Source organism: Amblyomma mixtum, chromosome 3 (assembly GCF_055824585.1).
Source record: "Amblyomma mixtum isolate Tamu chromosome 3, ASM5582458v1, whole genome shotgun sequence".
Classification (NCBI taxonomy): domain Eukaryota; kingdom Metazoa; phylum Arthropoda; class Arachnida; order Ixodida; family Ixodidae; genus Amblyomma; species Amblyomma mixtum.
In genome coordinates this window covers 381327326-381398312 of record NC_143014.1, presented here as the reverse complement: position 1 = coordinate 381398312, position 70987 = coordinate 381327326, and the positions used below count along the sequence as shown (strand labels likewise).

At 46.7% G+C, this 70987-nt stretch overlaps 3 protein-coding genes and 2 long non-coding RNA genes across 7 annotated transcripts in view; 2 read left to right on the top strand and 3 right to left on the bottom strand.

Moving 5' to 3' along the window:
- Positions 1-2379, bottom strand: part of LOC149357015 (uncharacterized) — a gene marked incomplete at its 5' end in the record, with an annotated part of 3579 nt that extends 1200 nt beyond the window's left edge. Inside the window, 7 exons of the mRNA XM_089576484.1 lie at positions 48-247; positions 809-847; positions 986-1042; positions 1161-1223; positions 1613-1666; positions 1729-1845; positions 2349-2379. Of these exons, the coding sequence (XP_089432610.1) occupies positions 48-247; positions 809-847; positions 986-1042; positions 1161-1223; positions 1613-1666; positions 1729-1845; positions 2349-2379 (561 nt within the window). The remainder of the gene's footprint in view (positions 1-47; positions 248-808; positions 848-985; positions 1043-1160; positions 1224-1612; positions 1667-1728; positions 1846-2348) is intronic.
- A 6-nt stretch (positions 2380-2385) lies between these two features.
- On the bottom strand, positions 2386-6565 carry LOC149357014 (uncharacterized). Its single transcript, XR_016291776.1, has 3 exons — positions 6222-6565; positions 2686-2875; positions 2386-2525 (listed from the first exon to the last, which is right to left on the bottom strand). It is a non-coding gene; the product is annotated as an uncharacterized LOC149357014 (long non-coding RNA).
- Positions 6566-13530: 6965 nt separating this feature from the next.
- On the bottom strand, positions 13531-26435 carry LOC149357013 (uncharacterized). Of its 3 annotated transcripts, none has more exons than XR_016291773.1 (3): positions 22094-26385; positions 20227-20345; positions 13531-16744 (listed from the first exon to the last, which is right to left on the bottom strand). It is a non-coding gene; the product is annotated as an uncharacterized LOC149357013 (long non-coding RNA). The 3 variants fall into 3 exon arrangements; XR_016291775.1 differs by having other exon boundaries at positions 13531-13622; XR_016291774.1 differs by lacking the exon at positions 13531-16744 and adding an exon at positions 26393-26435 and having other exon boundaries at positions 18194-20345; positions 22094-22189.
- An 18201-nt stretch (positions 26436-44636) lies between these two features.
- On the top strand, positions 44637-53498 carry LOC149357012 (BEN domain-containing protein 5-like). The gene is made up of 3 exons (XM_089584426.1): positions 44637-45009; positions 53152-53276; positions 53398-53498. Exons 1-3 carry the CDS (start codon positions 44817-44819, stop codon positions 53449-53451), a joined length of 372 nt encoding a protein of 123 aa, XP_089440552.1. The 5' UTR covers positions 44637-44816; the 3' UTR covers positions 53452-53498.
- On the top strand, positions 53468-56267 carry LOC149357011 (BEN domain-containing protein 5-like). The gene is made up of 4 exons (XM_089576483.1): positions 53468-53517; positions 53616-53813; positions 55064-55323; positions 56143-56267. Exons 1-4 carry the CDS (start codon positions 53468-53470, stop codon positions 56265-56267), a joined length of 633 nt encoding a protein of 210 aa, XP_089432609.1.
- Positions 56268-70987: the final 14720 nt, after the last annotated feature.

The following is a 70987-nucleotide window of genomic DNA, read 5'->3' as shown; positions in this document are numbered from 1 at the left end:
ATTGTGCACAGCTGTAAACACCAAAAAGCTTCACGAAGACGACACACCAAAGCGTCTGCACTGGATGCAGTCAGCGAATCTTCAAAGTGGTTAAGTGCAACCACAGTGTCCAGCGGCTGTTGCAGAACTGGAGCTGCCACGGCACGAACAGGCTCACGGGAGGCCACCAAGGCATCTATTGCTGTCACAAGATGCTGTACCCCCAGCCGTATAACATTCAGCAGTCTCAGCACCTGAGCCTGAAATTCTGAATCAAAATTCCACAAACACATTAAGAATGATGTTATTTATCTCTATATTCCAAGCACACAGCCTGGCTATGCTCCTCTGTCATTCTGCACTTTGTAAGCCCAAACAGCAGCCCAAAGATGGTGGCATCTCATCAACTGTAGAACCATGTTTATGCTCTATTGCATCACGGCAAAAACACAGAGTAATACCTACTTACCAAAACTGGCAACTGCCCTAGATTTATAACAGAACAGAAAGAAAAGATGAAGGCTGGCTGCAGCAACCCCTATCCACTCATAGGCCGTGTGAATCATATTGTACACAAATGACCCATGTCATTTGTTTATATACCTCACCTTCCTCACACATACCAACTGCTAATTTATGCTTTCTTTAAAATAAGCTTCTGCTGGTGTTCTTTGTGAGATGAGCAAAAATTCAACTGATGCTTAAGACTACGTCAGAAACACTGCCTAAAAAAACAGCACAAAACAGTGGTAAGGCTGCACTATTACCTGTACTATTAATTTAGTTTACCTGTGGAGCCATTTTACATGAACGAAAGCATTCAGCTTACCACTGTCTTGCAAAACAGGACGACTGGGGCGACTTGGTGCTGAAATATCAATTGCTGAAATCAATATGCAGCTTAACATTTATGAAGTAACACCATTTTCTTTTCTGTAACTCAGTGCAAGCCCTGAGCAGCAGTACCTTGTATATATGCGAAAGAGGGAAGAGAGCAGGTAATTACCAGGGTGTTCCGTTGGATTATCTTCCCATGCAGGTGGGGGAGTATGATGTGGCTGGCCTGCTTGACATGACATGTGATTATTAGTAAACAACACAATAATCCTGAATTTTTACATGTCTGAAACAGTTTCTTCAGCACATGCAAAAGTTAGGACACAGGAAAGGCTGACAATTACCTGAGTGTTCCTCTGGCACGCTTTGATATGGCCGTAGCCTATCTGCTGGCTGCCCTGCATTGCCTGCAAAAGTTTTTACAGTATTAAACACATGTTACAAAAGCAACTTAGCAGAAATCAAGAGAGTGAACTTGGCCAGGACATGTAATGCAGAAATCAGATAATTGACAGTCCCCTAGCTAGGGTAGGTTTCAAAGATTTCAACCCTTTTCTCCATAGCAGTGTTGAACAAGGTGAGGTGTGCACATTACAATAAGAAATTCACAGGAAAAGAGTGAAAGCAACTGTCACAGGAGAAGGCAAAGTGGAGACCAATGGAAGAGGTGTTTGTCCTGCAGCGGATGGAGCTGTGCAAGAGCTGCAGAAGTCATAGAAAAATTCATTAGCCAACAACACAACAGTTACTTGCACATACATGCGAAAGTTGCGAGAACATCAAGAATGACAATTACCTGAGTGCTGCACAGGTCTCTCCCCCCATGGAGACAGTGAACTCGATGGCTGCCCTGCATTATATAAGATAGCATACTGCAAGCTGAAATTCTGAAAAAAGTTGTCAGAACCTCACCTGTAGCAATGCCACCATCTTGTGTGGGCCTACTGAGACGGTCCTCATCATGGGAGTTTTGCCTGGTACAGTTTTCGTCAAATACCTGCCTGCTTTTCTTCCTCGGCCGATGTTCCGCTGCTTAGAACAGACATGATATGATGCATATTTGAGCTCTTTGAATTAACTAATTAGAAAGGGCATTGCTAAGGAAACTTGGTCTTTACACTGCTATGCTGCAGGTACTCATATGGTTGAATACATTTACTGTGCTCTTTTCTCCTGTCAATTAGCCATTATGAGAGCAAAGAAAACCTGCATTTCACAACATTAGGTGCACTGAACTCGGGCATGCATTTGGAGTGCCATTTAAAATTTGCATGTTAGCAAGTAAACTTAGTAAATATATATGAGCTCTTATTTGTCCAAAATAGCTAAATTCACTAGACTGGCTTCCAGCCAACTTTTCTTGAGCAGTTCCACCAGGAGTAGCAAGAGCTGCACATCAGTAGAGACCAAAAGCAAGGCTTTCTGTATAAACTAGCACTATGGTTTAAATTAGTTTACATGAAAATATATAGGCCTAATTTTTATTCATCTGATTAGTGTGTAACAAAACCAAGTTCTACTTGCAGCCTTACCCTGAGGAAAGTCCGGCGGCACGTCGGGAAAGCAAGCATCAGAACTGTCTTCTGAGCTGCTGCCGACCCACCTGGCCGTTGGCACCCTCTTCCTCTTTTGGGAGGGCTCTGCCTCGCTTGCCAGATCTGATGTGTACTGACACCTGTTCAGTTTTTTTCTTGCTTCGGCGTACGAATCTATACACACAGGAAAAATGAGTTACTGCTCCTAGGAGGATCGAAGTCCAGCTTATTACACCAAGCACTACAAAAATAACAAAAAGCTTGCAAGTTAATACGCCACAATAGTACCCAGGACAGAGAACTACACAAAATGGATGATACAGTAGATACTCACCGAAGAGTCCTTTTACTTCCACTTCATATTGCTCCCATGGTGGTGAAGACGAGCATGGTGTCTTCTTCAAAAGCATGGCTTTCACCTTTTGTGCCGGAACTTTTGGCCACATACATATGCTTCCTCTCACCCATGAGGCTAATACGACCTCTATCTCATTGGAGCTCGTAAATTCGACAATTGCATACATCTGCGAACAATTGAAATGGTCTTTTATCAATGTTTACAAAATATAATTAGTTGTATAGAACACAGAACTTGAGCAGTTTTCTGAGAGCACAAACTTCATGGAGCACTGAAAGGACTACAGGGGCCACTTGTGTACCCGCCGCAGTGGCTCAGTAGCTTTGGCATGCGGCTGTTGATCCCGAGGTCATGGATTCAGTCCTGGCCACAGCGACCATATTTCGAAGAAGGCAGAATACAGAAATGATGGTTGATTTGCGCAGTTAGGCCAAATGCGAGTTAGGTGCGCTAGCACTTTGGTTTTCACTTAGGTTCTGGTGTTCAGATCCAGTGTTCACTAATAGCAGCTGTTCAGATAGCAACAATGGATTAATGTCCACATTGGAGATTTTCTTCTCTACATTCATAGATCTCCGGCAGTCTTCATGCCACTCCTGGCGCAGTGGTGTCGCAGTGAAGCGATGTCCTTCAGCGGCAGGTGATGCTATCGGTAGGACTTGGTTTGCTTCAGTTGGGTTGCGACCCAGGTTGCCTTTCACAAGTAGACTCTTGCAATTAATTGAGCTGCCACCTTACACGGTGGGCAGGTTGCTATAGCTATATATACATATATATATACACCTTAGCCGCCGTGGTGCCGCAGTGGTTATGGCACTTGGCTGCTGACTCGAAAGACTCGGGTTCGATCCCGGCCGCGGCGGTGGAATTTTGATGGAGGCGAAATTCAGAGGCTCGTATGCTGTGCGATGTCAGTGCACGCTAAAGAATCCCAGGTGGTCGAAATTTTCGGAGCCCTCCACTACGGCGTCTCTCATAGCCTGAGTCGCTTTGGAACATTAAACCCCAATAAACCAAACCAAACCATATATATACTCCTAGGCTGGTTGCCCACCACCCGGTGAACAAAAGAGCAGTATGCCACAAAACAGACCTCAGACAAACACACAATGACTAAATGCTGGGAATGGCCACTAAAGTGCTAGCGTAAAAACTCCCATATGGTGACTGATATCAGCGCATGTTAAGGAACACCGGCAATCTACTACAGTGCCTTCCAATTCACCCCTTTGCAAGGAGCCACGCCTGCACAAAAGTGGTTTAGGACGTGTGAATTTCTGGAAGAACCAGAAATTTTCCAGCATGAGGAAGCATTACCATCTTGCGGGGGTTCTGCAGGGTCCACAGACTCGTTCTTGAAAGTCCTGAGACAACAAATATCCCAATCCTTGATGACTCAAAAGGAACGGTGTAGAAATCTTCCTTATGCTGAAATTCTCGCCCTACGACACAGACTTCGCTGGATGCCTTGAGATGGGCAAAGGCCTGTGCAACAACAATGTGACCATTCACCATAATGCAGTTGTCACCTGTTGATGTTGCAAGAATGAAATCCTTGCATTTTGCCATGCAATACCCAGGCAGTCTGCACTGTGCTGGCAACAACCCAGAATTTTGTGCTTGTGTGAGCTCAATTACTTTTGGCTCTTCTTGAATGCATTTTGGCAGCTGTATCCTTTCAACAAACCTGTTTCGCAACTGCTGAAGTGGCCTCTCATGCTTTCTAATGTCTTTTTTGATATGGCGCATGTTGTTCTCGAATGCAAACGCGCTGAATGCATCAACTGCCCCATGTGCTTTCACGTCTGCTGCCATATGGATGAGGCAATGCACATTGAAGGACATTTCAGTTTCTCCATACAGCTTTACAAAAGTAGACACAAAGTTCCTGAGGAGGGCGTCAGCATATTGAACATGTGGGCCACACAGTTCACTATTTGCCAGTATAGAAAGTCCAGCATGCAAGGTTAGGAAGTGTTGGTAGAGCTTGGGTTTCAAAGCATCACGCAACACAAGTTGCCCAGTATAAAACAAAAACAAGCGAAACTCGGCTGCCTTCCACCGGTGAATTTCACTCAGTGACCGTGGTGACCTGGCAAACTCTCGGGGAATGTGGTCTTTTAACCCTTCGCTAGCTTCATTAATCAGCCTCCGTTCTTGTGGACCAGCACGAACCTCTAGAGGCCCTGAAACCCAGAGCAACAGCAACTTCTTAACAACCCCAAGAAGCACAACGTGCATGTAGTCGAGTGGGAAGTCGCCCACCATGTCAATTGGGAGCTCAGTGAGGACAGATGTGCCCCTGTGGTGATCGAAGTCCTCTTGTGCACGAAAACTGGTGTCTGTTCGTGCTGCACAATTTCCATCCAATAGGACTACCTTCCCTGCTCTGTATGAACCCTCACAAGTACATTTTGGACAACAACTGTACCCACTGTGCCCTTTGGAGTACAAAATAAATGAACGGGCTGGTGCATCACAAATGATAGCCTTCAGACAAACAGAAACATTGTGGCCTTTGATACAGAGACCACTTTCAAGAAGCCCCTTCAGCTCTGTAACAAATGGCTCCAGAAATTCATTCGCAGATTCTGGCTTGCTGGGGCCAGAAAAAGCACTCACAACAAATGGCAGCTGCTTGCCACAATTTGCAATCATGCACTGCAGTAGCCAAAGCTGGAGATTAGAACTTTTTGTTAATGGCAATCCATCAATGTTGAATGACAGAACCAACGCTTCTGGCAACTCACGAAGGCAACCGACTGCATGCAACAGATTCCTCTCAAGACCAAAGTGGCAAAACTGACCAGGCGAAAGATCTGTAACCGATATTTCCGAACACAGTCCTTCGGATCGAGTTTTCAGAAGCGTGCGCGCATCGGCTGGGAGGGAAGAATAGCAAGCATGCTGCCTCAAAATCTTCAGCAGATCGCCCAAGGCCTCCCTATGAATCCTGTGGGTCACTGCCCAGGTTCGCAGCTGTTGTGAAAAGTCCTCTTGCGACCACGCTATCGGCTCAGCAGAACAGATGCTGTCAGAAGCCGGTTCAGTCACTGGCGAACTGCCGCGAACGTCCTCCGCCAGGTTCGGCACTGTCCGCCACGTGTCAGTCAAACTCTCGCCGAGTATAAAACTTGCATCAGCACGCACTTCCGTCACCACGGGAAACTCGTCTGCACATGTGGATTTGCACTGCCGTTTGTGAGAGGAGCTGTCAACGACGTCTGACATTGGTGCCACATTTTCGACGCTAGCCAAGCTGCCTTCTTGTTCTCCAAGGAGGTTCATAATCTCTTTCGTTTGTCTCGTTGCCGTTTCCAAAATATGCAAACGCTTTCGATCGCTGGCCATGTTGGATAAATACAACCAGCCTATCTAATTACTGTTTCCTTTGTGTACTGGCGCAAGAACCATACAAACTGCACACAAAAGACTAACGAAAAATCAGCGGCTGCAAATTACAAGACAACCCTCATAGTATCAGAGAATAACTAAAAAAACACACAACTCACTGCCACGCCGTTGGATGCTTTGGATTGAGAAGGTAGCCAAAGAATTCAATCAGCCAAAAAATTCAATCGCTTCGGTCAGCAGTCAGCAAAGCAAGTGGGCAAAGGACGGTCCAGACTCGAGTCACCCGCCAGGCCAGGCGCCATAAGCTACGGCTATGGCTAGATAGTGGCTAAATGTATGGCTTTTTGTTGTCGTCATTATTTGTTTAGCACTTGAAGTTTACAAAATTGTAATATTGCGTTTTAAATTCTTGACAACATTTTTTTATCTAAATCTTTTATTTTTATGCTGTTTATTGCTTGTCTTGCTTTGTTGTTAGCCAAGACAAGATTCAAGCCAAGCAAGGCTGGCTGATAAATGAAAACAAACATGGCAGAGACAGAGCCGGTGGCGTTGATGCGTTGGGTGTTCGCTACAGGAACAGAAGGAATCTGCTTGACCAACAATTGCTTCGCGAACACACCGATTATATAAAAATGTACTCAATAACTGTGCCCAAACACCTCTGAGGAAGAATCCCATATAGGCATCACGTACGTCAGCCGGCCACAGCTGGCCATGTACAGTCTTTGTCAAAAGTAACCAGGCTGCATGGTTTGCTTCTCATTCGTATAATAGACCCCTCGCGTCTTCTCTAAAGATCAAAAACTTCTTTGAAGGTGGGGGCAGGGGTTCTCCTCACCATACAGAGATTTGGAGCTCGAGGGCTGGCATAATAGCTTTACTATACGACTGAGAAGTAAACCGTGCAGCCTGGTTACTTTTGACAAAAGCTGTACGTGATGCTGATCGAGATCGCAGTAGTTCAGTTTCACAACTGAGCTTTGACTATTGCAAAACATAGGCGGTAGAATAATGTTCTTTATTCAATCGTGCACTGGTTTTCGTCATGCGATATGATATCAATACAAATGAGTTCGCAGAACTCATTCGCTCCCTGATAACATTTGTTCCCGCTGTGAAGCTGTTATCTCACAGTAACCTTCTCCGGCGGCCACTTACAAACTGTAGCGCTTTTTAATGCCGGGAAAAGTTAATTTTCAATTTTGTACGGATCTGAAAATTGATCCGAACCAGGAAGGCCGTAGTAAGTCCAACGGATGTCCTAAATCGGGTGTCCGTTCTCGGACGCGCTTCGATCTTCCTTCGGATGTCCGGATCCGGATTCGGACGTACGGATCTTAGCCGGACGTCCGTCGGACATTGTTGGCCGTGTGGGCAGTACTCTATTTTAAACTACTTTTTCCAGAAGTTTGTTTGGTGACCGTTCGCGTTAACTGAAATGGCCTAACTTGTTATCCACAAACTAGCGTCGGCGACGACTGCTCCTGGCCGTAAAGCACTGCTCGGCGGTCTAGGTCACACCGGCGCTTCCCGTTCATCATATGTGCGCCCAGCGATGTAAACAATAGTTGACTTCAGCTCACAGTTCTCGTAACTACACTCGCTGACCATTGGCATTTGGTTGTGAATTCGCTATTCACAACCGCCGCAATCACAGACCTCACCCTGTGGACTCGCTAGGCCTAGTCGTCGCGAAAGGGAAGGGAGTCGACGACTAAAATTGATTTCGCAAGCCCTTGTCGTTGGTGAGTGTTCACCTGTGCACATTTGAAATAAAGCCGTTCATTTCGCTTATTTCTAACACGGATAATGTAGAAGCGCGAATATATTCACGCTCAGCCGCCGACCTGCCGAGAACACGAAGGCTGACTGCCCGTCGATCGAATTCGTCGGTGTCGTTGACCTAAAAAACTTTTCCCACTACAGCAACATTATAGTCCATTAGATAGTTCACTATAATCACATGCTGCTGTTGACCGTGACAGTGTTATTGTCGGACTAATGTGACCGCAATGACTGCCGCCGTCGTCTTCATTCCAAGTCTCGAATGTCATTCGACTCAGATCCCATTCTAACGTATCCGTGTAGCACAGGTATAATTCTCCACGGTAATCAATTACATTTCAGATCGAGCCATATTAATTGTAATCGGTTTGCTATTTTCTGTAAGGTGTACAAGACTGATGCCAAACCGAGCTGTGCCAGCTGCGTCCCCATTTTCTACCTGAGCAAGGAATGCGGTTTGTACCACTGCTCATTGTAATGAGGTGGGGGGAAAAGGGGAAAAAATATTTTTTTTTGTATTCACTTCTCTTTCCTCGGCTGTTCTGGGGGAAGCGGAGACGGTAGAGGTGAAATACCAAGAAAGCAGACACGAGGGACAAGCGGAAACCGGTTCGGAGAAGGAAAAGAAGAGAAGAAGCAAGAATCTGCCTGCAGAAGGAGAAAAGGGTGAAAGACATGAAGAAAGGCTGCAAAGGACGCGTGGGTTCGCTCATTCGTCCTTCCGCGAATAGAGCGCGACCCGTCATTGCGCTGCGTGTAACTGGCAGCTGCTGTCGGGTGTAGTTTGCACTTCGCGCCTCTGGACGGTGCATCTCACGCTGTCTGCTATGCGACTCTGTGGTGTGCAGTCGCCGAGGGAATAACGCGTTTCGATAGCCTGCCAGCAGGCTTACTTCGCGACGACGTCATCAATCCTGGTAAGTACTGTCGAACGTTTATCTGCTTGTATTTTGTAGAAGGGTGAGGAATTACTTTTGCTCATGTACACTTTCACTAAAATAATTCAATTTCGTCATCGTCTTTCCGTGCATCTTAGAATAAATATATGCAGACTAATTGTCATGGTGCAAATTCCGTCGCACCCTTATATCTCCAGCAATAAGTTTTGGGCGCGAAGCTTCTACATGTTTTCGACGCAGTCGCCTTTCATCAGCTCTTGACAGCGGGTGTACAGGGTCAATCGCACTTAGAGGGAACAAGGCTCCGCGTGGCTTGCGACCAACCACCATTGCGACAAAGCCGGTAACAAACCCGTGCAAAGGGGCGCATGACACGAAGCACCACTTCGAGGTCCCTCTTCTCGTGCGCCACTGTGCATTGATTCATGAACGGGTTCGATGCAAAGGCACTCCGCAGGCACGCGGCAACGCGGAGCCGTGTTCCCTCTAAGTGTGATTGACCCTGTACGTTGCAAATTGCATGCAACCTCCAGCATGAGTGCAGCTAATAGGGCATTTAAGCTTCAGAGGTTGAGTCCTACTTTCATTTACGAACCTTGATGATTGCTCTGAATGGTTGAAATCTAAAAAATAATTGAACTGGAGACCAAAACTTTCTATGATGCGGCCCAATGCCATTTGGCAATCTTTGTTCCAGACGCACGTGGTTCGGGTGTCCACCGAGATATGTGAGACAGTTACTGCATCATTTCCTTTCCTCAAAACCAATTTTCAGTTCTTTCTCCAAGCCGCTATAGCCGTTCTCAAGCTTCACCCGCAAAAATTTTTCTTTCGCTATTTCACGTCAGTAAACCCTCACAACAGTTAAACAACTTGCAAAATTGCCGCTGACTTAGAAGATATTTTCCAAAAAAAGATTTTTTCCCCAGTCTGCGTTATGACCCTTACGAAAATGGCAGATATGGGCCAGATATATTTTATATATGGCTGTATATACTCATATATGGGATCATATACAGTTAAATAGGTCCATATATGGTCGTATATGCGGCCAGATATGACCATGGGAAACCTGATATGCCGCAATATACGGCTATATATGGGTGTATAAGACCACAAATACGGGCAGATACGGCCATAAGGTACCTTATATAGTGCCATATACTGCTATATATAGTCGTATTTGCGTCCTTATATAGATGCTCTTTCTTTATATGGGGACCTTCAAATCCTTATATGGAAACAATCTCGCATATATGGAACACATCCGACCTCATATATGGGATTCTTGTGCCATATACTTCCGAACTTATATAATTAACTTTGTGTCAAACATGATATTATTGGTTAATTAAGATGGTGAAACACACCGCACAACAAGATACTAAGCTTTTTATGATTGAGGCTTCAATCAAATTAGACTGCTATTACGTAGCGGTGTTTAATTAATGAGAATTAAAGTACAGTGCTATAAATCACATTAAACTTTGCTACGATTTAAATGCACTAATACATGCATATATGCGCTTTCTATCTTCGGTGGACTTCGAACCTTCCTGACGAACTAAACCTTCCTGACTGGGTCTAAATAAGCGGATTACAAGTCCAGCGAGTTGGTTGCGATCGAAATCATAGTTTCTAGGAACATTGATAGATTATAGAGTCCCGAACGTACAACAAGCGCTTGGGGATCGAACTCAGCCCCTTCGCAAACGTGATGAATACTCAAACCATCAAGCCGGTGGTGCGGTGTACGTTCCTTCTTTGGGCGCGGTTCCCCAAAACTATGTCGTTCTTAAGGAAGGGGAAACCTGCATTGTTTGCGGTAATGCCAGACAATAAACGTTTGCAAAACCGCTGCAGCATACAGGCATTTCTTGTCCAGGAGCCTAAATAACACATCGCTGCTTGCGGCACAGGGATGAAGATTAAAACGCTCTAGTATAATTGTCTGAGAAAAAATACAAAATGTTTGGAAATTCATCTATCTAGAGTTGCCAGCAAAACGTTTACAATGCAGACGAGAAAAACTCCACAGCTGCACGCAAATCTTTTACCCATCGCCTGTTCCGCGCCGCCGAGTCTCCGTGGTATACTGACCAAGCTCGCCATTCTACTCCGACTGTTGTGCCACAGCTGAACAGTTTGTAAAAAATCTTCTGCAAATAGTTTTTGATACTATGCGCGTTGGTCTGTTTCTTTTCACCTCAACTTTTTCTTCCCTTCATAATCAACCCTCCCCTGCCGGCCGATATTCAGATGCCAGTTCTGAGACCGGCAGTCACGGGGAAGCAAGACATACTTTATTTGCGTAATAAATGAGTCGCCGCTGTGTCCACGGTCAGCCACCACTCACGGCAAAATGTTCCTTACCCTACTGAGCGAGAGATGGCGCTGCTGATGCGGTGAAAAAGCGGACCCTCGAGAACCCCCCCCCCCCCTCCCAGAGCAGCAGAAAAGCGACACATTGCCGCCTTCGGCAGTGCTCAGTTAGAAGATAGCTGGCGGGTGGCTAGTCCAGCTCCGTGTCACTTTCTCTCTTTCTTTCGCTCCGGAAGGCACGCCGAGGGAGCCAGAGCTTGGCAGAGGGGCGCTACAAGCGCGAGTGAAAAGCAGCGTCTCCCGCGACTCCCCACAATTGACCGGGCAGCGTATTTCCATTTCAGCGTACGTAGACGCATCGGCCGCTAGTTGCGCTGCTTGTATGCAACGTCACATCCGGCGTTGTCATGACAACATTGAGACGCCACTGTTCGCGCTTTGCTTGGGCATGGAGGAAGAATGTGCTTGGGAATGGCCGTTCGCGTCGTCTGTCAGCCGCTCAGGCCACTTCGGCTACTTCGTGCTCTCTGGCTTGCACGACTGCCTCTGTGACTTCTCTGTGCCTTCGTGTTTTTCTGTCTGGCTGGCACGAGTGCCTCAGTAACGCGTTCCTTATCGTTTAAAAGGAGATAGCGGGAGTACAGTAAGTGTTCAACGCCGTTCGCGTCTGTCAGCCGCTCAGGCCACTTCGTGCTCTCTGGCTGGCACGACTGCCTCTGCGACGCGTTCCTTTTCGTTTACAAGGCGACAGCGGGAGCAAAGTAAGTGCATTAATAACACGTTCAACGACGAGGACCGCACGACTGCCAAGGATCGGAGTTTGCATGCTTCGTGCCAGCAAAGAGTGCGGTGCTGGGATCGAGCAAGAAGACTTCAGTAGCGTGGCTTTTTGGGCTTGTTGGTACATAGCTCCAATACACTGTAGCGTAGCAAAAGACGAGGACACAAGAGACGAACACTACGAGCTCGTCTCTTGTGTCATCGCCTTTTGCTGCGCTACAGTGTATTGGAGCAAGAAGACTTATCCATCCAAACACTTAGATATGTCTACAAGTAACCGCACATAATGATAAAGGTCGAGTGGTCTATTATTTACTTCACCTCAACCATCGCGAAACTGGGAAGTTGTTCTTTAATTCCCTCCTTAACCTGGCTAATTCCTTGGAGTTCATTACATTGCTTATCTAAAGCAATCGCTGTGGATGCTGTTGTTTACTGAACATAGTTGTGCTTGTCTTGGGCTCATCGAACTTTCTATTTGTGGTGGCACTGTTCAAGTGCACGTTCATTTGGTTCAACAGGCTTTCTGCTTTACTGAAATTCTGGTTGGTCAGCTTTATCTGTTCTCCTGTGGCATTCTATTACTCAACAGCCTTTGCCCTTACTCGTGCATATGGTGCTTTAAGCATGCGTAACGCCTGGAGATGTGGCCAAAAAAGCAATGGAGGATTCAGCTATCTTTTGACGAGTCAGTACTGTAAGGCTTGTAAAACAATAACTGTATCAGCCCAAACCAATCAGTATAGTTGGCTTATTCTTAAGATGAGTGGAATAAGCATGTAAATGGTCAGGAGTCAACATCAGACACGAGCATCTGGAAAAGGAAGATTGTCACACAATTTGAATATGCCATTTGTTAGCAGGCATTATTACTCAGGGGCGTGCCTTGGGACATGCACCAAGAGCGCTGTTACCTTCCAACTTGAACATGTGTCTGGCATATTATGGACAAATGTGAGCTGTTGAACAGGTGCAGGGAGCTGCCACAATTGCTAAACTTTGCACATACATACAATAACATAGACTTCTCTTCCGTGTGGCACTTTACAGAGCTGAAGTGTAACCAGAGAGCGTGCTCCTGTGTTCAAGTTGGCAGTGGATAACCCTGTACAGAAGAAAGTTGAGTTAGGTGGGAGCACAGGAAGTGCAATTTATATTTCAATTTTCAAAGACGCTATTGTCTGGTGGGACATCAGAAGAACTGCCAATTTTTACAGATGCACAGCAAGCCAGCCACTGCTTGTATGTGCATACATACTTTCACGGATTATCAAACTGTGTTCTATAGAACCACCGAGTTCTTACTGGGTTACCTGAAGTGTCTATATCCAAGCATGCATGAACCTGGAGCTTTGCTTTACTCACCTCACTTTCGGACTAGTCGCAATAACTGCTTTATAGGTTCTCACTATATGGCCAGTCATCATTCAATGAATTTGAGTATTCTTCTAACAGGCTCTCTCTCGCATCTTCATTTTGTATGCATACGTGTACAGCACAAAGGGGTATAAACTAAGATGCATGGCATTCCTCGGCACCTCAAGGAAGCTTTTGTAGTTCTCCAAGGGTCAAGAAAGACTGAGAAAATCTAAGACATGCATGACGTGCAAGAGCAAGATGTGCGCTGACACAATTTATCCAAAAACAAAACAATAAAAGAGATCTTCCAGCAGTACTGTATCTTTGAAAAGGTCTTTATTCTGGACGTTACTATTGCAGACACATCAAGTAGTGATGAAATTATTCCTGCTGCTTGAAATACAAGTATGTCTGGAAAAGAAAATGAACAGTACAGTGAGCCACAGTCAACATTTATCCATACCTGTGAATAAGACTTCACCATGTTAGCCTTAGTGCACGTTTAATACCCTCTGGGGATAATATTTTGGTGACGATGCAAATCCGCTGTAGAACCATAAAGCATGCTTACATGCTTACCGCGTTCTTGTCCGATATTACGGTTTTTTCCATCTGTATATACCTTTTTTTCGATTTGCCCCCCTCACCCAATGCTCTTCGGGGCCTGTGAGGTACTAATAAATAAATATCTGCACTGTCTTGGCGTCAATACTTTTGCATTTTGAGACGGTGACATTTGGTCCCTTTTATTACACGAACAATGGGATTGTCATTCACAAATGAAACACACGATTACTTTAGCACCAAGTACAGTACTGCCATCAAAGAAGGAATGGGATGGTAGGTCTAAATATGCCCTTTCAAGACTTTTAGCCTGTTCTACAGAAAGCATTTCTACAAGTTGGGAAGACAAAAGAGTACTCTGCAGGCTCACAAATGTCTGGAGGAGAAAGCCTATCCACAACCGTTTTTCTTCGCACTTAAAGCAGTCCAGCAGCATGTGGGAATTTTTAAATGAGTAGGGACCACAAATTTCGGCCCATTTGTTCACACTTTGAAATAAAACTATAGCTCAATTGGTTATATCATGCTGTTTCAGCAGCTGCAGGAGTTGAGATAATGCTAAAAACTAGATCAAACGCTACTTTGCGAGCTTTTGTTCCAACTCTTTTGCCTGCCTGCCCCAAAAATTGGCAAGACAACAAATGAAAAGGCAGCACATCACTTTTTTAACCTTCTTGTAGTATTAAGTCTCAACCGATCACGGTAACCATAGCCAACAGGCGGCCCGTGAAACCGAAATGTGAGCTGGTTGTGAACTGTGAACCTGGCTGAGGCGAATTCCCTGTCGTGATCTGTGTTTGCTGATAACCTGTACACTCTAGAGAGCTAGCAGCCAACTGAGGCTTTGAATACAGTTGAGCCTACTTATAACGAACCTGACAGTCACACGGATTGCGTTCATTGTATCTGAAATCTGTACTAAGTGGACTTGCCTTATTACAGTCAAAAGACAATGTCAGATAAAAGTAGCGTTTAATTTTTTGAAAAGTGCACTGTGCACGTTTGTTCCCTCAAAGTAGACCCTATCAAGCCAATTTTCTAAGCTCTCAAGCTTGGTCATATGCTTCTGGCCGAGACCCTTCTGGCTGTGGACAAGTCGCTTTAGGGATGCGATAAGTGTTTGAGGTGTTCACAGCCAGTAGCGGAGGGTCTAGAGCTCCGCCTTCAAACCTTGACTAAGACATAAGGGCCTAGCAACGAAGCTACTACAGTGTACCTTTCTTTTATCGGGAAAGGAACACCTCTTGTGCCAAAAACGTGCTCTCAGCCTGTGCGGTAACCCTCTTCTGCAGAGGAGGTTGTGCTTCGGAGGATCTGGGTTGGGGTTGCCCTCACTCCAGCTGTGACTCAGAAATGGCCTCAGTTTCGAGATCTCCTTCCTCGACTTGGGTGTCCAATATGTCAATGCAAAGATATTGAAGCCAACACTCATCACTTGCTGTGGGACTGCCCAGCACGGACGCCTGGAAGAATCTGGCTCTTAACAGCATAGGTCGGCACACTCACTCATGAGTGCACTCATATCGCCTCACACCTACGTCAGTGAGTATGAGTGTGAGTGAGTGGATGCGAGTGTAGGTGGTCATGAGTGTGAGTGAGTGGTTGTGAGTGCGAGTGAATGGATGTGTGGGTGGTCATGAGTGTGAGTGCGAGTGAGTGGATGTAAGTGGGAGAGAGACGAGTGGTGATAGGACATGGGTGAGTGGCGGCAAACTTCAGGCGACAGCGAAGTTTGACGCATGTGCTAAGCTATTTTCGTGTTCACAGTTGAGGGAAGTAAATATTCACGGGCCCTCGAGGCAGCATAAGGCATCATGCCAGTGTCTATTTACAACCGAAGCAGAGGATTACAACGTCACACGAATAGCAACCTTTCGTTGCTGTTCACCTTACTAGTTCACTGTTGGTATGGGTGCAGGCCAAATTCGCGGGTGCAGTTTTGTCAGCTCCCTTTATCGAATTTCACATTGCCACTGTTGCAAAGGCAGATGTCTCTTTACATGCCTCCTACACGGCTCGAGCTCATATACACCCATGGATGTGGAACCCATGGCTGCAGGATCAAATACAAAAATTTTCAATGCACATAATTTCCGCAGGTCAGCATGGAAACTCATAATGTCAGCTCTTCCTCCTTTTCTACCAAGTTCTCAGAAGCTTAGAAGAGTGCTTCGAGTCACCGTTCTGTTTCAACTCTTATCTAAAGCCCAGAATATTGTGTGCCTATGAAACCATAATCTTTCCAACAATAAACTATTAGATCTTTTTGTTCATTACACCTTGAATTTGTTCAAGGAGGCCTACTGTACAAAAGGAGAATCAGCCTGTGGCAGTGCCGTTGCCGCCTCCATGATTTAATGATAAAATTTGATAATGAGGTTCATATAAAGTGCATCTGGCCTAAGTATACAACAAATCCTATCATTTCCACATGACAAGAACTTCGATTACTCTAATAAAAGCACTGTATTACATTCGAAACCTATCCACGCCAGGTGTTCATTAGCCTATATCATACTGTAAACCCGATTCTTTTTGCACGCGTGTAGGTATGAAGCTGCGCTCCAGTCGTTTAGCTTAGCACATGGCACATGACATTTCACAGTTCATACGACCATTTTAGATCCTGGTACGAGAAAAAAAACTTTGTAAAAGTTGAAAGCATAGAGTCGAGAGTTTTCTTGGCTCATGCAAACAATTTCTTTTTCATTTGGGGGAGGACGATCTTCGCACGGAGCCCGCCATTGTAAACCACCCTGCATTGCAGAAAAGCGGCCAGAGCAGCCAGCACAAAAAAGTTCAGACCCTGTGATGAACTGGAACACTTCATGAAGTCGCAGCTCGGAAGCACCCTCCTTGAGTAGGAGGCAGCCCAATCTGGCAGCCTGATTCCACGGACAGCAGCCGAACAAGCTAGGTCAGCTGAACCGGTTCCTGCTCCCTCTCTCATTCCAGCAGCCAGGTACTACCTACGTAGCAGAGTAGTGGACAGGGGGTTGATTTGGCCTCTTCCGATGAAGACCAAAAAACCAAACCTCCTCTGAATCTATATCCATTCAAAACTTGAAAAGCCGTCAACTCCGTTACTCTGAAAACCACTGAGAGATGACAATCCCAGAGTTGTGGCCAGGGATAATTACCATTTGAGCAGTCGTGGCAACTCTTAACGTCTAGGCCATTTCTTACAAACATGTGCAGTGGTCCATGTTCCCACACACCACATCACTTGAAAGTGGCAGCAAGTTAATGATTTAGAACATAGGAAAAGTTCATGAAATGGAAACAGCCCATGAAAGGACAAACATAAAAAAGGAACTGAAACAAGACAGTGCACCATGCAACTCCTGCTTGATGAAAAGGACATTACTGCACCAAACTGTACTCAGAAATAGCAAATAGGTAGCTTGTTTCTTGGAAAAAACAGTGCTAAACGAAAGGACAACGAAAAAGAGTACAACAGGACCGGCGCCGGTCCTGTTGTACTCTTTTTCGTTGTCCTTTCGTTTAGCGCTGTTTTTTCCAAGAAACATGTACCAACTAGCTCAACTCTCCGTTTTATTGAGGTAGCTTGTTTTCATGATATTCTGAATTTATAAAAAAAAAATGGAAATTAATTTTTTTGTTCACTAATGTATATCCACCTATCAAAAATTATAAGCACCAATAGTGGTGACCAGCAAGCAATAATTTGCATTAATTAAAATTAATTACATTAATTTAGAGTTCATTTAATTTTGCGGCTCTTGCCGTAAATTCGCCTTTTTGCTGTAAAGTAAGAACATCTCGCATTTAAAAAATTTTTGCATTTTTTATTTTTATATTGATGTGCCAGAAAAAAGTAAACAGCATAGCAAGCTTGGTTGATTAAAACTCATCTACATTCTAAATTTTTTTTATCCTGAACCCGTCTGAACCGGTTCAATACAGTCTGAACCGTTTTGAACCGGAATGGAATGTCGCTCTGGAGCCAAACCCAGAACTGAACCCAAAAAGTGTAAACCCGAACCTGAAAAAACTCCAGTTCGACACCGTGTTGAAAACTGCACCTCATAGTATTTAAAAAAGCATTTTGGTTACATGTTGTTTTCCATCATGTTTTTTGTGGACATGTATTTTTTTTTATAACATAGATGTTCAAGTTCTGTACTTTTTTATCAGTTTCAATTGAAAGTTTTATCATAAGGAATGCTTTTGTAGAGCACTGAAGCCTAGTTGTCACAGGTTTTTGTTGTGATCACTTTGCTTCATCATGGTGACAGTGCCTACATAGTAGATGAGAAGGAGGAAGTTTCACAGCAACAAGCCAGATTGTCGAAGAGCTGGTTTCACAAAAATGGTGTCCGAGCCCTCGGTGAAGGCAATCCGGAGGCCTCCTACCACAGAAACAGCCTGCCAACTGCACAAGCAGCTAAGCCAGTGTTTGTGGCTTTATCACTGCCAGGTCATCTAAGAAAGTGACTCCACGGCAGGACACTCAAAACCACCGAATAAATGAATCAGCTGATTTGATACCGCTGTCCTAAAACAACATTTCTTGGGACTGACAGGTTGAAGACTGCAACTTGCAGTGATGTAATATATCTATGGTGATGATACAGCAGAAAGTGCAAGTTTTAAATACACATAGCATCCAATCAAGTGTAAGCCGAGAAGTTTGTCTCAACCGGCTTGTCAAGCAGCGTGTTGCCTTGCTGCTGCCAAGGAGCTTGTTGCTGAGTTCTGAAGTTCCTCCGAGAGCAAGAAACGTCAGAGAGAATAAACATGAAGGCTTCGGAGGAGATGCCAATAAAGTCAACAAGTGCATGTACTCTGCTGGTGCATTCTCAACTGCTGTAGTATATGTGCAAACATAAAATTGCGTTTTTCTCAAAATCACCCTTTTGAAAATTTTTGATCCTTTTCTCAATAACTGACTACCTGACCGACTAAACTGAAATTTTCTCGGATTGTAATAAACTCCCTTGCAAATAGTTTGAAGGAAATAGCAAATACTGGAACTGTGCATATGACATTAGTAAACATGGGTAATAGGATCGAAATCGCCAGCACTCAATAAATAATTTTTAATCGATTTTCTTTTGTCCTGCAGCTTACGTTCCAGGCTGCCGAACGAAGGTTCTGTCGCCATAGGTGTATATGAAATCGAATGACGTATACAAAAGCTGCAATATATTCACTGCTTTGTATAATTTAATTCCTGTAAACTTATGCTAAGCTGCTTCAGAGGCCAGAATGACAGCAACTGGATAAGGAGCTAATATAGAGCAGTTTTTGTGGGCCTCACGTGATCTTATACTCACTTATGACGTTGCAACCATTGTTCGGCAACCTGAAACCAATACAGAAACTGTGTGGCAAGAGAAATTCAATTAGAAACTATTTTACTGAGCGTAGGCAAATTTCTTGCAGTAATTCATGCTTACTGATGCCTTACACAAATCCAAAGCACAAATACACTAAGAAAAATTTGATGTGTCTACACCTATAAGGTATCAAGGCTATCCACAAATAAATCACACAAGACATGAGTCGGAATTTTTATGACGACCAGGTTAGGAACAAATGCTTTCATATAGCATTGGTTCAGCACTGAGCACAAGAAAACTTTTCGCCAAATAAGGTAGTAAACCATCTCGCACTGAAAATAGCACCAGGGCTGTTTTTCTCTTGGAGGACTGAATGGTTACACCTGCCTCAATTTGAATTAACCTCTTTGAGCACTTTGACAGAATTGCTGAGAGCATGACATGGAAAGTGAAAATTTTCAATCCTTTTTTTTAATGTGAGAGGCCTGTCATTCACAATGGCATCGAGACAGAGGAGCCATTGTAGTGTTCACTTGCCACATTTAAACAACGCAGGAAATGAGCTTCTTGAACAGCCTCAGTACAATCACTGATGTCATTCAACGCCAATGCTCTAGCTGAACGCAGCCACAGTGTTGGCCAAGACGCACACTGCTTTGCGCGAACACCTTACTCGGTTGGGCCTTTCTCTGCTTTGACTGCCACATTTTACTGTAACATTAGTATAGCTGTTCGGCATCGGAAAGTCCGGCTTCACAGCGGAAAATGATCGGTAACCTGCTACTTGTGCTCACCTCAACTAGCAAATGACAACAGCGTCCTCATTGACTGCTTCACAGTGTAAATAAAGTCGGCAATGTGCGCTCGGACTTTAGGCTGGTTTTTCTAGCAGTGTCGGGCTGGCCCCAGTAACCTGCCAAGTGCAGACTGCAGGCCTGTTAATACTGCTTGTCAGCATGTTTCTGAGCTGTGTGCAAAAAAAAAAAAAAATGCATACAAATATACGGCAATGCAGGTCTCCCGAGCCCCTCAGACTTCCTTTCGCACGAACAGGCGTATTACAGTTACCAGCTTCACGGGGGCTTCTTGTACCTGGTCTGCAGAGAGGAGATTAGCTGTTCTTTTCAAGTAACGAAAATCATTACCTTGCATATCTTATCGTCAACATCACCGGCCAGAAAACGCGCTGCACAAGTTCACCGCAATCCGGCCATTCGTTGCCACAGGCTCCTCTTGCATCTGCTCGTCAAAAGGTTCGCTGTAACTGAATGCAGGCACGATTGTCAATTCGAGAAACCGAAGCGATGCGGACTCGAAACGCTAAAGCAGCCGAAAGCAAAAACCGCCGAAAGAAGTCGCACGCTTTCGAATTTTAAAACTTCCTGCAACATTCGCAGGCCGCAGTAACGCCATCTGGTGTTGAAATGTGAAAATATTTTATGCGCTGTGATTCGCACTTAGCAAAGCTAGTACCATGGCTAATTCAGTCCAGCCAGGGCCTATTTTTTTAGGCAACTTAACCGAGCAACGTTTTTAATAACATCATGTGGAGTTATTTCGCACCTTTCTGCCGACAACCGAAACGGCTACATTTGACTATGACTGCCTTAGCTTGAACATCCAAATCAAGCCGATCCACAGTCGGCGGAGTCTTGTTTGAGTTAAAATCGAAAATAGAGGAAGTTTATCCCTCATTCGTTCTGCTTTTGGCGCGAGGAGGCAAAGCGAATATCACGTGTGTTATTGAAAGGCAAAGAATATGCCTAAAAACCCAATAACACTGACAAATTCTCACCGAAGCGGGTGAATTGGGCGCCGCCATTTTGACAAAGCTATTTTCCTAGCATAAGAGCACGCGCGCTAAATTCGAAAGAGAGCAAAGGGAGCGTATGTAACGCGAACATACATACATAAAATCTAAATTCAGGCGTATACAAAGCAAACTTACAACGTTACAAACTTCATAAACGAAACCAAAACATGACCTCGCTCGTTTCTTTTTTTAAATCCAAAAAGTTTAAAAGCATTTGAACACGATCCGAAATCAAAACAGCCGTGTGCTGCTGTTGCATTTATAAATATACCGGGAGTTTCAGCGAACACTTTCAAAAAATTTTATAGATAGACTTTTTGGAGGAAATATGGCTTTTACGGCACAGTATTACCAGTGTTGGCGAACACCAGAAAACTGGTGAATCGTCGTGAGTAGTAAGCTAGTTAACGAATTTTCTTAACTAGCTCACCTAGGCGCCTAATTGCAGTTAGAGATTTATAGCTGGTCTTTAGTAACAGCCACATCAGTTTTTAGAAATCAGAAAACGCGATTACTCTTGGCACTGTGGCTCAACAAAATTTGGCTTTTTCGACTAGTTACATGCACTGTAGCAGTTGCTTTACCTCGATGCTTTCGGAAGCCCGTGGTATTTTCGCACGATGCAGCCAGATTTTGCCAAGTCACGACAGCGAGGGTAACCTCGATTTCGAAACTCTAAAAACTGATATAGCTATTACTGACGACCAGCTACAAATCTCTAATTGCAACTAGGTGCCTAACTCTACTAGTTACAGAGGTAATTATTAAAAATTAGTTAACCAGCTCACGACTTCAGACAAAACACCACTTTTCTGGTGTCTGCCAACACTGGTAACACTGTGCCGCAAAATTTTTACCCCAAAAAGCATATTTATAAAAATTTTCGAAAGTGTCCGCTGAAACACTTGGTATGTTTCAACATGAAAAAGAAAACAAAGCAAAGAAGTATACAAAGCAAACTCACGTACGAATCTCATAAACGACACCGAAACACTACTTCACGCGATTTTATTTCCTGCGCTCTTCTGAGCTTGGTCTTGTCTCCAATGCTATATGTCCGTGCTGGCAGTTCACGGACTTGCTGCCTGCGGTGGTCGACGACACAGCACTTCACAGTGCTGAATTGTAGCTCTCCTCGTGGAAAACAATGGCGGAGGCGGCTACCTTAGATTGTATAGAAGACCTCGAGTCCTCTATACCTGATGTGAAAGTGTTCCGCTCCAACTTGCAACATGCCGCAGATGCTGACCACTGGATGCAGTTGTACAGCACTCAAATCAACACTTGTTGAATCACTGAAAATGTGTGCACAAACAGCATACCGTAAGACTGTATTTTGCATTTGTGCACTTGGTTTTTTCACAAGTGAGAAACTGTATAAAGTGAGCGCACTAACCTAGCCTATAGCTTTGTTTCATCTGTTTGCCAATGTGATAAACAGTGATCACAGAACAACAAAATCTGCAGCCTCAAACGGGGGTTGGCTTGGATACAAATGCCCCTGAAGACCCTCCAGAGGATAATGAAAGATTACTTCGAGGCGAATTGTGATTGAGCCAATTTTTGTGTGCGTGTGAAACATAACGATAAACGTTTGATCTTTTTGTTTCGTTTCTTTTGCGACTTGTGTAATTAGTGACCATAACAATCACACCACGATCATTTAGTCGCATAATAGGCTGCTTATTGCCGTCAGTTAATTCTGTCTAGAGTACACCTTACTGACATGCCAAACTGCTTTTTTAGGGTAGAAATGGTTATAGCAACGTAATAGTTACAATGAAGAAATTCTGATTCCCCTGTAATGATGAGGTTTGACTGTATGAGTATATGAGAGAAATTCTGCCAAGTCGAGCACTCGAGCATAAAGAAGTGCAGTAAAAAGAGTTTGGAACATTTAAACACCATCACCCAGTTGTTGGTGCATTGACTTCCTTAAGCAGAGAATGACAATGCAAGGCGGATGGAAAGAAATCAATGTTACACATTTACTCAGCTGTTATTGCATTCCTACCAGGAATGAAAGCATTGCCTCTACCTCTCAGCGAAGGATAATGGGTGCTCATGGTAATACAGCTTCTCATGTGATAATGTCGTTCCTGAATGCTTGTGCGTGCCTGCTGTTTTTAAGGCTTGAAGATGTTTTGAAATTTGAGTCGGATTACAACTCAGATAATGCCATTCCTGAACGTTTGTGCGTGCCTGCTGTTTTTAACGGTTTGAAGATATGTTTTCAAATCTAAGTTTGGTTACAACTTAGATTTTGTGCACTTTTGTTTGGTTTACAGTTGATTATGTCACATGTTGATGCTGCATGAATTTGTACATTAACACTCAGTATGACCTGCAAAGCTCTAATGGTAAGCCTATGATGGTTCACAGCTTCTAGCAACACAGCATGCTACTACTTATGGCCTCAATTATCCTGGCTGGCAGGTGGACGACAGGTGCAACCAATGTGGCAACATAGACCACAATGACATACTTCCTCTGGCATCACATCGTCTCCATGCAGATATCTGCACACAAAAACGAAATTTTTAGTTTATTGTCCATAGTCCATGAATGCTTTAACGTGTTCTGTCTGCTCCATCATTTGTATAGTCTTCACACTTAAACATTTTAGAGAGCGCTGATATTTATATTTACCACAAAGCATGGTGAACCATTCTGTGCTGCCCCACACGCTGAACGATTACCGGCGTTTTCTGAATTAGGCACACACGGCGGAGCCCGTTTCAATGTGAGGTCAATCGTAAACTTCTGACTCCCAAGAATGAACGATACAACAACCTACAACTTCGGGCTGCAAAGAAAATTCTCAAAATTCTCAAATTCTCAAAGTCGCAAAGACCAAAATTCTCATAGTAGCAAAGATCAAGATAAGAGTACTTGTCAAGGAGAGGCTACGATACAGGCGTGTGACTAAATCTGCCTTGAGCTAAAATAGGAGAAGGGAAACTTCGTCTGCTCAGGCTAGTCAGCCACGTGGAAGGAAGGAAAACCTCAAAGACGGCATGAAATGAGACAAACACGAAGAAATTATATGATCACGGCAGGTGTCATTTCACTATTATACCTGTTTTCGAAAATTTATCTGCGCCTGTGTGTTCCAGGGATGACAACACATTACCTCGGCGTAACACATTTTTGACCAGAGGGTAGTCAAAGGCTCTTTAAAGTGATGCAAAGGATTGTGGAAAAGCAACCTGCAACAAGCTAAATACAGATGTTTCAGTCAGAGTGAAACAGGGCCAAGAGTCAAACTCCCCAGGTCAGAAATCAGCTTTTCATGTAATTATGTTTGCAACAACCCCTTCTGATCAGTATAAAATTGCAATACATGGCAGTGAAGCTCTTTCAAAATTGTGAAATTCAGTGAAACAAGTTTACTGTAAATGTCCACAACTGAACTGCTATAGCCGACAATTATCATGCACTGAATGGTACCGAAGCATTAGTCAGTGTCATCAAAAATGCAAGAAGCCATGAGTGTGATGCAAAAAGAATGCAGCGCCTTACTCAGGTAGGCTGTTGATACCTTTGCCGACTAACTGATGCTGAAATACTTCAGCACTGCAAATACAAAGCAATGCAGAGAGCTTTTAAGACGTGTTATGCACCACTTTTGAACAAAAGTATAGCTGGAGATGACTGAATTGAATGAAGAAACTCAAGTGAAATTATTACAGCCATCAGTGCACACACCATCAGCAGCTGCCTTGATTGTCATGTCCAGAACAGGTAGAGAAGCTTTTTTCTCTAGCAGCAGGGACAATCCAACTTTCATCAAATGTAACGAAGCACTGGAAGTCAAATGCAAATAAGAATAAAAAAATAGTGGCTAATGCTTGAAAAGCTGGGAGAATGTGCTGCCAGAGGAGAAAACAGGTTATAACAGCACTGGCGTCAGAACCATATTTGCTAGAAATTTATTCCAGAAGGAGCTTGATGGAGAGATATTCTAATAATGACTTGTAGCACTGACAATCAAGATGTTTCACAAAACGATTAACACCTATAATAAGACTGATAACACCTGAACGAAGACATTGTGGAAGATGTGCCACCAACTCCAGAAAAGTACTTGACCTGGAGACATTTACTTTCCCTACCTGAAGCAGATGCCTTCAGACACTGTATGCACAAAAGATGAAATGACAACAGAAAGTGGTGACCAGAATGGTGAGCTGCAACAAAAGGTGACCTCCTCACCACAAGAACTCCCAGCTCACTCTCTTCTTTTCTAGTAGCCATCTACTTTTCCGATAAATGCTCCTCCCTTCAAGGACCTCACAAGCCCTCAGCTGTGGTCTCTTCCCAAGATGCTGAAACCTTTTCCATTGGAGGCTCACCGGAGCTAGTTTCGCACTTTACAAAATTATCATTGACTCTGCCTTGTGCATTGCAGGTCATACTGAGGTGAATACACACGTCCTTCCTCTCATTCTGTTTTGATGTGCGGTATGCCTGTCTTCATACAACATCTCTATTTTCTATACTGAAACACATTTGAGTTTTAATTTTTTTTTGCAGGGAAGGTGTCACTAAGTTACTGTAAAATTGTATTTTGCCTCTGCTGGCTTTCTTGTGCATAGTGGTGTAAAGTGATTAACTGTTACATGTCCGATGTTTAAGTGTATGTATGTATTGGTATGAATTTGGTACACTACTACATTTTTTACCACTACTTTAAGAGAATGTCATCACGGCATGCGCATTTAAGCTATACAAAACAAAAGACATCTATATTAGCTTGCACGTCACCAAACAAGAATGGCCTATGAATAACTGTAAATAAAGATAAGCAAACATTCCAAAGCACCAAAAGCCTTACTGTATGCTGAATTCGAGTAGCAGCTCTGCAACAGATCCAAAATGTAGTGCTTATGCCTGGCCGTCTATGAACGCTCTGCCAGGTCTGGCACTGGATACATGCGGCCCTTCCACAGGAGCTAGAATCGGACAACTGTTGGGGTTGTGCCTCAAAATGCTCAATGACAACATTCCTTTAATCTCAATTACTTTATGCTATTGTTGCATGCACTCTATATGACAAGTACAGCATGGCACGTGTAAGGCTGTGCATTACAAGGGTAGCCTAAGTGTCAAACACTCAGCTGGGGGTTTATTCGGGGTTTATTTAAAATAATGTCCTGGAAATACACTAGTTAAAGTGCGCTGTGGCCATATATCAGTTGTTATACACACAAAAATTGGATTCCTTAGAAAGGAGACTACCACACACACAAAATATAAAAGTAAATATAGCCAAAGCAGGCAATCTTTGGTTGCAATAAATGTTACAGCTGCCAAACTGCCACAAACGACTAAAGCCAATCAAGAAAATCCGCAAAACAAAAAAAGGACCCGGCAGCGATAAGCTTTATTGCATATGGCTGTTCTTATACCCAGCAACAATGGCCCCAATGAATAGAAATTGTTTAAAAGGTTTTGCAGGCATCTAAGATTCATGAAATGATAAGTCTTGAAATCACCTCTGCTCAACCCTGTACTTGTGTTGCCGCAATTTGAGGTGTCATTTTCTGCAAGTAAAAAAAAAAAAAAAAGCTGAGTACAGTTACTCGGTATCCGTAGCATTCATAACTGAGGCAATGTAATACTGTGAGAGCAGACATCGCAGAGAAACAAGCCACAGCCAGAGGAGATAGAGGGCACCCTGAAAATAACCTGCAGCACATCTCATTCTTTTAACATGGCTACTCAAGGCTCACAGGTGACCTGTCTATCAATGAAATAATTTGTCTACAGACCAAACTTGCTCCTCGCATAGAATCACTGCAAATAAAGGCAAAAAATTTAATCTAAGCTGCACTTTTCTGCAGCAATTTCAACAAGCAGCATCTGTTAGCACATAGACAATGTTAGTAACATGAATGTTTGGTGCTTACCACCTTGCAACTAATGCACGCACTTTGCGAGTACACACAAAACGTACACAAACTGGTCCAGTCAGTTGTGCTTTTTTCTTGCAGGTAAGCACGTAAGTCTGCTTATGCGGAGCAATGTGAAAGCATGTGTTTTGAGTAAAGGAAATGTTTTTTGAGAAAATGATACAGTAGCTCTCAGATCTCCACATCTCGGTGAACACCGCAACCGCACCTTAAGGAAAAATGTGGCCTCAGAAAGCGTGCAGTTGAAGGTGCATATGTCATTGGCCCGAACCCCTGTCACAAGCTAGCATCCAACCTGACTACCATCCAATCCATTGTATTATTTCTTAACGCAGGAATAGCTCACTAAACAGAAACGTGTTGCTTCTAGCAAGAGCGGTAATCTAATGTCGCTAGGGCAAATGCACTGCTCTCCTCCTTCCATCGGATCAGAAGTTAATCGCGATACACAGCCATGGTACAAAATATGAAGTTGCGACCAACCTTTCGCAACAAACAGTAGTCACTCAACCGCAGAATAATAGACGAGTCACATCGCAGTTCGCAGCAGCCTGTGACACGACATCTCCCTCGCTTGTCCTATTTCTCCGCTTCCGAAGGAACGCCGAAGTGGAGGGCTTCAGAACAGAAGTTATTTTTTGCCAAAAGGAGATTGCAGGGCAAACTGGCTCTGTGAACAAAAAGGGTAAGCAAAGCGAAGGAGTCGCCCGATCGACTCACGGCGCGAACAGCCATTTGCAAGCAAAACACGAGCACGCCAGCAGCGGCGTTCCAATGTTGTCATGACAACGCCGGATGTGACGTTGCAGACAAGCAGCGCAACTAGCGGCCGATGCGTCTACGTACGCTGAAATGGAAATACGCGACCGGGCAGACCTGTCACCCCTCCCATTGAGCCCTTTCTCTTGAAAAAAGACCAGTTCCGCACATGCTTTACACGTGTTGGACTGCCTGGAAATCTGTTTGCGCTGACGCTTCCTTTTTCCTTCGTGCTAGAACGCTGACGAAATTAAGAGGACTAGGAAAATGTACAAGGGCGATAGAAAATAATGTGAACAGCATGTTGCCTACGCACTGCGAAACTGGAATTCATGTCCGTAGCGTACTTATGTTCGAATTAGGCGCCGCGCTGTTCGCATTTCCTTCTATCGCGACAGTACCCTCTCAGGTGTAGGTTTCAAGAAAGAGTGGTCAGTGATTTTTTTTTCTGCGCCGACTTGAAAAAAAAAGAGAACTGACAGTGCATCAGGTCCACTTCGTGGAGCAGATTGTTGACGAAACCGTCGTTACCGTTGCGGCGAAATGTGTGTCGCAAGTAAATGGCAAGTTTATTTAAGACGCGGAATTCGAGCTTAATGCCTTTTTTTATGGCAGGGAAATTTTCGCAAAATACTTAATTTTGTTGGGTAGCTGAGCAGTTAGATGTACGCAACTTTCTTTGCCAAAGTTGGAATTTCATTACGTTTTTCGCTGAATAATAACGAGTATGTGTTTATTTGGACGTAAAATAAAGATAGGCGAGGCTGAAAAGAAAAACAAACACGCGCGAAATGCGTTTACCAGATGCTGGCTTACGGCTAACAGAAAAAATGCTCTAGTTTGGTCAATCACTACGCAGTGGTTGGTACATTTAATGTAATGGCGATTGCAGCGCACGTGCATTCCCAAAACAATTTATTTGCAGAGCCATCTCTCATATTCAAACGCTCGCTCATGTGCAAGCTAATATCTTTACTACTTTTACTTTGAGACATTTTTTACATCTAGCAAAATAACTTCGGAAATTGAGCCGGGCGTCACACAAAGGAACAATGAGGCGATCACTGACCTTGCCTCACACGCGTCTGCCTAACGCAGCTGTTGATGTCAGCCTCCAAAATATTTGTTTGAGTTACCCGACCGGCGGAGGGCTTTACTGGCAAAAAAAATTGTTTCCTTAGCGCGAGCTGTACGACTAAACACTGCATGCTTAGTGAATTACAATGAAAATTCGTCAGAAATAATATACACGCGCAACATACCAAACCAATTTAGCAAGAGAAAACCGCCTACTCCAGCTTGCGCACAGAAGTTATCCAGGCTTGCCGTCTCTCGTTCTCAATCATTTCACAGCAATTCCGAGGAAAACCATTTTTGAATGGGAAAAAGTGTATCAACGCATTTTTTTATACACTGGAAGATTTCACTATACCAACCTCCCGTCGACATGCTTGCATTGTTTTTTTCTGTCTTGCTATTAATGTTTTTGTTATCGCTCGATGCGAGCGATGGAAAAGTTCTGCAAGATTTTGCTACACATCGAAAAGATTCACCATTACCTCCAAAATTTCCTCGGCAGTAGATTACAAATTTCGAGTATTGAATTTTTTTTTCAGGAATGTCGCACATATGTCCAGGAAATCTATAGAGTTCCACAGGCTGCTCTTGGCTGTTGATGTTGTGAGAACTATTGTGGCAGCACCCGACACAACAATACGTTTCTTCACTCCCTCAACGTCGCGGCATTCCAGTCATGACTCACAACGAGCGGCAACCCCTCTTTTGTGCACCCACGAGCAGGACGGCACGTGCTCACAATGAAAGAGAGTGTCAGCAGCGCGAGCAGCACGGGCACCAGTCGAGGCGTTGCTGACTCCATGCGCTCCGCCGGCGACGTGCCCACACAGAATTTCGAAAATGGAAATGACAAGCAGGCATGAAAAAAGTGCAATATAATCGCTGTTTTACATTCGTTACAAGTCCGGGTAGTGAAGCTGGCTGACTGGCTTCAGCATTGTAGTGAATTAAAACGAGGACGCAGCGATTATATCGCAGTTTTTCATGCTTCACTCACTGACGTCCCACTCATAGTTGAGTTATTGAATTTTAAACAGCAAGAGAAAAAATCGATAATAAATTACTTAGCAGTTGTAGGAACACCACGTGGTACTCCATGTATAATAATGCCTCACGCATCATTACAAAGAAGAAAACACGCACCCAAAAGTTAGGTGTCCATGCTCCTTTAAGTGCCCTTGCAGATTGAAGGACAGGTGTCTAATTCACTCACATAATGAAATCAGCCGCATACCTAACATCCACATACATAACATGGTCGGCTGGAATGGCGAAAAACGCATCGTTACTACACACAGACAATGGTAGTGCTATATACTAGATGTCTTCAGGATGAACACTGCTTTGTTTTATGTACATGTATTCCGCTCAGAGAAGCATTGGTGTAAGTAAACAAAAAAACTAAGCATTTCTTGCTGCGTATGTTACAGGACTTTTGTGTTAGGTATTTCCTCAGGGCATTAATTTAATTAGGGAGAGCAAAGGAATTTGGCCGTGATGTATCGCATTGTGATGGTAAACTTTAGGAAGGGTTTAGCGATGTAAAATTCAATAAATTACGTTACAAAATGTAATGTATTTTCAAGTTTTTTTTTTCTATTGATCCAGAAAAGAGTTTTAGATGGCGGGAATTCACCGATAACAATATAAAAAATTTTAATCCGCTCTATGCAACGTGATACAAACCCATACAGAAAAACTTATAAGCGAAACATCCTGAAAAACTGCATAAGCACGCTCAGAAAAACTACATCGTACCCACAACGCGCACGCACGCATGTAAAAAAAACTGCCCTAACCCGCTGAACCACACAGATGTATAAAAAACCGTAGTCTGAAACTAAAGATGTCCTCTCCAAGAACGCCCCCAAAAACCACTGCCAATTACTCAGCGCATTCCCTCTCTTTACACAAAGAAACAAAACAACTCCTAGGACTCCTACCAGTGATGACACCTTGAAAACACCCCAGACTATGTAAATCCGCTCCCAGTTTGCACTCCTGAATTTAGCTCCAAAATAGAGTCCGTTCCAGTGGACCCTCATATGCATGCGCAAGCATGCATGGTCTTCATGAAAAGAGATGAAATTTTAATTTTCATATATAAACACAGCAGTAGGTCGAGCCTCCCATCATTAGCGAAGTTTGTTTACGGTTTCGGAGGGAATATCTTGGCGCTCTCCTAGCTGACTGCAAACTGAACGAGAGAGCAACGTCCCCCACCCCCCTTCCCTGTTACACAGATGACGTCACTCGTGCTCGCCAAACTGCAGCGCATGGTGCCTATACTTAACATCGACATCCCAGCCGGCTATTAAAACCCCATTCGAAACACCATGAGAGAAAAAACATGCAATGTAAATTATTTACTGGCCACATGTTAATAGCCCATTTTGTTCCGTCTACAGCATGGCAAGCGAACAGCGCATGTGAAAAAAAAAAACAAAATATTTTGCCTGTCTACTTTCAACTGTAGTGCAGAACTAGCCTGATTCCTGTGTCGGGGTGAAGGGTCTACCGAAGTACATATTTTTAAACTGGCTGCAAGTGAACACCTCTCTGCAATGTAGAAAATGAAGGCGATATGCGTGTTCGCGTTTCATTCCGGCTGGATTGTACAGCCTGAACCTTATAATGAACCTGACGCTCACGATCCTTCTGTTTGCTTCTTAATATGATGACTCCCCATATTACTGCAAAAAAATACTAAATCAGAGAAAGATAGCTTTTGTCTCTAGAATTGAAGTCCATTGTGCACGCAACCAGACCATATCACGGCGCTTTCCGAGCTCTCCAGCGCCGTCATTAGCTGCTTTGATGAGACCCTTGCTTTCGACGAATAAGCGCTAGTCGGCATTGTTCGCGTATGTGGTCTCGGCTTTTGTGGAGAGCGAATACACAAGTTTGGCGAACGCAAATGGTCATAAGTGATGTTTTGGAAACTGTAACCCTTAGCGGAGGATTGCTGATATCGCAGGACGAATAGAACGAGCGGGAAGCACCGGTGTCACCCGGCATGCCGAGCATTGCTTTAGGGAGCCGTCAACAGTCGACCACTGGCGCCGCTCGTGGATAACAAATGAGATCATTTTCGTCGATGCGATTAATCGTCGAACATGCTTCTGGATAAAGCAGTTCAGCACCGAATATTTGTGGTATGGAAGAAAGCGGATCTACCACGACCGGAAAGCGCCAGTTCTCCGGCTATCAAGTGTTTCGTCGCAAACATCCGGTCTTCTTGCAGTGATCATGCTCTGTAAACAAGTACAGTTGCAATCCGCGCATCAGAAAGGGAATATTTAACATAGCTTGCGTTTTATGCCATACAAACGATCACAGGTATGCAGACAACGGTGGTACTGCAGTGCAGTCGACATTTGTGTATTCCCGCTGAAATTTCACGCGCACGCTGTAAATGCTGAATGACGAGTCATTAACTTGAAGTACTAAATTAGTGACAACGCAAGCAGTGTGCTAAACAAAGAGGAGAAGAAACAAGTCAGCAGCAGATGTCGAAATCAAGAGGGCCGAAGCAGTTGCGGGACGCGGCTCTGAGGCAAGATAACGGCCACCGCCAATGACAGGGGCGGTCTCTGTTCGCATTTCGTAAGCATTTGAAACCGTCGAATGTCGGCCGGACGCCGAAGAGTGCTCAACTTTCCGCTAAAATATCTTTTTCTCAATTTCCGCAAAGCTCCGTCGACTAGAGTGGCGATCGGTTCGACGGGATTTCAAGCAACGACGCAGCAGGGGTATCGTTAGTTATATTTATATTGATAAAGATACACGCGATATAAAGCCCCATCTCGATGGACACTTCCAAGGCACACACGAGAAGCGCCTGCGCGCCCAGCACGCGCCGCGACGGCCGTCGAAAAGTGGCATGAACCTCCATGCTCCTGGTGCTGGCTCGCTCCCCCTCGGGAGCCGACTGAAAAAAATGTCAAGCCGTGAACAAGAGATGGTTGGGGATCTGCAAGGATTCCAAGAAAATTTAGGGGAGGCTGAAAGAGCTTCAATCCATGAAGAAAAAGAGTCCCCGAGAGCCCCCGCGGTCCTCCCATTGTTGTAAACCGGACCCCGCTTCTGACGCGTGCGTGAGCGCCCGTGCGCAGGTGCCGATATCTGACATGCACAGATATGCACAGATATCTGCTAAGGAAGGCATTGGTGGCGCCACCCTTGACTGCCGTCTGTTGCACAGAGCTAGAAGCCGGACTCTGCAGTGCGCTACGCACTTTCCTGCCGGGCGAGCAATTTCCGGTTATACCCGTTGTTGCATCCACTTGTTTTCCCTTTGAAATCATGGTACAGCGCCACACTTGTGCGTTTTGAGAAAGAAGACACTTTTGACGGCGTTAAAAAGACCTGCGCCAAGCATGCATGGGATGATGAGCCATCGGAAGGATCCAGGGTGCAAGTGAGCGGGAAATACCAAGGTTTCTGTGAACCTGCAATCATCAATATTTCAGGTAAGCGTGAACAACCATTTACTGTTTTTCCCGTATTGCTTTGTTGTTTACCTTTGCCAATGCTGTCGGCAGTTTTCGATGATAGGGCTATAAATTAAGCTAAATGGTATCATAATGCATGATTTATTTGTAAGCTGGGCTATGTGCAGTCGGAGAGTAATCTCTCATTTTTCAGTAGCGAAATTTTTACCGCCACCGAGTTGCGTTCCTGCCAGCGGTAGTTCAAGTGCATGACATGAATTGTGTAACGCAAAAAACATAGACTAACCTCACTAAGCACATTGCGGGGCTAGTTAGGGATGTATTTTCTAAGTAACGAGACGTAGACAGCAAGCTGTAATGGATTCTCTCATATGCACGTATCAGGAACTGAACCCTTTTCATTGTCGTAAGTAATAGTGCTAATTCTATTTTAACACGGGATCAGCATTGCTGCGTTCTGCGTATCCAATTAGGTGACAATGGCCCCATTACATTTGCCACAAGGCTTGCGCTCTACAGCTAAGCAGGAGCAGTGGAATGAAGAGCTGGTACGCGTTTTATTTCGGGTGGTTAGTGCGAACGAACGTGTTTCAGAAACAATTGGCGTATACTTGTCTCTGTTCGCGGTTGTGCCAGGAAACTTTAATGGTAAAGCCCGAAAAAAAAGCATGAGACAAAGCTTTTAAAGGGGCATCGCGATGATTTGCTCTCTACCAGTTAATATTATTAAATAGATTCATCATGCGTTCCAGAGACCAGAGCAAAAAGAATTATTGAAATCGGGGCATGCAAGCGAAAGTTATTCCACTCTGAAAATTCGAAATGAAAAGCTCAGGCGAAAACGCATTTCACTCTCCCATTTCACTCACCCAGTACCGACATTGGGCGCTACCAATCAGAACCGCGCCTCGCGCCCACGCAGCGGAAGCGTGCATGCAGTTGCTTTGTCGGGGCTGTAGACAGCCGCGCATTTTGACGGCGTCTTCCCCCCGTGTACGCGACGCCGTAGTAGGGCAGGGGTGACACGACAAAGGAAGCTCCCCGAAGTTTCTTTTTGAGTCGGACTGCAAGGCTGTCAGCGGTAGCCCCCCTCCCCCCAAACTCGACTCCCGTCTCCTGTCCGGCCTTTCTCTTCACATTTTGGGCAAGGTGTGTCGACTGGCTTTTTTTTCGCTGCCGTCTTGGTATGGTCACGGCCGGTCTCGACGCGCGCGCTTTCTGGTCTGAGCCAACGTTTTTTGAACAGCGCTGGCCGCCATGAAGGTTTGAAGCGGAATGGAAAGTGTCGCCCCTAGCTGTATTCTGGTTAGTTTTCGTTCGCTTTCCCTGCTTCTTTCCAGTTTTTGTGGCATGCGAAAAAGCTTGCAGTACTCAGAGACATAATATTTTGGATCCATTTGGCAAGTATGAAGGAACAATATGCAAACTGGACGCCCAACCAATGAGAAAGGCAGCACCCTATCTAGATGCCACCTCATTTCCGCTGCCGCAAATGGCCGCCGCGTTGCGACACCATCGGCTCGAAACAAGCATTTCTAGCGAAGATTAAAATATCAAATATTATGATTTCGGTGATCTCATTGCGCGTTCAGGACTCACAATGTCCCTTACTCTGCATACAAAGATTAAAGAGCCCATGCTTTATGTACGTCGCAGGGCACCTTTAATAGCCCCCATTGGATTTTGCGGTAGGCTGTCTCGGATTCAGTGCATAATTCTGCGCAGATTTATATCATTATCGCTCTAAATTATCTCCCACGCAGCCTACACAACGTTCCTGCCGACCAAGAAGGGGCGGGAGCTCTCCGGAAAGCTGCTGTTGCTGGCCGTGGGCACTAAACTCAGCGAAATAAGGAGCGAGAAAGAAAAGCATCGACGATAAGAAGCATACAGAACTATAGAACAACAAGAGCATTAAATGTACCCCAATAAAATTTCCTGCGCGATTTCTGTGTGGTAGTTGTGTTACTTGTGTTACCTATGCTATATGATTATCAGGAGCTTTAGAGCAGTATAAAACCGAGAGGTTTTTCAATTTAAAGCAGTACTTAGAGATGTATTGGATGACATTTTTTAACGTTTACAGATTTTTATTTTACAAAGTGCGAGAGATATGTTGGTTTGGTCAGTGAAGGTGGACCGTACAGCAAGACGGGCATGTACGTAATAGAGCTCAATAATCTGAAAAATGATTAATTATATTTAACTAATCAGCTTTCATAATTTTGATTTTGGGGCGTAAGTCTGTATCGCGAAAATGAAGGCCGTCAGTAAAGAAACATAACCTTAGCTTTTAAATTTTCGTAATCGTTAATGTGGTTCGAAATACTGAACATACACACTTGCAAGCTCAGTGAATTGCCTTGTCCGCTTCGCATATTCATAAACGCGTCGCTGCGCGTCGTATCGTCGCCGAATTCAAAGAAACTTTTTCTAGATCATAAAATACACAAACGGTGTTCATGTTTGATGCATAAAAAAGTGACCGACAGTTTTATGCATTTTCAATGCGGGTAAACCAACTCAGCGAGCTTTGAAATGCGCAAAATCTGGCACTCGATATTTCAAACTCCTATACCAATTAAAAAAAAGTTAGAAACTGGGCTCACCTTTTACGATGACGGCCTTTAATTTCGCAACATAATATTGCCCCTTAGAATCAAAATAAAATGTTTATTAGTTAATGTTAGTTAATTAATCGTCTATTAAATCAGGTTTATCGCTTACATAATGTTAACCATCCTGTATAACCCCCTACACAGCACCAACGTATCTCTCAAAGTTATAAAATAAAAATCTACGTCAAAAATTTAAGCTGTATTAATCTGAAGTAGTAGCGGTAAGGACGTACTGCACAGTCGCTTACGTCTGCATGTGGCGATAACGGCATATGTATGACAGCATTCTGCAATGGTTGCAACTAATTTCATTACATCTTTTGTTTGGCCGCCCTCCATCACTGTTTGGAGACGCCATGCCCCAGGTTCACTCTTTATTGGCTAATGTGATAGTAGCAGCATGCAACATTGGAGAAGGGGAGCCTAGGTGCTTGCAGAGATTGCAGATGAAGCGCGCCGCAAATCGTTGGATTTCTTCAATTTTTTTTGTACCGTCTCCTTCGGTAGATCTCGCCGTATGAGGGCACATATACATAGGCTGTCATTTATTATATATTTCCATATGAAAGCTTATAAGGTTTTAATAAGGGATTAATCACTCATTTTCATTCTGCCAAGCAGTCACACGGCTACAAAGGGACCCGACACAGCTTCCACAGAAACTTTTGCTCTTTCGTAAAAAGATTCGTCCTGGTCTGGGGACATGGTGTATGACTGTGCTTGGATGGATGCGAATAAGTAATTAATACCTTAATGGAAGTTTGCTCCGCCTTAGGGAAAATTTCCCCTCAACATTTAACCAAAAGTATATAAGGTTATGTGCAGATCTGTCAGTATATGTTCGTATATAGAACTAGCTCCATATATAAGCTCCAGCCAAATATGGACATTACAGATTTATCTATATTTGGCCATATATGGCCCATATAAGTATATTCATTCATATATGACTGTTCGCAGATATGGCTATATACGGATTTGGCCGTATCTGGGTATATAAAGACCATATATAGAAATCCCATATATGGGCTCCATCAGATATGGTCATATAAGGATAGGACATATCTGGCTATATAAAGACCATATATACATATATTTCCATATATAAGTTCAATCCATATATGAATATATAGGGAATTGGGCATATCAGGCTATATATGCCAGATATATCCATATATGAGTTCAATCATGATATGGATATATAGGGAATGGGGCATATCAGGCCATATATGCTAGATATATCCATATATGAGTTCATTCATGATATGGATATATAGGGAATTAGGCATATCAGGCCATATATGCCAGATATATGCTTATATGAGTTCAATCATGATATGATTATATAGGGAATTGGGCATATCAGGTCATATACGCCAGATATATTCATATATTGTCATATATGAGTTCAGTCATGATATGGATATATAGGGAATTGGGCATATCAGGACATATACGACCATATGCACATATATTTCCTTATATGAGTTCCATTCACATAATGGTATATAGGGAATTGGGCATATCAGGCTATATACGCCCGTATATTCATATAAGACCTTATATGCCCAATTCCCTATTTGTTCATATCTGGATTTTTTCATATCAAACCAGATATGACATTTCCGTACGGGGAATTCCTGCTCGGCCCACAAAAGGGGAGATGCGTCAGTCGATGCCGAAATAGATTAGGGGCTTCTCCCACCTTCCTTTTCTAGAAAGAATGCGAGACTGTTGCCTGTAAATCGGAAACCATCCTTCTTGAGAATCTGACGTATATAATTTTGCAAGTTGTTGCAGAAAGAAACGCATGATCTCAGTGCGCATGCGCCTTTGTTGCACGCAGGCGCTGCGATAAGGAGCTAAACTTTCTAAATTCAGCCGGAATTTTTCTAGCGCCAAAAGTATAACTGGACAACAACTTTCTCTTCAGTTTATTTTTGCTTGCTGAAAGTGTTCCAGGCTCATAATATTAGTGAATACTTGGTAGCACCACTGCATGCATGACAGGTGAATAAAGATACCCTGCCTCTTCTTTTAGAACCGTCAATTATACTGCGTTTCGGTTTCGTATGTCTTGCTGATTTCAGCAGCATCATCGTGCCCCTTTGAATCAACGCCGGAAGAACGCTGCAAATAAAAAAAGAATAAAAAAACTAGGCCATTTTAGAAGTTGGAGCTGCGCGCTACTTCCACTGCATGTTTGATATGTGCATCATATGAGGAGCCTACAGTTTGGTCTACTTGTAGGGGCATGCATGTTCTTCTGTCACGTAGCATGAACGATTCTACAATGATTTAGTGTCCAGAGCTTGTGTTGTTCATTATTCTATTTATTTTCTTGGCCTTTAATCTGTAAATCAGCTGCTCCGCAAGGTTTCTTTTCCAACCAAAAGGTCTCGTTCCCAGACGACACTCTCGCATACATTGTGGAAACGAAGAGTCAAGTTCCCCCTTCTGAGGAAACTGGCTTGTAAGGATGGCCCCGAGAGGGCAGTCAAAAGAGTACAGTGGTACAGTATAGAAAAGGGTATTGCAGTCAACCTTCTGTAGCACTGCAGTAGAGGCTATAGGCAGGAAGTGGAAGGAAATGGGCCTTTGTTCCTATGCCAGTAGTGAGCTAACTCATATATAGCATTCTAAAAATTTTTCTGCTGAACAACACCATGCCTTCAACTTCCTCCCTTCCGAAACTCTCCTTCCCCCACACTCTTAGCCAGAACACGGAACCCACTCACCATAGCACTGTGACAAAGGACGATCTCCCTCCTTCTCCTGGCTAGGCTGCTGCAGGCAGAGTGCGATCATCCGCAGTTTTCATACGCTCGAAGATTGAGTGTACCCAATGGGTTCGAGACCTTTTTTTTGGAAAACAAATTTGCGGAGAAGACGACTTACGGGTTTCCGAAAATGTTCGATTAAAATTTATGCATTAAATGTGTGTACCTCCCCGCATGCTTCAACGATCTTTTTTTTCTCACACAGGTTCACTTGGACAATGGATGCCATCACGACGTTGACAGAAGACTACTGAGAGTTATGCTGCCATTTTAAACTCAATACGAAATAAACCCTGTTGTGCGTACTGGTGTACTGTCACTGGAGTGCAAAACTGCCTTCTGATGTGCTGCACGGCACGCCACAAACTTATCGCACTAACACAAACATAACCAGGATTGCGGAAGAAAAAAATGTCTGAACTGCACGCAAAATGAGGTACTTATCATGCCTTTTCAGCGAGTAGCTTTGTTCTGTAGGTGTATGGTAATGCTGCGTTTAGTTGCAATGTGAGTTATACATTACAGCTGATGCACCGTTACCACACACTTACATAGGGAATTAGTTTCCAGGCCCAAAAAGTATCACAGCGAACGCGCCTGTGCCTTACTTTCTAGAAGGTGTATCAATACACTGCAATACGGGATAGCCTACAGTCCTCTGGACGGTAACCTTACCCTACCAAAAGAGGCGAAAGGATGCACCTCAACGAGCAAAACATACACACTTGCAGAGCAATGTTACGCCCACTGATACGGTGCAAAGTTGCACTTCGGGAGCGCTGTTATAAACTGATTAGGTAGGTTTACCTATAGCCCTTGCGAGGGTAAGTTTACGCTTAACATTACCCTTTCTAACACGGTGTAAGGGTGCACCTGAAAAGATCAAAACCATATCCTCTTGCAGAACAACGTTACGCCCATTGATAAGGTGTAAAGTTGCACTTCAGGAGCGTTGTAGTAAGCTCATTTGAAAGGCTTAATTGTAGCCCTTGGGAGGATAAGTTTACGCTTTGAGATCGAGCATAAGCTTATTCCGAGTGGGTGCAAACATGCACCAGAAAGTAAAGCATATGTTTGCACTTTCACGGCCTAAGCGTCAGTCTCTCTGAGGAAGGGTAACGTTAGTCATAAAGGGCTTATACTTACACCTGATCAAACGGAATAACATTACTCCTATTGAAGCCTAAACTTTACACCACACACACTTAGTCCCCCGACGGGGGTGCAAATTTGCACCAAAAGGGGCTCGCCACAGCGTCAGTGGATTTACCCCCTTAAAGGACTAAGATCACACCTTTTTTTCTTAGAGTGCGAGGAGCTTTGCCTCTCGTCCGCTTTGCGAAGCGCTGCTTGCCTGGTTAGCGGAATGGGTTAACCCGTTTGCGGGCTCCCCCTCCTTGCCGCCCGGCGGCTCGTCCGCTGTTTCGCCCCCTCCGCCTACAGGCGTCAAGGCGCCGCTGGCGAGTGGGGCACGGGATAGCGCGTCAGCTACCACGTTTGTGCTCCCCTTTCGATACTGCACAGAAAAGTCGTAATGCTGTATCAGGAGAGCCCAGCGCGCCAGCCGACCCGCAGGCTCGCGGAGCCGCATCAGCCAACTGAGCGCACTGTGGTCTGTCTGCACCACGAATTGCGTTCCATCAAGGTAGACGTCAAATTTGCGCAGTGCAAACACGATGGCGAGGCACTCCTTCTCGGTCACGGAATAATTCCTCTCCGAGGGCAGCAAGGAGCGGCTGGCAAAGGCCAGCGGTTGCAGCACGCCATCGAATTCCTGTAGGAGAACTGCTCCTAAACCCAGATCGCTCGCGTCAGTCTGGACTACGAACTGTCTGGTCAGGTCGGGTAGCCTGAGCTGCGCTGTCTCGGCAATGGCACTAGACAGGAGGCGAAAGGATCGCTCTTGCTCGGGCCCCCATCGCCACGCTGCAGTCTTTCCCAAGAGCTTGGTCAAGGGTGCCTGCACGCGGGCACAGGACGGGATGAACGACCGATAAAAATTGGCCATTCCCAGAAAGCGGCGGAGGCCGCGTACGTCCTTGGGCGCGGGAAATTCGAGTATGGCTCGAAGTTTCTCCGCATCAGGCTCAATAGAGCCCTCGCCCAGCGTGAACCCTAGTAACTGAACCCGGGTCCGCGCTATTTGGGCTTTCGCAGGATTCAAAGTCATCCCAGCAGCCCGTACCCTCTCGAGCACGTCGGCAATGTGGCCTAAGTGCTCATCGAAGGTTCGTGAATAAATCACGATATCGTCCAGGTAGCACATGGCGTGGGACCATTTCGCTTCCCCCAGGACGCGGTCCATGAGCCTCTGAAAAGTCGCAGGACCATTGCAGAGACCAAAGGGCATACGAGTGAACTCAAACAGCCCTCTGTGGCACGTGAACGCGGTCTTGGACCGGTCAGTGTCAGCCATCTGGACCTGTAGGTAACCTTTGGAGGCATCTAGCGTGGAAAAATACCGCGCGCTGCCCAGGTTTCCTACGATTGAGCTGATCGTCGGGAGCGGATAGGCATCCTTGCGAGTCAGCGCATTTAGACGGCGATAATCCACACACAAACGGTGGCTGCCATCTTTCTTAGGCACCAACACCACCGGAGACGCCCAGGCGCTGGACGAGCGGCGGATAATGTCCGCCGACAGCATCTCATCCAGCAACCCATCAATCACCTGCCTTTTCGCAAGGCTGACGGGTCTAGGGTTGCACTTCAAAGGAAGCGCGTCTCCAGTGTGGATCTTGTGGCTCACTAAAGTGGTACAGCCAGGTTGATCCGTGAAGAGCTCATCGTACTGATGCAATAGCGCTGTCAAACGAGCCTTCTGTGTGGCATCCAATGTTACCGCACTGGCGGCCAGCGGATGTGGTGCCTGGTCGTGCCGCGCCGCTCGGTCCCAATGGGGAGGCTGAACGACGGAACGCTCGACACAAGGGCGTGGCCCTGTCCGCTGAGCGTGGCACTCTCCGAACGCCTTCACTGCGCAGGCAGATACTGACGCCGGTGGGCTAATGAACGGCTTAAGCTGGGAAAATGGTCCGTCGCGATAGCCGCCATTCGCAATGTCCACCACGATCCCGGTTTTCAGGAGAAAGTCCCGTCCGAGAATCATGGGCACACTGAGCCCTGGGAGATGGATGAAACGCGTGCGTCTCGTCCGCTCTCCCCACCTGACAGTCAGCCTCGCGGCGCCAGCCGAATGGGCTACGCCTTTCGCAAGGTTGAATGCCGTACGGCAGTCCCGCAAGCGCACAGAGTGCTTTTGCAAGTGGGACAACACCTCTTCACCGAACAAGGAAGCGCTGGCTCCCGTATCCAGTAACGCCGAAAATTCGCGGCCAGCAATGGTGACCGGAATAAACGGCGCGTGCGCATTAGCAAGGCAGCTTGCTCTGTACGCAGAGGGAATTAGCAGAGATTGGGCCGGTGGTCCCTTTACGACCGACCCCCGCCGCCGTTTCCCTGCCTCGCAGGAGGCCTGGCTACGGTGCATTCTCTTGCTAAGTGGCCCCTCTCTTGGCAGCGGAAACAGCGCACACCGCCGCGAGCTTGGTCGCGGGACAATGGCGCTTCTCCCTGCCTGGGTCCGCCCGCTGCACGACCAAAGGGTCGGCCGAGTCGGGTTTCCCCCTCCGCTGTGCGTTGGAGCGCTTGGCGCCCCTCAGCACGCGCTTCAGAAAACGGTGCAGCGCAGGCTGCCCGTCTCCCGTACGAGTAGGGATCGAGAGCTCTGTCGCTCAACTCCCATGCCTCGTTTTGCCCGCTAACAGCTGCAAAGGCAGGTTGTGCGGGTGGTCGCCGGTTGGGTAAGGGCAAGGCCCCTCTCCATGCACAGCGTGGCTCAAGGGCCTCGCTTGCCGGCGGTGGCGGACGATAGGCGCGCGCGGCGAGAATGTCGCCTTGAATGCGCTTTGCCTCGGCGGCCAGCTCCTCCAAATCTCGGAATCGGCCGCCGCGCAGGTAAGCCGAAAAGGTCGGATGTGCCTGCCTGATCGTCCTTTCGACACGCTCCTCGTTCGAGGCTCTGGGCTCGGCGATTGAGAAAAGGTCTTCCATCGCACGAACATACTCTTGCAGCGACTCATCCGGAGCCTGAGTACGGAGCTCCAGCTCTCGCCGCATCCTACGCTCGTAGTCAGCGGGCAGGAATTCGCGCAGGAATGCTGCACGGAACTCCTCGAGAGTCGCTGCCCGGTGGCCGGAAAGCCGATGCCACCGAGCTGCCGTGTCAGTCAGCGCTGCGGGGATGATGTGTGCAAGCACCACCTGCTCAGTGAGACCCATAGTTCTCTGATAATGGGTGAGGGACTCAAGGAAATCCCGGGCACTGAGTAGGTCATCATATCCGCGGTATGTTGGCATGGGCAACTTGACCGCGGGGTGAGACAACTTCGGCGTGGCCAAAAGTGTCCCAACAGCCCCTGACAGCGACTGGATCATCTGGGCAGCACTGGCTAGCAGCGCCTGCGCCCCGGCCTCAGTGGAGGCTTGGGCGGGCTGCACGAACGAGGGAGGCAAGGCTCCTAGTTCGATGAGCGGCGCGGTTTCCGCAGGGAACCGGGCCAGCGCCTCGCCGTTCCCAGAGCAGAATTGACTGCTCGCGGGGCACGGCTGCTGCTGTTCGAAACTGCCGGTTGCGGCAGCGTGACACGAACTGCTTTCGCACTGGGCGGAAAGCGTGCACAGCTGAGGCATGTGACCAGCGGATGCACCGCAGGGTGCTTCCGATACAGCTCCAATGGGAGCCGCGTGGTCGACATTTTGGGTTGTGGCGCCGTAAACCCCAACGGGGGCCGCGGCCAACCACGGTGTCTGGCTATTCGAAGGAACAGCAGCCAGCGGATCAAACGACGCTACAACTCCGTAGGGAGCCGACATGTAGCTACCGAGTGCCCCGCTGGGGGTAGACATGGTGCGCAAGCGTGATCGGCAAGGCGACCTGCTCGGCTAATGTGTCATCAAAGGCGTAAGCGCCAATGACTTATCACGTTGGGCGCCAGTTGTGGGTTTCTAAGTGGACACAGGCCACCACCCACCGCGGGTTCGAGCTTCGCGCGAGCCAAGGGCCCCGATCAGCCGTCACCACACACACACTGGGACACCGATGCAGTGCACTCAGCCTCCGCTGGGAGGAGAGCGATTCGCCGCAAAGAAATAGGCCTCCAAGTTCACAAAGGAGACGTTTATTGACGTCGTCCTCCAGCTGATACACACACACTCAATCGTCACCCCGTCCCGGGGGCGCGCGAGGAGCAAGGCTCCGCTGCGCGCACGAAGCGACTCGAGTAATGCGCACCGCTAGCACGCCGCTGCAGGAGAATGTCCCCGCGGCAGTGCTGTGATCTCTCTCTCGTGTCGACCGTTGGGCCGGTTGCGAGAGAGAGTGGGCATTCAACACAAGGTACGCCTGTCAGAGGTCGCTGGACCCCGCTGGACAGGCTCGAGCCGCTGCAGGTCAGAGGACACGTGCGGGCGAGCTCGAGTAAGCACTGGTCCGAACGGCAAAGGCCGGCACGGACAAACAGTAACGTACGCACCTTACGCTGTCTCGGAGGGATCTCTCTCTCTGGGCCCCGCTCGGACGGTCGCGCGGCGCGCGGCCGCCCAAAGCGGGGTCCCGAATTCCCGCCAAAAGGCGCCAATGGCAAAGGCCCTTGGGGAGCCGGGGCGGAGCTGTGGCTAAATGACAGTGATTAGTCACCCAGCCGCCTCTCCACCGCCTGAGGCGGGAGCAAGGGAAAGAGGAGAAACAACGCGGGCGGCCGGCACAGCCGCGCAAAGGCGACGGCGGAAAGCCAGGTTCCCACAAACTCTGCAAGTGTCCTGGCCTATTCGGCCCTAGAGTTGAAAAATTCACTGCATTGCCTAGTTGGATTGGATTGGATTGAAATGATAATGCCAATGTGGCTATCCCTCAGCAACTCATGGAGCGGATTCAGAAGTAAATGAGCACATTCAGTTACATAAACATGCTACTAAAATTAAATAACTGTGCTAAAATTGTTTTATTTTATAACAATTCTGCAAAACTTGCTCGCTGATCGATTTTCTTTTTTTTTTCCGAAGTTGTTCGCGTCGATTCCCGGGGATAGCAACATTGGGTACTTGTGTACGTTTATCTTTTTCTTTCTGCCTTTCTTTGTCGAGTTCTCGGACGCATCTATTTTATCGTACTGCGGCAGCGCTAAGTTAAGCTACTGTGCTGTTAGCTATTACTGTGCTTTTAGCTGTTGCTAGTTAGCTACAGTGCTGATCTAGCTGCGACCGACCTGTGCTCTCGCTGCTCATCCGTGGTGCGCATCGCGCTGCATAGCCACGTACGATGTTTGCCGTCGTTCGATTTGTGCACGACTTGGACAAAAAGTTTCACGTGATTCCTGCAAAGGACATCACCAACTTTAACCCAGCACACAACACCGACTTCAATACTCGGGCTGTCTACACGGCGTTTTGGCGAGACCCGGTGGACGGTGAGGACAGTGGCTTTTACAGCTCCCAAGTCCTGATGCTAGGAGGTAAGGGCTGGGTTTCGTGAGACGTACCCGCCGTCTGCTATCCCAGTGTTGCCATACTGTAGTGTTGCCAGATTTGCGCGACTTCCAGTGTTGCCAGGCTATAAGGTTGCCAGATTGTGAACTAAAACCCAGTGTGGCCAGACTATTTGTTCCCTCTCCCTTTTACATTCTCCTCCGCCTACAGCTACGCTGTCGCGCCGCAACCGCCCAGCTCGATAGAGCAGCCTTGCCCGGAGTGGCCGCCGCCTGTTCGCCAAGCGAAAGAGCACGTCCGCGGCGGTTGTGAAATTGTTTTTTTAGTGACTTGTCGAGCAGACGGGTACGACAGACGAAATCTGCCGATGCGTGGCCCCAGTGAGCGTATGAAGACGAGAGAAACGCGTGATTTTGTTGAAATAAGCGTGCTGTGCTCAAATTCACTTGTGGAGCAGACGGGTACGACAGACGAAATCTGCCGATGCGTGGCCCCAGTGAGCGTATTAAGACGAGAGAAACGCGTGATTTTGTTCAAATAAGCGTGCTGTGCTCAAATTCACTTGTCGAGCAGACGGGTACGACAGACGAAATCTGCCGCTGCGTGGCCCCAGTGAGCGTATACGCGTGATTTTGTTGAAGTAAGCGTGCTGTGCTCAAATTCACTTGTCGAGCAGACGGGTACGACAGACGAAATCTGCCGATGCGTGGCCCCAGTGAGCGTATTAAGACGAGAGAAACGCGTGATTTTGGTGAAATAAGCGTGCTATGCTCAAATTCACTTGTCGAGCAGACGGGTACGACAGACGAAATCTGCCGCTGCGTGGCCCCAGTGAGCGTATTAAGACGAGAGAAACGCGTGATTTTGGTGAAATAAGCGTGCTATGCTCAAATTCACTTGTCGAGCAGACGGGTACGACAGACGAAATCTGCCGCTGCGTGGCCCCAGTGAGCGTATTAAGACGAGAGAAACGCGTGATTTTGTTGAAATAAGCGTGCTGTGCTCAAATTCACTTGTCGAGCAGACGGGTACGACAGACGAAATCTGCCGATGCGTGGCCCCAGTGAGCGTATTAAGACGAGAGAAACGCGTGATTTTGTTGAAATAAGCGTGCTGTGCTGAAATTCACTTGTCGAGCAGACGGGTACGACAGACGAAATCTGCCGATGCGTGGCCCCAGTGAGCGTATTAAGACGAGAGAAACGCGTGATTTTGTTGAAATAAGCGTGCTGTGCTCAAATTCACTTGTCGAGCAGACGGGTACGACAGACGAAATCTGCCGATGCGTGGCCCCAGTGAGCGTATTAAGACGAGAGAAACGCGTGATTTTGTTGAAATAAGCGTGCTGTGCTGAAATTCACTTGTCGAGCAGACGGGTACGACAGACGAAATCTGCCGATGCGTGGCCCCAGTGAGCGTATTAAGACGAGAGAAACGCGTGATTTTGTTGAAATAAGCGTGCTGTGCTCAAATTCACTTGTCGAGCAGACGGGTACGACAGACGAAATCTGCCGATGCGTGGCCCCAGTGAGCGTATTAAGACGAGAGAAACGCGTGATTTTGTTGAAATAAGCGTGCTGTGCTCAAATTCACTTGTCGAGCAGACGGGTACGACACACGAAATCTGCCGATGCGTGGCCCCAGTGAGCGTATTAAGACGAGAGAAACGCGTGATTTTGTTGAAATAAGCGTGCTGTGCTCAAATTCACTTGTCGAGCAGACGGGTACGACAGACGAAATCTGCCGATGCGTGGCCCCAGTGAGCGTATTAAGACGAGAGAAACGCGTGATTTTGGTGAAATAAGCGTGTTAACTTGAAGCACTGGTCATACTCATCCTGGTCACGGCACCAGTTAACTTGAAACTCTGGTCCTCCTGGTCACGGCGCCAGTTAAGTTTCTCCTCTGGATCGTCGTCGGAATGGCCGGCTCGTCTATGCATGTGGTTAGCAGTTCGAAGGGCACTTCGCGCCAGTGGCGGTCCTAGAGATTGGTTTTAGGGGGGGGGCGGACGAACTTCCGTATAAAAAAAAAATAGACATTTTTTTATCTACATTTTATTTGTACAACTTTTGCGCGTTTTTTTTTTGAAAATTAAATGATGAACGATATAAATGTTATACCATAACTCTTGCCTTGAATGTTAACGGCTACGTGAGAAATATTCATTTCGATGCCAGGGAGAAACAGGTCGTCGGATGAGACATCCTGCCACGGTGGGTCTAGCAAGGTCAATGCACCTGTCCGGGCATTTCACGAGTGCGATTGGCGGCCCTCATTACTCAGTTCGGGGAAGGAGCTTTGTTCCGCCCTTGGTCACCTCCGACAAGGCGGCTGGGCGGTACGTCTTGTGAAGCCAACCGAAGGGACGCTCCCCACGCTGGCGTCGCTGCGTCTCATGGTGGGATAGGTGGTAGCGGTTTATTTTAAAGAAAAAATAAAAAAAGGCGAAGGAAAAGAATGTTGCCGGCCGCGTCAATTGCCATCTAGTATCGTAAGCACGCGAGCTGCAGCCGGCGTAGGTGAAAGGGAAAATATAGCGAGGAGAAGGACAGGGAAGAGCTTTGTATGCTATTTATAAAATACAAAAAGTAATCAAGTTCGCGCCGCTCGCGCGCAAATGTCCGGGCTCTGTCCGAAAGCAAGAGCGCGCGAGCGGCCACTGTGCACAATCGTTTACAGAAAACGACAAATTGTACGTAGCGTCCTGTCTCTAACTAATCGCGCGCGTGGCACACTGCACGAGCGGCCGGGGTGGGGCGCCCGGCCTCGTAGAGTCCGAGGTGGCCGATTCACACGACGGACCGTTCGCCCGCGGCCCGCGCACTACGTGTGCATACGTCAGCACTTTGAGAGGCGCGCTGGATGCATGGATGGATGGCGGCCGACAGCGCGCCCCTCAAAGTGCTGACGTATGCACACGTAGTGCGCGGGCCGCGGGCTAACGGTCCGTCGTGTGAATCGGCCTTAAGGAGCGTGCATGCCACGCGTGCACTACCTAGCGAAGAGCAAGCGGGAAGTCAAGCCCGCCTGCTCGCCCACGGTGGGATAAAGAAATGAATGAGTGGCTCCACGTCGCCCCGACGACGTTGCTGGCCACCGCAACCGCATGTGAATGGCACCGCCGTCGTCGCCGCGCCGGCGCCAAGGCAAGACAACAGCGGGGCATGGCAGGGCCCCGATGCCTCGACAATAACTACGAATTTTAGAATTGTGTGGAATAAAACTGCCGCTAACACGTTGAACGTAAAGGTAGGGGACTACTGGACACATCACAGACGAAAAAGGTTTGCTGATTTACGTCAAAAATCACATCTCGCCCTGTGAGAGGCCGAAAACGTACGTTCGGGAAGATATGCAAAGGTTTTTGGGGAAGGGGGGGCGAGCGCCCCCTCCGCCCTTCGGACCGCCACTGCTTCGCGCCTTCGTCCACTCGTCCGGCGACACGTTGCCGGTTGGGGCAGCAACTCCAAACTTCTTGAGAAGCAAAACTAGTTTCTTGAAGACGGAAACAAAAATAAAGGCAACAGGAGAAAAAGGCGGTTAAAAAACAGGCGGTTTGAAAAAAGGCGGTTTGAAAAAGGGCTGTACAAAAGCGGCCGAGATTGGGACTCGGCGCGCTCCTCTTCTTTGTTTGCAGCTGGTTTTAATACCGTCGATAACTGGGCGGAGCTTTATTAAATCTGCTCTCGCGCAATTTCAATCAATACTGCTGGAGTGGCACTGTAGGTACAAGTGGGCGGCGGCCAGTGCTCGCCAGAGCCCGACTCTAGTGGCGCCAGTAATGTCCGCTGCTTAGCTAGACAGTGCGGGTTTTCATAAGTCGCCGACCTTACTGACCCCACCCACTTGAGAGCTAATCTCTTTTCAATAGGAAACGGTTGTTGGCCCCTTGGTCCCCGTTTCCCGCGGCCTTGGAGAGCGTCCGAAGCGCGCGACGCGCTGTCACCATTCCTAACCCCTCTAGACTTCCGATGGACACGGTAGTTACCGTCAAAAGGGGGAAGGAACCTACTGGCGCCGTAGGCGTCTAGCTTAACAGGTACCACACACGAAATCTGCCGCTGCGTGGCCCCAGCCAGCGAGCGTATTAAGACGAGACAGACGCGTGCTTTTCTGGAAATAAGCGTGTTATGCTCAGATTCACGCAACATTGACACTTTTAATTTGGGGTAGGCAGTGTTGAACTGAATAACTGATAACAACGAAATTGTAGGCTGTGCGAAATTCGGGCGTCTTCAGAAGCAGCCTTGCAGAAATAATTACTTCATGTGCGTGCATCCAATTATTGCCTAGGCACTTCGTAGTGGCTGGATATTTTTTTCTTCTGGCAGTTAAGAATGCTCTGGAGCTCGTGCTGCGTTGAAAGCCGCATTCAGAACAGTAATTGTAGGAACGAAAACATCTTCGACCGAAATCTGTCTTTATGGGTTTTTGAGATAGTTGAGAGGAAACTGACGCCAACCAATATTTTCATTTTTTTGCCCACCGTTTCGGGACCAACTTGGTCCCTTCTTCAGGGGTGGGTGCTGCCTTCGCTCTGCCTTTGTTAGCCCGTGGCGCAGTGCACTAACGCACGAGGAGGGAAGCGTTCCTGGAGTCCTATTCATCGCCGCCTTTGTGAACCGGATGTGTCATGACTCCACATGTCGCCTCTTGAACGGTTTTTTTTTTTTGCGCAGATTTAAAAGGTTTATTAAAACAAAATATAAATGAGCTGTAAGTTTCATAAAAAAGTTAGTACAGTAGGAGGTCCCAAAGTGGAAACTGTCTGGGGGACCTCCCATCAGGAATACATAAGAAAAGTGCACAAGTTTGGCAGGGGAGCTGGAACAAAAGTATACAGTTAAGTTAAAACCGATTGGTGTAATTTGCGCCAATGAATAAGTCAGACAATAGTTAGCGGGCATAATTTAACAAAAAAGGCATAAAACAGCAAAGCATAAGAGCAAGAGAAAGAACACAAAAAGACATCGGATAGCAATGGGCATTGAATAAATGCAGATATAAAACATAGGCGGAGGAAACACCAAGAGGTTCCAGATGAGTAACAAATGACCGTTTGCTGTCAGAGTGGGGAACAGAAAATGAGATTAAGGCAACCTTAAGCATGGAATGAGGCTTAATGGGTTGATGAGAGATGTTTTTTTAGTAAAGTGTAGAAAGTGGGCTGCGAACGTGCGGCTTTGATTGCTAGTGGTAATGAATTCCAGGTTTTGATGGCGGAGAAAAAAGCAGTTTGTTTTCCATAATTTGTACTCACTTTTGGTAGAAGAATATTGTTTTGTTCAGAGAATCTAGTGTTATTGCTATTAGCAAGGAAAGATGCGGAAAAACAGAGAAGTTGATTATTATCATTGCGAGCGCGGTAGATTAGAAGGCCCAACCTAAGATTAAGGAGGCATTTCAACGGCAGAATGTTTACGTCAGAGTAAAGAGGTGAAGCAGAGGCTGTGTATGGGCTGAAAGATAAAATGCGAAGCGCTTGACTTTGAAGATGAGAAATACATGACACATGGCATGAATAGGTATTTCCCCATGATGACAGGCAATAATTAAGGTGACTGTTAATGAAATCATAGAACAGGGATAAGAGAACATGGCGTTGAAAGAAATGTCTAGTTTTTATTAACACCCTTATTCCAAACGAAATTTTTTTACTGATAGATTTCGTGTGTAGATGAAATTTTAGATGGCAGTCAAGCGTGATGCCGAGAAATGTAACGGATTCGGAGGCAAATAAACCGCTACCACCTATCCCACCATGAGACGCAGCGACGCCAGCGTGGGGATCATCCCTTAGCATAGCATAGCACGCTTACTTCAACAAAATCACGCGTTTCTCTCGTCTTAATACGCTCACTGGGGCCACGCATCGGCAGATTTCGTCTGTCGTACCCGTCTGCTCGACAAGTGAATTTGAGCACAGCACGCTTACTTCAACAAAATCACGCGTTTCTCTCCTCTTAATACGCTCACTGGGGCCACGCATCGGCAGATTTCGTCTGTCGTACCCGTCTGCTCGACAAGTGAATTTGAGCACAGCACGCTTATTTCAACAAAATCACGCGTTTCTCTCCTCTTAATACGCTCACTGGGGCCACGCATCGGCAGATTTCGTCTGTCGTACCCGTCTGCTCGACAAGTGAATTTGAGCACAGCACGCTTATTTCAACAAAATCACGCGTTTCTCTCCTCTTAATACGCTCACTGGGGCCACGCATCGGCAGATTTCGTCTGGTGTACCCGTCTGCTCGACAAGTGAATTTGAGCACAGCACGCTTATTTCAACAAAATCACGCGTTTCTCTCCTCTTAATACGCTCACTGGGGCCACGCATCGGCAGATTTCGTCTGGTGTACCCGTCTGCTCGACAAGTGAATTTGAGCACAGCACGCTTATTTCAACAAAATCACGCGTTTCTCTCCTCTTAATACGCTCACTGGGGCCACGCATCGGCAGATTTCGTCTGTCGTACCCGTCTGCTCGACAAGTGAATTTGAGCACAGCACGCTTACTTCAACAAAATCACGCGTTTCTCTCCTCTTAATACGCTCACTGGGGCCACGCATCGGCAGATTTCGTCTGTCGTACCCGTCTGCTCGACAAGTGAATTTGAGCACAGCACGCTTATTTCAACAAAATCACGCGTTTCTCTCCTCTTAATACGCTCACTGGGGCCACGCATCGGCAGATTTCGTCTGGTGTACCCGTCTGCTCGACAAGTGAATTTGAGCACAGCACGCTTATTTCAACAAAATCACGCGTTTCTCTCCTCTTAATACGCTCACTGGGGCCACGCATCGGCAGATTTCGTCTGGTGTACCCGTCTGCTCGACAAGTGAATTTGAGCACAGTACGCTTATTTCAACAAAATCACGCGTTTCTCTCCTCTTAATACGCTCACTGGGGCCACGCATCGGCAGATTTCGTCTGTCGTACCCGTCTGCTCGACAAGTGAATTTGAGCACAGCACGCTTATTTCAACAAAATCACGCGTTTCTCTCCTCTTAATACGCTCACTGGGGCCACGCATCGGCAGATTTCGTCTGTCGTACCCGTCTGCTCGACAAGTGAATTTGAGCACAGCACGCTTACTTCAACAAAATCACGCGTTTCTCTCCTCTTAATACGCTCACTGGGGCCACGCATCGGCAGATTTCGTCTGTCGTACCCGTCTGCTCGACAAGTGAATTTGAGCACAGCACGCTTATTTCAACAAAATCACGCGTTTCTCTCCTCTTAATACGCTCACTGGGGCCACGCATCGGCAGATTTCGTCTGGTGTACCCGTCTGCTCGACAAGTGAATTTGAGCACAGCACGCTTACTTCAACAAAATCACGCGTTTCTCTCCTCTTAATACGCTCACTGGGGCCACGCATCGGCAGATTTCGTCTGTCGTACCCGTCTGCTCGACAAGTGAATTTGAGCACAGCACGCTTATTTCAACAAAATCACGCGTTTCTCTCCTCTTAATACGCTCACTGGGGCCACGCATCGGCAGATTTCGTCTGGTGTACCCGTCTGCTCCACAAGTGAATTTGAGCACAGCACGCTTATTTCAACAAAATCACGCGTTTCTCTCCTCTTAATACGCTCACTGGGGCCACGCATCGGCAGATTTCGTCTGTCGTACCCGTCTGCTCGACAAGTGAATTTGAGCACAGCACGCTTATTTCAACAAAATCACGCGTTTCTCTCGTCTTAATACGCTCACTGGGGCCACGCATCGGCAGATTTCGTCTGTCGTACCCGTCTGCGGACACCCGGACACAATTTCACAACCGCCGCGGACGTGCTCTTTCGCTTGGCGAACAGGCGGCGGCCACTCCGGGCAAGGCTGCTCTAACGAGCTGGGCGGTTGCGGCGCGACAGCGTAGCTGTAGGCGGAGGAGAATGTAAAAGGGAGAGGGAACAAATAGTCTGGCCACACTGGGTTTTAGTTCACAATCTGGCAACCTTATAGCCTGGCAACACTGGAAGTCGCGCAAGTCTGGCAACACTATAGTATGGCAACACTGGGATAGCAGACGGCGGGTACGTCTCACGAAACTCTGCCGGAGGTAAGTTTTGTGCACGTTAATTGCGTGAAGTTTTGCCACGCGAACTGGGTTAATTACTGTGTGTGTGTGTGTGTGTACATGTGTGTCTGAATTTCTTACTGCAGAGACAGAAAAAGAAATCGAGGACCGGATGGCGAAAAAAAGGCTTCCAATGCCAAAAATTCCGGACGCTGAAGAATCGTCAAGCGAGTCTTCTGAAGTGGTGGAAACACCAGCCCAAAAGAAGAAGGTATGCTTGCGTTGCAGTGTTATACCTTGTAGTTCATTCTGCATTGCTGTGAAATTTTACCTGTGATGTGTTGTGTATACTTGTGGTGACACAGTCTGTGCTTTTTTTTCTCGTTCTTTAGAAGCAAAAGCGAATTGTGCTGGCCGCCAAAAAAGCGCAGTACGACGATATTTAAAAAAAAAACATAGAAAATGCCACAAAAAAAACGTTTGCAGCTCAAAGCCGTGACAGCCGCAAAGCGGTAAGTACGTCTGCTTAGCTATAAGCTGACTTATCAGACACCTTTATAAAGTTGCAGATTAAATCTATGAGCATGAACGATAATTGTTTATAGGCCAGGAAGAGGCGTGCCTCAACGGAGTCTTCTTCTGAAAGCGAAGATTCGCTTTGCTCTAAAAGCGAGCTTCGGGAGGCTCAAAGCCAGAAAAACTTCTGGAAGAAAAGGGCCAAGGAACTGGAAGCTGAAACATTATTCCTGAGAGAACAAGTTGCGAGCCTGCAGCGGTGCCTTGAGAAGAAGATTTTTCAGTGTACGATGCCTCGCATTGATTTTACTTTGACAATTTAATACTTCAGTGCTTTTCATTATTGTATTTTCAAAAATATGCAATTTATTTTAATGCAGTGGACGCAAAACTGGTTGGAGCTAACCAAGTGGATGGTAAGAGTGCAGCAGGTTTGGTTCATTTTCAGCCTATATTAATGATTTTTCAGTCAGCTTATCATGGCCTTTCATGTAAATTGTGGGTAGCTCTACAGGGGCTTGGTTATGTTGAAAATCCACTGTTCTGTCTTCCGTTTCCCTTCTGTCATCTCCTTTGCACTGTGCGCAAGTACTTGCTGAGAATTTTTTTGCACTAATAAAAAGCTTGAAATGTTTTAATATTGTCACGACCAGAGGAGCCGTGAAGGTAGGCGTCGGGAAGAACCCAAGACTGGGAGCCTTCTTTTAAGTACAGAGCCAGGTTCCAGAACACAGAACAGCGCGCCTCGAGAGCCCACCGCCGCAGCGCATTAGGCGCTTGGCAATATATTCTGCTATTTCGAGGCTAAGTCTGCTCAATATTTTCGTTCCAGAACTTCCTTGCAGTCCCACGATTACATCTTTCGAGCAGACCCCAGCTGTTTGTACACGTAAGTACCTTATGCTTGCTTGAGTCAGGAAAGCTAACATTTCAAATACATTAGGCTTATATTAACTGCAATCTGGTCTAACTGCAGAACCTACGGCCACCCCGATGCAGGAACAAGAGCAGGCTGCATGCTGTAAGTTTTTCTTATCCTTTCCACCACACCACACGCAATTTCCGCCACAAAAAGTCACCTTTTATAATGACACAGTCCTATCAATTGCAGCGCCGCACCCAGCAGAATCCGTACAGCTGCCTCATTTACGTAAGTTTACTGCTTCATATAGCATTTCATGGTTCAACATCTCAAAGAACAAAGTTTCAAAAATTATTTTGAATTACAGCAGCAAGAGAGGACTTCACTTATCTGGACGATGGATCTGTGAGTGGCAGTACTTTTTGTTTCGACTTCTGCAGATCATGCCTAGTAGCGATAGCATCTTTGCGAATGAAGTGAATAGGTTATCATAAGCGTGCATTTTTCTTTCTTGTTCTCTCTTCCTTTTGTTATAGTTTTTATGGTCACTCACTTTTTTTTACACAAGTTGTGTAAGGTGAACAGTACGCGCACTTTTTATTTTCAGCTGCATTGCATGTTGCATGGTGAAAGCTTGTTTGTCGTGTGGTTACTTTTGTCTTCATATTTTTGGGCTAAAGGCACAATGTAAACTGTGCACTATGTTATGTTTCTTCTCAGTTTCACCTGTCAAAAGGTGTAATCGTCAGTGCAGCTGGGGCAGCCAAGATCCTTGCAAATAAGAAGGGCACATTGGTGTGCAAGGATACTGCCCATGCCATATGGGGTCCCGACATATTAGCAGTCCGCAGTGTGACGGGAGTCGTTGCCTCTACGAAGAAGGCTTTAGGTGAGGTGCCCAAGCAACCCCTCACTCCAGAGAAGATTGGGGTCATCGTAGGTATGTTTCAGTCGGAAGTTTTTTGAGCTAGTTCATCACAGTGTTTTCATCTTGGAAGGGCATACAACGATATAACATCTGCACATTGCATGCCATCAAAATAATCAAGCATAAGGAACTGTCAGAGAGAGTGAGGCCCTTTAATGAAATGCAGAGAATTGAGCCTACGTGTAAACATCACTGGCATGCTACTCAGTGTGGTGAGGAAATTGGAGAGAGAGATGAATGGAGAGAGAAGTGTAAAAGGTTAAAAAAAAAGAAAAAATTGGTCGTATTTTGACTGATGTGTAACAGCAAGTAGCGTTAGAGAATATTGAGTGATGAAGTGCACTGTCCTACAATAGGCTGACAAAGTTCACTGCGTGAAACGCGCACGAGGGTAACATAAAACAACTGTATAAACTGCACTGTACTGTATAAATAACTGTGCTTGCCTGAGAAACTTGTTTCGCACAGTGTAAAATGTCAAGGAGAGGGCTGAGTCGGGCTGGTTGGTTCATGTTGAATGGTACGGCAAAACAGCGCTGACGGACGGGACGGAAGAAGAGACAAACACAGCGCATGTGTTTGTCTCTTCTTCCGTCCCGTCCGTCAGCGCTGTTTTGCCGTACCTGTAAAATGTCACTGATATATCCATTATACAAATAGCTTGGCCTATCTAACAGTTGGCTAGTTCCTTAGTTGCTATAGCAAGATTGGAGTTAGTGCACCACTACTGCAAGTACCTGCTGGATCCTGATGTGTCTCACCCCTCCTTCCTTTCATATGGTAGCTATCTCTGCCACATCTTATTAACAGTTGTAAAAACTTCTTTTGCAGCCACGGTCAAGCACTGGGGTCAACAAAAGGGCGTGGATGTTGACCCCGTCTTGAAAAATATGAATAGGATTCTTAGCGAAAAGATCCAAGATGTTGTCAAGTCGAAGCGGAAGGACACACATTGAAGCCATTTCCATGTGTAAGGAGATAGCGCCACCCAGCGGCGTTCGTGAGGAGAAGAAGACAAAGCACGAGGAGCGCGTGCGGAGGGGAACGGGGGCAGGTCGAAGAGGATTACGTGGCAGAGAAGAGGAGCGCGGTGGGCGACGGACGTGGACGAGTTCTGCTGGCTCCCCGAGTTCCGGGCTTGGGCCTTAGCCGCAGGCGTCCGGCCCACCAGACCTGGACTTCCATCGTCGAGAGCCTCAACCATCAGGCTCAGGCGCTACTCTTCTCCGTCCATCCGTCAGCTGCTCCACACAGGCCGCTTCTGGCGCCTACGTGACTTTTCCGGGATACCAGACCTGGAAACCGTTCCGGGAGCACACGGACGCCAACGCTGCGGTAGCGTTGCATCAACATTGGAACGCCCAGAGACTCCCTGACTGCCCGACACCCAGCCAGTCCTCCCCGCTCGTTGCTCGAATAAGAGACAAGTAGTGTGACTTTCCTCTTTGACTTTCTTTTTTCTGCATTTTTCGTAAGCACTTTGTTCTGTTCCCCCGTGTGTTTTTCCCGTGTGTTGCTGCCTTGCTCTCTTGTTCCTTTCCTTTTCTTCGCTCTCATACTGAAATTGGTTGCCTTTCCGATAAAAGCCGCCTCGTTTATTGTTTGTACTTTTGTGTTTGTTTAAAATAAGACCTGCAATCTCTCAGATCCTCACAAATTTGGCGTCCACGACAGGACGAGGTCGGTTTTTATTTATTTGCCTGTTGTGTTAATTTAGGAACAATATGAGCGCTTCAGATTTGGTTGCTTTAGGCGAGCGCATGGGCTTGTGCGGCGCGGAGTTACGAGCGTGGGTGGAGGACGAGCTTCGTAAGGCACGGGAAGAGAGAGCCGCTGAGCGTGAAGCTGCGAAGCAGAAGCTGGAGTTAGAGGCACGGAATTTGGAGTTAGAGGCACGGAATTTAGAGACTGAGCGTGAAGCTGCGAAGCAGAAATTGGATTTAGAGGCACGGAATTTAGAGACGGAGCGAGAGGCTGCGAAGGAACGCTTGGAGCTAGAGGCGCAGAACTTGCAGCTACAAATAAGGCTCAAGGAGGGTGGCGCAAATCCTCCGAGTGACCGTGGAGAGCGTAGCGTCTCATCGACCAGCTCCATTAACCCGCACAGCCTCATACCACAGTACAATGAAGCGCGGGATGACCTCGATGCCTACTTAAAGAGGTTTGAGCATGTGGCCACGGGGCAGGGTTGGCCAAAAGAAAAGTGGGCAACGGCGTTGAGCTTGTGCCTTGGCGGCGAAGCACTTAGGGTCTTCGGTCGGCTCTCGCCTGAGGATTCCGTGGATTATGACAAAGCGAAGCTTGCCTTGCTTCAGAGGTTTAGGTTCACTGCGGAAGGGTACCGAGAGAAGTTTCGCCAGAGCAAGCCCCAGGATGGAGAAACGGCCTCGCAATATGCTGCCAGGTTGTTTAGCTTCTTTGACCATTGGGTCGAGATGCGGGGAGAAGGCCGCACTTTTGATGTGGTTCGCGAGATGGTCGTGAGCGAGCAATTTCTGAACAACTGTCATTCTCGCTTAGCCCTTTTCTTACGTGAGCGGGAGGGCAAGACAGTTTCCAAGCTGGCGGAGGCTGCCGATCATTTTCTCGAAGCACAGCGGCAAAATAACTTGTTGTTCTTCAAAGAACAGGGGGAGCATACGATGAATAAAGCCAAGGACGAGGTTTCAGGTTCACAATCTCGCCTGCGGTGTTTTCTTTGCGAGAAGACTGGGCATAAGGCGGCGGATTGTCGGACGAAGCCGAAGCAATCGTATTGCACCTGGTGCCGCGAGGTAGGACATGATGCCCAGTCATGCAAAGCTAAGAGACCAGGAGATCGTGAGGAGTCCGCCTGTTGCATGATACCTTGATATTCACATCCCGATAACCCTGCAGAGGTAACACGCGAAGAGGGCCAGTTGGGGGAGATGGTCTGTCCTTCCAACCCGGTGGAAACTGCTATGCCCGTGGCGCACGGTGAGGTGTTCGGCCAGCCTGGTTCGGTATTACGGGATACGGGCAGCACCGGCATTGTTGTGCGTGAGTCCCTTGTACCAGCAGCGGCACTTACAGGGAAGCAGGCTACATTATTCTTGGCCAATGGGACCCGTGTAGAAGTTCCGGAAGCGGAGGTGGTGATTTCCTCACTGTACTTTTCGGGTAAGGCCATCGCGCGGTGCTTGTCTACACCCCTATACGACATCATAATAGGGAATGTCCCTGGCGCTAAACCTCCATTCTCGGTTGACCCGCCAGTTCTAACTGATCAGGCAGTTTCCCTTGCCATGACGGGTGCGGTCGATGTTCCTTCCCTTATGGTGACAGCAAAGGTTTCAGAGAGTAGTAAAAGCCCCACTCTGAACACACTCCACTTGTCACGGCCGGAGTTTCGCCTGAAGCAGGAAGAAGACCTGACTTTAGAGGTGTGTCGCAGGAAGTTGGGGCAAATATTTTGTGGCAAGGGACAGACCGCCCACTCTTTTGATACAGATGAAGGTGTTCTCTTCCGGACATACCAAGTGTGTCCCGGCCGAGTCGTTGAGCAAGCAGTGGTACCGAAGGGCTTACGCACGCAAGTCCTTAAGTTGGCGCATAAGAATGCATTATCCGGCCATCAGGGAATACGGAAAACAATAGCAAGGGTGCTCAGTGAGTTTTACTGGCCCGGTGTACAGGCTGACATCAAGAGTTATGTCAGATCGTGTGATATGTGTCAACAGACTGTGTCGAAGGCAAGGGAGAACAGAGTGAATAACATCGTAGGACGGGAACATGTAAAATCATGGTGGAGACCGAGGTCGGTTTGGAGAAAACGGTTTCACAAAAGAAAACGGAAGTACTAGCTGAAAGAGTTCTCGCGAGGGTGAAGTGGTTTGATGTGAAGAATAGAATACGGAAGAATGTAGCCCACACCTGTTCTTGTTGGCATTGTCTGTGTTTGTTCATGTTTGTTTTTGGGGGTTGGCTACTTACTTTTGATGCTTTCCGTGTTTCTTCGCCCTCTATGGACGCTTCACGTTGACTTTCCATGTGCTCTCTGTGCTGTGTGTGCGAATGTCTGTGAACGCTTCGAACATTGACGACCGTCGTATTGTGTGTGGTGTGTAGTGTGCGCGCTGTGGTGCGGTGTTCTGTGTTGCGATCGTCGAACACGTCTGGTGTCGCTCTCCTGAAGTTGAGTTCTTTCCCTTGGAAAAAACTTCCGAAGAGGGGGCCTTCTGTAAGGAGATAGCGCCACCCAGCGGCGTTCGTGAGGATAAGACAAAGCACGAGGAGCGCGTGCGGAGGGGAATGCGGGGCAGGTCGAAGAGGATTACGTTGCAGAGAAGAGAAGAGCGCGGTGGGCGACGGACGTGGACGAGTTCTGCTGGCTCCCTGAGTTCCGGGCTTGGGCCTTAGCCGCAGACGTCCGGGCCACCAGACCTGGACTTCCATCGTCGAGAGCCTCAACCACCAGGCTCAGGCGCTACTCTTCTCCGTCCATCCGTCAGCTGCTCCACACAGGCCGCTTCTGGCGCCTACGTGACTTTTCCGGGATACCAGACCTGGAAACCGTGCCGGGAGCACACGGACGCCGACGCTGCGGTAGTGTTGCATCAACATTGGAACGCCCAGAGACTCCCTGACTGCCCGACACCCAGCCAGTCCTCCCCGCTCGTTGCTCGAATAAGAGACAAGTAGTGTGACTTTCCTCTTTGACTTTCTTTTTTCTGCATTTTTCGTAAGCACTTTGTTCTGTTCCCCCGTGTGTTTTTCCCGTGTGTTGCTGCCTTGCTCTCTTGTTCCTTTCCTTTTCTTCGCTCTCATACTGAAATTGGTTGCCTTTCCGATAAAAGCCGCCTCGTTTATTGTTTGTACTTTTGTGTTTGTTTAAAATAAGACCTGCAATCTCTCAGATCCTCACACCATGACAGAATAAACATATCCACATCTACGAGACGAGTCGATGCTTTTGCCCAGTCCTGCTGCTGAGAGCGTGCAATGCATTAATCCCAGCAACGCCTGCTGGTCCCAGCAACGCCTGCTGGTCCCAACAGCTGCTGGGAATCTGCCAAAATCCCAGCAGTGTTGGGACCAGCAGATATCCCAGTAGAAAATTTTCACCTAACGTATGAGTGACTTTAATGACCTCACTTTTCCCGCGAATTGTAAATCAGTTTTTTTGTAGAATCCGCATTTTCGAGACCGCGTCCCTTGGAGGTTGTTGCCTTTCAACGCGCGCCAACTTTTGCCAGTCAATTGTGCTCGAGTTCCTGCTAGTCATGTCTCTATTTGTGAGCAATTGGAAACCCAATGAATGTTGCTGGCAAAGAAGGCAGCATAGAAAGGCAGCAACCCTAGACACAGGCTAGGCATGCATAATTCGCAGCGCAAATACTGATGCAAGTACCGTTTACAAGTACTTGGTCTCTGAGTATAGCAAGGTGTGATCCACAAAGCACTGGCTCATGTGCACAGTTCACAACAGAGTGTACGGCAAGTATCGTTTTCATATTGATGGTTTATTACATCAACCACACGAATATAGTGATAAAGCACAAAATCGGAAACGCATGTCACATGCAGCACAAACAGTAGCACTGTTTAAGTTGGCTTATCATGTCAATGGACCAAGTGCAGACAGGAAAAAGCCCTGAAGTGCTACAAAGGTTGCCAGTTGGAAGATTTAAATGTACAGAAAACATGTTATGACAACTTCAATTGATAAAAAATGACATCAAATAGGTGCCCCAAGATACACATGGGGCATAGAGCACTGACACTACTCTTCACACTTCATTTCTTCAACTGAAAGAATACAGCAACTATGTTTACACCTGCATGACAATATTAAAAACAAGTTTTAGCATCAACAAACCTGCTCAACGCTAGAGCATTACAACATACGTAGGGCCTGCGCACAAACTCGAGTCCTGCTTCTTGTCGATAACTGCAGTAATTTGAAGCAATCCCAGTCAAAAAAAACCATTGGAACCAATTGGATTTCCAAATTGTTCCAATTGGACTAGTTGAGTTTCCAATTGGTTCCAATTGGAATGGTGTTCCAATTGGATGGTCCAATTGAACTATCCAATACATAGCTTGCACCGACGTCACATCCGGTGGCAGTCGGTTGCGAGTCGGCCATGCTGCCGAACCACTGCCAGGCCGCCTCTAGCTTTCCGCTGCCTGTGTTAGCTCGCAACGTGTCGGTTCTCGTCCATCCGTAGATTCGGTATGGTTTCGTGTGCCACCCTTGGCTGCTATGACTGTAGCGGCAGCTCCAGGCGAAACAAGAAGCCGATTAACACGAACTTCATCTGCATTCGCAAGATAATCGCAGGCATGCAAGTGCGAGCGCTCCATGACACAGTAGGAATCTGCGCGAGCTGTGGCTGGCTCGCATTAAGCGCGATGATTTGGACCCCGACAACCCAAATTTAATTGTGTTCGGAGTGCACTTTGTGACAGGTAAGAGGCTTGTGTCGTCAACCTAATGTTTACGATGTAGCGAACCACGACGGGCGCGCCTGATACCGCCTAGGCCGATCGCTGCCGTAGCGCCAACGACGACGAAGCGTCGCTGAAAGACGAAGTGCCGCCGCTCTGCACGAGATCGCTTGGGTTGGACTGGCCGTCTTCTGCGCTGCTCGCCGTTTTGTGTCGCCCGCTGTGAACACCACGCCTTGCACCATTTCTGCAGAAACCCCCTTTCAACGAAAACGTGGGAAGCAGTGGCTACACTCTTGAATGTTGCTGTTTTGATTGACGCCATCTAATTTGTCTGAAAACACAAACCCAGACTGGGTCCCGTGTCGCTGCATCCTAGCTACAGGAATAGGCAATCATTTTCGGATCGCTGCGACCGCAGCGAGCAATGACGGCAGAGAAAGCGGCGTGCCGAGGCCGAGCTTTTCGTCTCGTTGCTTGCGCATCGCAGACAGGCTTCTCACCCACCTGCTGTAGAAATCATTGTGTGGTCCCATTGATTCGAAGGCTTTCATTTTTTCCAACTTCACAAAGCTGGAAGGAGTACACGATATCCCCCGTGGGCCACTTCGAGGAACACATCAACGCCCATCGTCGCGTCGACTCCCGGTCGCAGCGTGTATGGATCTGTATCGTCAATAGTTTTCACTTCGTCTGCATAGCTACACGCGCCGATCGAATAAATTCAGACCAGTAGCCTTCACTGAATGGTTCATTCCTCTGTGGAGTAGGCATCGCATTCGAAAGGTAAGAAAATAATCCAAAGCGTCGGAGGAGTGGTCCGTCATCGCAGGGCGGACGCGTGGGGACGGCCGAATGGTTCGGCAGCATGGCCGCAAGCGCTTGATGGGGGCGGAAGTGACGACACGTGCAACCTATGTATTGGACCATGGTCCAATTGGACTATCCAATTGGACCATTTGGGTTTCCAATTGGTGGGCCCAATTGGTCTTACCCATTACATCCAATTGGACCGCCCAACTGCACCCAATTTTTCCAATGAATGTTTGCATTTTTGACAAACAAGGTAGAACCAATATGGTTCCTATAATAAGAGCTATCAGCAGCTTAACCTACTAAGTTGTATTCATCATCTGCACCACCACTGCAGCTGAAATTAAATTAAATAACTGCGCTCAGTGGGCGAGCGCCACTGGCCCCAGCATGAGAGCCTCACAAATGGGGTATATAAGTTGGAGCAGAAGTATGTTCTGTGGATGTACATATTAAGCTAATATATGCTACTAGTGCCTGAATGTTGCTTGCGTGTGATGTATTTGTGCCTGTTGACTTTGATTTCCATAAAAACTGTTAATCTCAATTCCGTAGAACAATGTTGATTGGCACTAGGCACGACATCTCCCTGCTGTCCTCATAAATGAGTTTTCCTTTTGCATATTATAATATGTTCAGTTGTAGAAATATTTCTCCAACATTCTAGAGCATATTCACAAACATTTAGCTACCTCTCTCAATGAACATAACATATTTTGTGAATATTTTCTGGGTGAAATAACTGCCTGACCTAATGGGTCCAATTGGCTAGTCCAGTTGGGTCCAATTGGTCGGGAGTCCAAAACACCACTGGAACCAATTGGTCCCAATTGGGAAATCCAATTGGAACCAATGGGAATGTCCACTTGGTTCCATTTGGAATGTCCAATTGGTTCCAATGGTTTTTTTACTGGGATTCTATTCAAACTAAAACATACATGAGATCCAGTTTACAGTGAAGTACAAGGACATTCAATAAAACCAGTCCTTCATCTAGTAGGCACGGCATCGTGACGCAGCCATCCTGGCCACAGATACGCAGACGGTGCGAAGTGCTTGGAACAAACCCTCAGGTCTCGCAACTGGCACGGCGTCTTCTCCAAGGTGAGATTGTGGCAGAACTGCATCCACATTTCGCACCAGGAAATGATGCTGCGTGCACGTTATACAACTGCACCCAAATGAATACCATACACTCCAAATGTCAATACGCCATGATTCCTTTCACCTAAATGCAGTACATTATATTTTAACTGTTGCAGTAAATGCTCGCGCTAAGCCTCCGTGCCTCATTGTGCGGTTACACTCGCCTGATACCACGCGACTAGCTGTTTTTCTATGCTCAAAGAGTGACGAAAGAGAAGCAGCAAAAGTAGTTTAAAACTACATTGACGGTCATGTAATGTGTAGAACGGCAATAACTACTGCTGACCGAATTCAGTTAAGGCATCGTCAAGGTGGCGCACATACACGTGGTTGAGTTTCGATACTTTCCGTTGCGAGGGGATCCTCAAATTGGCTTCACGGGGTTGAAAACCTATTAATGTCATGCTCATAGCAGTTAGGCAGCAAGATGCTTTTAAATTGGCCTTGCGGCCAGTAGAGGGCTCGTGGTTGCTCCTGAGAGCCCGATATCAAGTTCACGTTGGTGACAGTCGGCTGCATGGGCCTTTTTCGCACACCTTAGGACTGCAAGTTCGTGCCCTGCGGTTAACTTAAATATCCCCGATAACATGAAGCCAAGTACGCATTAAACGGTTACAGCTACGAAACAGACGCAAAAATTACGAAAAAAGCACATCTACAGCAGATGACAATGGCAAGAGCTCACCTGTGAAAGTACAGAGAGGTACAGTGGGAAGCGGTGTAGTAAGACACCGATGGTACAGTCCATCAAGCGGCCGTGGTACAGTCCACACTGCCGCAATGTGCCACGGAGCAAAATTTATTCACATGACGCGAGCTCATCTTGAAATGAAGAGCTAAAGGATTCAAACGAACGCTGCGAGCATGACACAACGACGGGAAAGGTTTCGCACTGGCCATACACCGAAGGAAACGATAGAACCAATAAAACTGCTGCAGCGGTGCGGTGGGGTGCAAATCTAACCAAACAGTGACAGAGAAGCGACGACCAAGGACGACAAAAACTTCTCGAAAGGGCCATTTCGAGACCGGCGAGCTTAATTTACACTATAGTGAACTAGAATAGTTTACACGCTTTCCCAGGCGCGCCATTGCAGACAGCTGAAGATAAACCGCTTCGTAAGCTCCCGCGGCCACTGTGGCCGGGTAGCGTGTTCGCCAAATGCGGCCGGGTACCGAAACAAGGCCTGCAAAGTCGCGCTGCAAATGCACCGCACGCTCATAAACAGGCGGCGCAACAAGAGCGTTGCAAAAAAAAATTACAAAATTCGGCGTAATGTTTTGCCGAAATAATTTACCTATTTTATAAAATGTGGGATTAAAATATTCATTTTTTTTGTCGTTTTATACCATTTTTATCTGTACTTCTGAATTTCTTTATATAAGTGTTTTGGCCCCAGAGTGGCTATGCTGCAGCCCCGTAAATTGTAAATTGTTTTTTTGAGGAAAGGAAATGTCGCAGTATCTGTCTCACATATATCGGTGGACACCTGAACCGCGCCGTAAGGGAAGGGAGGAGTGAAAGAAGAAAGAGAGAAAGAGGTGCCGTAGTGGAGGTCTCCGAAATAATCGATACGCGGCCGCCGCGGTCGGGTTCTAACCCGGGTACTCCGGCTCGGTAGACGAGCGCCTTACCACTGAGCCACCGCGGCGGGTATCCCTGCTAAACCGTTTTTGGCATGGAGCCCCATTGAGAATCTATGCCCAGCCTTCGCCGCCATTCCACATCCGCCTTGCAAAAAGTTTATGCACTTGAATATAAGAACATGTGGGTCCAAAAACGGTTCAGCGGGGATACCCGCCGCGGTGGCTCAGTGGTAAGGCGCTCGTCTCCCGAGCCGGAGTACCCGGGTTCGAACCCGACCGCGTATCGATGGATGCGAAACGCAAGAGGCACCCGTGCTGTGTTAAAGATCCCCAGGTGGTCGAAATTATTCCGGAGACCTCCACTACGGCACCTCCGGCCACCGGTCGTGCTGCCAGTGTTATGGACCTTAGGAACACAAACACTTCAGTGCAGTGGGGTCGTGCACCGAATTCCTGTTACAATAAAGTTTTTCTCTCTCTCAGGTAAGACGCTTCCGCCCACTCAGTTTTGGCGAGGGTACAACGGCTGGCCGAGTGACCTATTCTCCTTTTGCTTTGTTTCCTTCCTTACACGCTAGTTCACAATATGAGATCAGACACACTTATATATGGAAATGCACAGCCACCGGAAACGGTTTGCGTATTATCGCCAGCCCCACTGCTTTGCGAAGGTGCCACATTTTCAAACACGCAATACGGCGCTACATAGTTGAAAATTTTTTGAGAGAACATATTTACTTGCGCAAATATATTAGCGCGTAAGTAATACTCTTATTCAATGGGTTCATGTGTACAGATCACTTAAAACATGCGTGCGCAAATGCATCTTTAAAGCCTTTGCACATGTTTTACAACACCTTTAAGTGTGTTTCTGTTCGCTAGCCGCTGCAGCCGGCCAAGCCCAGTGTTGCCCACCTCCGTTCCCGACAAATCCAATGTTTCCCGCCCGCACCCGGTGGTGGTGAAAACATTTAATCGGAATTAAGGGACAGGGTCTGTGGGAAAGGGCATGCGGTGGACACCTCAGTGGAGGGACGAGAGCGGGAGTCATTATAAGAGAGAAACATTTAATAGGAAGGGACAAAGGTATGCCATCGAGAAAGGGTATATGTTGGACGACACAGCCGCGCCGTAAGCGGAGGGAAGAAGGCTGTAGTCAATGTAAGAAAGAGAGGAAAGGGAGCCTTAACACAGGGTTCCGGAATAATTTCGGCCCCTTGGGGATCTTTAATGCGCACTGACATGTGGCACAGCGCAGCTTTTGCCATCTGCAGGAGGCCATCCTTGAAGAGCGAGACCGCAACGCGGACGCTGTCCAGTGAAATGGTGCAAGCGGGCGTTTTTGTGGCTGCACTCAAGATGGAGGCAGAGGTGATTCGTTGGTGCTGTATATCCCTTTCACGGAGGTACAGTGAACTAGAATATTTTCCAGTGGCGCGACCGCGCCTCTCAGCCTGACGCACGCCGTGTCCCCTGCAGCGGCGGCGCTGCGATCGACCACCCTTGAACGCTCGGCTCGCCTCCGCAGCGTGCGATGCCAGCACATGAGACTGGAAAGCATGCATGCTGGAAAGCCTGCTTCGTTATTTAGCTGCGCGTTTAACGTAGTTTTGTTTTGCGCTTGCTGTATGTCTTTAATATTTGAAGATATTTGGCATGTGCAGATATTTACTGAATTGAGTGTACAATGTCGATCCCGCCATAGCAAGCAATAACAGACGAAGGCTATTGAGCGCACTGTAAACGTTTTTTTTTTTGAGCTAAGTATTACAAACTGTCGCAGTTCCGACATATTTCGAGACTCTAAATTTCGCAAAGTAACAGTTATTCGTGGGCCATTACTCACGGGATATACGCGATTAAAAATATATATATATAGATACCGTTTTCATTATGAACCAAGACACAAATTCACCGAATATTAGGTGTGTATAACTAATGATTCCACGCTGATACGAGAATGCACTTCAGTCAACACATATGGTATACACCATAAAAGCGATTGACGCAAAAAAAACAGTCGAAAAACTGCTTAATACGATTTTAATGCAGGTGTTCGTAATTTTCACTCAGGTCAACTTGAAAGCTCCAATGCATGAAGCAAACAGTCTACAAATATAGCTAATTTAATCTGTTTAGCTTGAGGTGCTGCGCTGCCTTTCGCTTCGACAGCATGTTTGACTTGTTCAGTCCTTTGATAAAAAAATGAAGCCGCGTAGTAATATAAAAATTCACTATGCGAGGAGTGATACTCTCAGCATGTGCATTGCATTCCACATTTAAAGGAGCAGCACAATGAATCATGTGTAATATGTCCATGACACTTTCGGAATGAACTTTGCGCGCACTAAAGCAGTTCGTAAAAATGTCCTCCAGCCTTGTGATGAAACGGAACAGTTCAACCGAGGGGTAGAGTAAGCCTCCCTCGTCAATATGTTTAACAAATTCTGCAGCATGCATGCGGCGCCCTTGCTCTGCTGGCAATGAGGCAATCGATACATGCAGGAAATTTTGTCGGTAGCACGCACTTTTTTTGCCACGTGCCCAGAGATGTGATAGATCAACCTTGAGTCACTTCTTTGGATGTTATAGTCATGTTACACAGCTGCACTGCCACATAAAGCCGACAGTCCCTCTTTTTCGGAGCAAACCTTCACTTTCTCCATCAATTGCTGCTTTGCAGTTTCCTCTTTGTCCCGCGCGTCAAGAAGAGAGCTTAATATGTCGCTCTCTGTATTTCCACCTGCAACGCTGTGTGCCAAGTTGTAATAAGAGAGGCAGTGAACAGTGATAAGAGAAAAGTGTACAACAGCTGTATCTTACTGGTACTCACCTATGGGGCAGAAACGTGGAGGCTAACAAACAGGGTTCAGCTTAAGTTAAGAACAACGCAGCGAGCTATGGAAAGGAAAATGATAGGTGTAACGTTAAGAGATCGGAAGATGGTGGAGTGGGTGAGGGAACAAACGCGGGTTAATGACATCTTAGTTGAAATCAAGAGGAAGAAATGGGCTTGGGCAGGGCATGTAATGCGAAGGCAAGATAACCGCTGGTCCTTAAGGGTAACGGAGTGGATTCCAAGAGAAAGCAAACGTAGCAGGGGACGGCAGAAAGTTAGGTGGGCGGATGAGATTAAGAAGTTTGCGGGGGTACAGTGGCGGCAACTGACAAAGGACAGGGTTAGTTGGAGAGACATGGGAGGGGCCTTTGCCCTGAAGTGGGTGTAGTCAGGCTGATGATGAATAGTGATAACAAACTGTTGTGGTGTTGGATGGGAGTTGTAGCAGATGAAAGCCTTACTAATCCAAAGAAGTTCTCCACTTTGTCCTGGCTCAGTCGTGATGTCAGCAGGTAGCTGTAGCCAACTTGGTCGTGCAAGTACTGAAGGAGCTCAAGAGTACTTGTTAGCGTGACTCTTAGGCCTTCCGTGGTAGATTCGCTCAGAAATTTTTTTTTATCAGCGTGGCGCTCCCAGGTGTCCAGGAAACCTAGGGTTTCCTTTATTAACTTCACACCATCAGAAGCAGGCCTGAGGGCTTCAGCTGTATACCTGCCAGTCATCACAGCAATCAAGGACTTCATTCTTATGAAAAACTTTTCTGTAGCTTCAAGTTTACTGCAGCTCTGCTCTAGCTGAGTGCGGTAAAGAAAAAAGGCTCGCAAAGGACCATGCCCGAACAATTGGAATGCATAACTTGTCCGCATTTTTTCGAAATTGTTGGGGCTGATGTGCACGGTAGTTATGCCAGGCATTGCTTTCATTGTTACAGCATTTCTGTCCAGTTCGAAAGCTTTTCGAGCAAATTGCATTGAAACCGTTCCATCGGGGGTGTCAAAAGTTGTGACAATAAGCCTGTTTCGAATATTTTTGACAAGGTGTGGGAAATCAGAAAAAAAAATATAAGAAACGCTGCGGTCAACAGGATGCGGTTTCTCGTGCAATGCAACCACACTGAACGAAAAGCCAGCGCACAACTGAAGCGCCGTCGGGCGTGCTCTGAACGGCCGCCGAAGGCCGCCTTCAAGGGTGGGCGACAACAGCGCCGCCGCTTCAGGAGACACTCTCGGTGACGCGCGTAGCAAGGCGCTGCCCCCTCCGCTCGCTTCACTGGAAAATATTCTAGTTCACTGTAACGGAGGTCCTGACAGCTGTGCATCGTGAGTAGAGTCTGCACGGGGGGCTGAGTGCAGCTGGAGAAATCCGGAATTATTCTTTTTGAGCGTCGTTCCTGACAGCTCCACTTAGACACTTGCGTGGCTCTGTCTCTTTCCACCTTGGCGGAGATGCCATATATTGCCAGATTGTAACTTAAGGCAGTGCATAAGGAGGGCTGATGCAGGTGAAGACAAATTTCTTTCACTGTAAACATTTCACTGTAGTTTTGTTTGTCCAGTATGCTGTACATTATAGCTTTCTTCATTCTTCCAGCGTACGTGTTTCTGGATATAATATTGGTAATTGCTATAAGTGTGCTCTGATATCTCAGCTGGTGGCATACATCTTTTTGTCTTGGTATTCAGGTTCGATTTTTTTTTCTTTACATATCCAGAGCGGTTTCCCTTCTGGCTATAAAAACTTTAGAGCGGGCTACAGGCATATTCTCTGCATGATTTGTTCCTCAGAGGAGGAAGGATTTATTGCCAGGGGAATGTCACGCAGTATCAGTTAATTGCCAAATGTGGCATGTGACAGTCATTCAAACTAGTACAAGCATAGGTCTTGCACGGTACGTGGTTTCAATATATACACCTGATGTAGAGAGACCTTGCAAATATTTTACAAGGTAACATATGTAACAAATATAAAGGGAATTTCTGATGTGGTTTGTAGAAAGTGCTTATTGAGAAGTCATTCTTTTTTTTTACTCTAATACAAAGACCGTTAAGGCCTGCGTTACTTTTTATCTTGAAAGAAAACAGTGCAGAAACAATAAACTCTCCTGTGATTCTCCTCTTGTTACTAATCAGTTTTTCCAGCTTTCTTTCATGATGCACCCATCCACCCAAACTGCTGTCCAACTGCGTTACTTCAATTTATTTTATGTGTGGAAGAATCTTTACTTCAATGTATTAGTATGACTTCATAGTGCAAGCATGCAGTTTGTAGACGGCAGGAGGCTAGAGAGTGCTTACTTTGGGAAGGCCTCCTAAATCTGTTTTCCTTTGCTTTGGCACCATTCTACAGTTCTTGATACTGCAGTGCTCTTTGTCAGGGTATGTTGCAGCAGACTGGGCTGTATGAGACAATGCGCGGCCTTCCAGGTGCTCTATATATGTAGAAGTTTTGTGGCACTGTAAAACACGAAAAGAAGTAGGGGGCACACTTTGCAGCTGCAGATTAGTCCTGATGTAGTGTGCTGCTTGGGATGCAACTCACTGAGGTTCTGCTATACCATATTAATTGTTTTTACCAAACACACAGCCTCATTGTGGCTGCATTTTAACTGTTTCATTTTTCAAAACTGCTCTGGAATTTTTTTTGCATTTCATCTCAAAAATATTCTCTGATGACATGCGTGTGAACACTTTTATTTTGCATAGTTTTAGTTTATTTCTTCAAAAACTAATTAGTCCCTCTAGTGTACTGAATCCTGCAGGTGAAAAAAACTCAGTATTCAAAATTTCTTACCTCCAGGACGTGATTGACTGCAGAAACAGTTAAAGAGTAAATGATGATCGCAGTGATCCTTAAGTTTTGTGCCCTTTCATAACTACCTCC

Excerpts from the sequence above, each read along its gene's own strand:
- LOC149357012 (XM_089584426.1), top strand. The coding sequence starts at position 44,817 with ATGTTTGCCGTCGTTCGATTTGTGCACGACTTGGACAAAAAGTTTCAC. Across the intron at positions 45,010-53,151 it reads CCAAGTCCTGATGCTAGGAG|AGACAGAAAAAGAAATCGAG; the intron begins GTAAGGGCTGGG and ends TTCTTACTGCAG. Across the intron at positions 53,277-53,397 it reads CACCAGCCCAAAAGAAGAAG|AAGCAAAAGCGAATTGTGCT; the intron begins GTATGCTTGCGT and ends CTCGTTCTTTAG.
- LOC149357011 (XM_089576483.1), top strand. The coding sequence starts at position 53,468 with ATGCCACAAAAAAAACGTTTGCAGCTCAAAGCCGTGACAGCCGCAAAG. Across the intron at positions 53,814-55,063 it reads AAGATTTTTCAGTGTACGAT|GCACAATGTAAACTGTGCAC; the intron begins GCCTCGCATTGA and ends TTTGGGCTAAAG. Across the intron at positions 55,324-56,142 it reads GAAGATTGGGGTCATCGTAG|CCACGGTCAAGCACTGGGGT; the intron begins GTATGTTTCAGT and ends CTTCTTTTGCAG.